The 72,089-nt window shown below is 42.5% G+C and overlaps 1 protein-coding gene across 1 annotated transcript; it reads left to right on the forward strand.

Moving 5' to 3' along the window:
- Positions 1-21,067: 21,067 nt before the first annotated feature.
- cbln4 (cerebellin 4 precursor) lies at positions 21,068-28,713 on the forward strand. The gene is made up of 3 exons (XM_075475800.1): positions 21,068-21,739; positions 22,981-23,097; positions 26,365-28,713. The coding sequence occupies exons 1-3, from the start codon at positions 21,473-21,475 to the stop codon at positions 26,560-26,562; spliced, it is 582 nt and encodes a 193-aa protein (XP_075331915.1). The 5' UTR covers positions 21,068-21,472; the 3' UTR covers positions 26,563-28,713.
- The last annotated feature ends 43,376 nt before the right edge of the window (positions 28,714-72,089 follow it).

The raw sequence follows: 72,089 nt of genomic DNA on the forward strand, positions 1-72,089 counted from the left end.
GAGTAGGCTCTCTTCTTTGATCAGGAAAAAAAGTTTGTTTCTACCATTTTCAGTCTTTTAGTAATAGACAGTAGAACATAGGTTGGTTTCACCAAAAACAGCTGTTTGACCCAAAAAATTGAGAAAACGAGCTCTTTTTTTTTTTGTGCATAGTGGCACTGCTTGCACCTAGCGGGTAATTTTGCCAGTATATTCTCTGTTTAGTGTTTACAAGCCTAAGATTTAGTGACGAACTCCGCTAGATTGTCCCCCAGCCCGCTCCGTTAAAAACGCAATTGACGTCTATAGACGTCTTTGGGAGTGAACGTTTTTTTTTTAAATTGACGTCTATAGACGTCAATGGCACCGAAAGAGTTAACAGGGAGCCAATGAAGAGAAGCTAAAACTGGAGAAATATGATCTCTCCTGTTAGTTCTCATCAGAACTCTGGCTGCAGCATTTTGGATCAACTGAAGGCTTTTCAGAGAATATGTGGGACAGCCCAATAATAAAGAATTACAGTAGTCCAATCTTGAAGTAACAAATGCATGGACTAGTTTTTCTGCATCACTCTGAGACAGGATGTTCCTGATTTTAACAATATTACGAAGATGAAAGAAGGCAGTCCTAGAAACCTGTTTTATATGCGAGTCAAATGATAAGTTCTGGTCAAAAATAACTCCAAGGTTCCTCACTGTAGAACTAGAAGCCAAGGAAATACCATCTAGAGTAACTATATAGCTAGACAATTTCTCCCTGAAGCGCTCAGGTCCAAAGATAACGATTTCAATTTTGTCTGAATTTAGAAGCAGACAGTTCTGAGTCATCCAGGTCTTTATGTCTTTAAGACATGCTTGTAGTCTGACCAACCTATTGGGTTCATCTGGTTTTTATAGATAAGTACAACTGAGTATCATCAGCATAGCAATGTAAATTTATGCCATGCTGTCTAATAATGTTACCTAATGGAAGCATGTATAAAGTGAAAAGAATCGGTCCAAGCACAGAACCCTGAGGAACTCCATGACTTACTCTGGTGTGTGAGGAAGATTCTTCATTTACAAGAACAAACTGGAATCCATCAGATAAATATGACTTAAACCAGCCTAATGCAGTTCCTTTAATCCCAATAACATGTTCAAGTCTGTGTAATAAGATACTGTGATCGACCGTATCAAATGCAGCACTGAGATCCAACAGGACAAGCACAGACACAAGTCCGCTATCAGAGGCTAAGAGGAGATCATTGGTAACTTTCAGCAGTGCAGTTTCTGTGCTATGATGCACTCTGAATCCTGACTGAAACTCTTCAAACAGATTATTTCTGTGTAAATGATCACAAAGCTGAGCTGCAACTATTTTTTCAAGAACTTTAGACATAAAAGGGAGATTGGATATAGGTCTATAATGAGCCAACACCTCTGAATCAAGAGTAGGTTTTTTAAGGAAAGGTTTTATTACAGCAACCTTAAAAGTCTGAGGTACATATCCTGTCAACAAAGGCAGATTGATTAAATCCAATATGGAAGTGTCAATTAAGGGGAAAACCTCCTTGAACAGTCTGGTTGGGATTGGGTCTAAAACACAAGTTGATGGTTTAGAAGACACTATTGCTGTTGTTAGTTCAGAGAGATCAACTGGGCAGAAGCCGTCTAAATATAAATCAGGTTCTAAAGATACCTCTAAAGCTGCTGTACTTGATGATACATCACTGATAATAGTGGGAAGGACTCCATCAATCTTCTCTCTAATAGAAACAATTTTATTGATGAAGAAGCTCATGAAATCATCACTGCTGAGAGTTAAAGGAATACCTGGCTCAACAGAGCTCGGACTCTTTGTCAGACTGGCTACAGTGCTGAAAAGAAACCTGGGATTATTCTTATGTGTGAGCTTTTGTGAGCATGCGCAGAATAAACGGTCTCTGTTCTTCCCAGACCAAAAGAGATGGTGATTGATCTTTTCTGCCGTGAACATAACTACTAGCAAAGGCTAGCTTACCACTTTGGCAACTGAGACTAAGAAGTTAGACTTACAAGAAATGTCTAATCCTACAGAGGTTCTGTCTTTTATGCTCCCTCCCTCTTGAACAATCTTCCAGTCGAGGTGTACTGACACCTTCCCTTCTTCAAAACTTGGCAAAACGCTTACCAGTTTGAAAGAGCTTTTAAATCGCTCAATGATCTTTTGTGCATTACTTGTTTTAATATATTGGCTGTGTCTGTTACCCTTTTTTTTTTAATCTTGCTACGTTGCTTTTTATTTCAGATTTTTTGCTATTGTTAATTTCTTTATACTTTGTTATAGTTGTTATTCATAAATGTTACTTTTAATCAATGTACTTTTTTTATGTGCAATTTTAACCATAGAAATGTAAAGCACCTTGGAGGCATCGGTGCTTGAAAGGTGTCTTAAAGATAAATGCAACACAGGTTCAGCACTTAAGTTACGCATCATTTAGCTCAGTGTTAAATGCCTTAAAAAAACATACATAAAAACACTTTCCTAAGAAATTGTTCAGCTGCTAGGACTGGACTATCGCTAAGGAATAAACTATCGCTTAAGACCACTTTTAAAGATTACAAGAAAGTTTAGCTCCTTAGAAGCAAAACATAAATAATTGAAGATTGGTCCAGGGATTTTGTACAGTACTACAGTTCTATTTCATCTAATAACTCAGTCATTCACCTTTCACTACCAAAACTCAGCAACCAGAAAAAGGACAAAAAACTTATTAACTTTTTGACTGAACAACTAAATGTGCTGCAGGGCAAGGGCTCCAGGAAAGAAATATCCACAAAATAAGACTCCCAAAACAACCAAGCTGATGGGGTTGGAATAGGAATGAAATAAAAATGAATAAGATAAAGATGTGTCAGGGTGCTAGGCTGTCTTCCCACTTCCTTGTTGTCTGGTGTGTCCCCGCCCTCTTGTGTCTGTGTGTGTCTGTTTGTCTGCCTGCCTGGGAGTCTGGAGCTGGTCTTGGCCTGCAATCTCTACACCTCACCTGGTTCTCATTTCCAATCGAGGCACCTCACCCGCTGCAATAAAGCCTGGTTCAGATCTCCATTCCTCGCCATTTCGTCTGTTCACCCACCGTGGTAACAGCAGTTGGCTGCTACATCGGATATCTGTCTGTTTTGAACTGTTTCCATAATTCTCTCTCCGTCTGCATTAAGCTACCCACCGGTCAAGGAATCACGTCGCTCGGCTCAGCCTCCCCGCCCGGCCCAGCTCTGGAAACTCTGCCTGCTCACTCGCCTGCTCCAGAACACCACTCTACCTAACAGCAATAAAGACTATTATTCACTGGCACTATCTCCCTCTTCTGGTCCTCTGTTCTACCTTGTGGGTCAGTGAAACAAGAATGGGAAGCACAACTATAGTTGATTGCACAGAGGAAAGAGTATTTAAAAATAAAAAAAAGATAAATTCTGTATTAACATAAAGCAGGAGCTTAACAAAGCAATGAACATAAGAACCCATGGACCATGACAGCTGAAGTTTCAATGCATTGACCTGAAGAGTTGTCCTTTATAAAGCCGTACAAAAAAACCAAAAAAAAAAGCAGGTAAGCAGCTTATCAGCTGCTAAACCTCTCATCCATGCTTAATATCCTTTCACTGGTTGATATCTAGCCTTGTGCCATTGACTCCATTGATGCAGTTATGTGATCAGGGGAAATTCTAGGGTCAGACCTTTCGGGATACCCAGCCCATGATGAGAAAGTGACTTGCAAACAGTGCCCTACAGTATGTATGACCTACCAAATTTCACATTTCAATTAATAATTGATAATCTTATTTTTAAATTACAACACTAATACTTTAAATACATTACCAGTAATTGCTACTACACAATACTAGCACAAGAAAAACTATGAAGCAATAAAGCCTTTTTATACTGGAAAACCTCTAATCAAAAAGAGACACTCTGTTAAAGGAGACATATTTTACCTCTTTAAACAAGTTAGAATTGGTCTATGGGCTATACAAAACATGTTCATGAAGTTCTTTGCACAAAATCACTCTCACATAAAGAGATTTCACCAGCTCTATTCTTGCCAGTTTCAGTCTCTCCCAAATTGAGCTGTTTAAAGGGCTCTGTCACTATTATGCAAATAAGCTGTTACTGGCCACGCCACGCCCCGCTCATGAGAAGCCTCCGGCTGCGTGTACTGTTTACCCTTTTGTTTTGAGGGTCCAAAAGCTGCATATATGTACTCAAGTGGTAAAAGGTACATATATGTAAAAGGTACATATATGTACCTTTTTGAGGGTCCAAAAGGTACATATATGTACTCAAGTGGTAAAAGGTACATATATGTACCTTTTTTTCTACATGCTGAGGTACAATAGACAGTCTGTGTTAGGCTACTTCAGTATAAGGGTACAAAACTATACCTTCAGAGGGTACTGCCCCAGTGACAAGCCATCGCACCCCTAAAGGTACAATTCTGTACTTTATTTTCTGAGAGTGTATTTTTAAACTGTTTTTTTTAATTCTTAGATTGTTTTTAAAGTGTTTATAATTGTATAAACATTTTTATTGCTTTATTATGTCTTGCAACTGGATGCTTGAATTTCCTTCGGGATCAATAAAGTATCTATCTATCTATCTATCTATCTATCTATCTATCTATCTATCTATCTATCTATCTATTCCCTATGAATTAAGGGTTCATTTGTTTTCAGAGCAGAGCTTCTGCAGTCTCCAGCCTGACTCACCTGTGGTGCGTTTCTGGAGACCCAGGTGTCCAGCAGCAGTTCCAGTCTCTGTCGGTGATATCTCCCGGTGGTTTTCACAGCCACGAACAGGTCAGCCTGGGTGAGCTGGTCACCGCTCTCCTCTCCCGGGCCAGCCGCCTGAAATAGGTTGAGAAAACATCCGCGCCCCCTGCAGCCGGCAGCTCCTTCTGGTGTCCGCCAGTGAGCACGAGCATCCCGGCCACCAGCAGACAGGTGACCGTGGCGACAGCAGCGCGAGGTCCCCCGACTGACTTCCACATGTTCACTGCGTGGATGGGTTCACCACTTCGCTCATGGACAGAAAATTATTTCAGGCGGCTGGCCCGGGAGAGGAGAGCGGTAAGTGGCCCGGCGCGGAGGAGCGCTCCCCCCTCGGCCGGTGGAGCAGCTCACACAGGCTGACCTGTTCGTGGCTGTGAAAACCACTGGGAGGTATCACCGGCAGAGACTGGAGCTGCTGCTGGACACCTGGGTCTCCAGAAACGCACCACAGGTGCAGCCAACAACACAACACTTCATGTGTGATTTTCCTTTCATAGCCATTGCGCTCGTATGCTCGATACAAGATGGCGGATCTTCAACTAATGTAGAGGGTGGGGAGTGGGTGGGGACTCGACAGGTATATGCAAATTCCCCTATTGTGACGTAACAATAGGGGAGCCATCCAAATGGCTCACAGCAGCATTTTTTTCTTGACACCAAAGTCTTTCTACTGACCTAGAGAAAATGGATGGATGGGTTTTTTTTCGCGCTTGGAGTGTTTAAAGGAACAGTAGAGGCCCAAATATGAACACAAAGACCCGCAAAAAGTGAGTTTTGCATAATATGTCCCCTTTAACTTCTGAAATAACCACTTAATTTACTATCAAACATCCCGCCATTCAGACAATTGGAGGCCCATGTCGGAATGGCGGCATGTAACCATGTGGAATCTAATAGCATAAAGCAATGTGGTGTGGTGCCAGGCTAAACCAATGCTGTGAACTATACCAGGCACAAGTGGCAGTTTCAGGCATAACAAAGGCCAATGTACTTAAACAATTCAGAAGTGCATCATTTTAAGGTTCATACACTTTTCTTGTACTGCTTTGATGCATGCCATTTTTACAGTAAACATGCAGTTGCCCACTGGAGCTTGCATATCATCCAGATCAGTTATAGGTAATAACTGTCTGCAATAACTAGGAGGAGAGCAGTCTCTTCTTTTTCATAACTGCCTCAAATTGCCATTTTATGCTTTGGATATCTAAAATATGTACAGTGTACAGAATTTTGGACATTACATATGTATCATCACTGTGCGGCACAAACTAGGCGAATTAGTCCCCAAAGAGTAGCAAAAATAAATCCACACAATGATACTATATGTCTTATCTTTGCTGTTTTGTGGTCAAAAGTTGTATCAAAGTTATATTCCAGCGGGAAAAAAGAAGATATGTCCCCCCATACCCCCTGTGCGCCCTCAAGGGGCTGAATGTGAGAATAAACAGAGGCATCAAAAACAGTTGAATTTGGATGGAATGAATAACCATAGTGACAAATCAGTGAAATATAATTAGTTTTCCAGTCTGGTACCTGAAAAGAGTCAAAATATGCCCAAATGGCACATGTGGTATCTGCCTGGACATACCTGTGTTAAAACCTCTGTAAAACTGCTTTAAGTTTACTTTTTTAGCATCTACTTTTACACAGATACTCATCACATATTACTTTACTAATTCCTAGAAGAGTTTGGCTACTATCCTATTGGCGATGTGGCGTGAGGTCAGTGTAGTGCAGGGCTGGGTAACGTTAGACATCAGCCTTGTGCCGGCTTGCAGGCTCGTTCTTGGGGCAATGGGGCTCAGCAGCTTACGGCAAATTAAGTGTAATTTGATTAAGCACCTAGCCACAATTTTACATGTATATGGTCTGTGATGTTTTTTCTATCGATAGGTTATGGTAAATGTGGCTATGAGGTATATTTTTGAATAAATGCTAGCGGGTTAACTTTTAGTTATCATCTGTCACACCTTTCCTCACTTTACTCTCTTTATGTATATGTGATTTTATTGTGGTCATTAACTCGTGTTTCCCTGTTCCAACAGATATCCTTTGAATGGTGTTACAGTGCCGCCGCCGCCGCCGCCGCCGCCGCGGCCCTCCCCCCCTTTCTGTCTTCTCAAAACCCAGCTGGTCGAGGCGGATGGCCACCCTTCCTGAGTCTGGTTGTGCCAGAGGTTTCTTCCTGTTAAAAGGGAGTCGTTTCTCTCCACAGTCGCCTCAGGCACGCTCAGGCCGGGAGATTGGACCGAAAAACAAAAAGTTTTCAGTGCAATCTGTTGGTTTTCTTAGCTAGGAAATTGTTTTTGAATTGGCTCTATATGAACGAATTGGATTATTTTATGAATTATGATTATTATTAATTAATTGTATTCCAATTGGCTTGAATTGGACTTACTATCTAAGTGCCTTGAGATGACATTTGTTGTATTTGGCGCTATATAAATAAAAATGAATTGAAAAAAAAAATGAATTGAATAGTTGAGTACCCCGTGGCAAACTAGTGTTGCTAACCGGACAGCCTCGAAGAGTTTCTGGTCCACCATCCGGCGCCTCAGGGGGGGGAAGCGGTGCACCGTCAACACCGTGTATGGTGAGCGCGGGGCTCTGCTGACCTCAACTGGGGACGTCGTGAGTCGTGGGGGGAATACTTCGAGGGCCTCCTCAATCCTACAGACATGCCTTCCAATGAGGAAGCAGAGTTGGGGAGCTCGGACGTGGGGCCTCCCATTTCTGGGGCTGAGGTTGCCGAGGTGGTTAAAAAACTCCTCGGTGGCAGGGCACCGGGGGTGGACGAGGTCCGCCCTGAGTTCCTGAAGGCTCTGGATGTTGTCGGGCTGTCTTGGTTGACACATCGGGGCAGTGCCTCTGGACTGGCAGATCGGGGTGGTGGTCCCCCTCTTTAAAAAGGGGGACCGGAGGGTGTTTTCTAACTATAGGGGGATCACACTCCTCAGCCTCCCTGGTAAGGTCTATTCGGGGGTACTGGAGAGGAGGATCCGCCGGATAGTCGAATCTCGGATTCAGGAGGTGCAGTGTCGTTTTCTTCCTGGCCGTGGAACAGTGGACCAGCTCTATACCCTCGGCAGGATCCTTGAGGGTGCATGGGAATTCGCCCAACCGGTCTACATGTGTTTTGTGGACTTGGAGAAGGCGTTCGACCGTGTCCCTCGGGGACTCTTGTGGGGGGTGCTCCGGGAGTATGGAGTGCCGGACTCCTTGATATGGGCTGTTCGTCCTCTGTATGACCGAACAGCCCAGTTTGGTCCGCATTGCCGGCAGTAAGTTGGACATGTTTCCTGTGAGGGTTGGACTCCGTCAGGGCTGCCCTTTATCACCGATTTTGTTCATAATTTTTATGGACAGAATTTCTAGGCGCACCCAGGGCGTTGAGGGGGTCCGTTTTGGCGACCTCAGAATCGGGTCTCTGCTTTTTGCGGACGATGCGGTTCTGTTGGCGTCGTCGGGCCGTGACCTTCAGCTCTCACTGGAGCGGTTGGCAGCCGAGTGTGAAGCGGTTGGGATGAGAATCAGCACCTCCAAATCTGAGACCATGGTCCTCAGCCGGAAAAGGGTGGAATGCCCTCTCCGGGTCGGGAATGAGATCCATCCCCAAGTGGAGGAGTTCAAGTATCTCGGGGTCTTGGTCACGAGTGAGGGACGAATGGAACAGGAGATTGACAGGCGGATCGGTGCGGCATCTGCAGTGATGCGGGCTCTGCACCGGCCCGTCGTGGTGAAGAAGGAGCTGAGCCAGAAGGCGAAGCTCTCGATTTACCGGTCAATCTATGTTCCTACCCTCACCTATGGTCACGAGCTGCGGGTAGTGACCGAAAGAACGAGATCGCGAATACAAGCGGCCGAAATGAGTTTCCTCCGCAGGGTGTCTGGGCTCTCCCTTAGAGATAGGGAGGGGCTCGGAGTAGAACCGCTTCTCCTCCGCATCGAGAGGAGTCAGATGAGGTGGCTCGGGCATCTGGTTAGGATGCCTCCTGGACGCCTCCATGGTGAGGTGTTCCGGGCCCGTCCCACTGGGAGGAGGGCCCGGGGAAGACCCAGGACACGTTGGAGAGACTATGTTTCTCGGCTGGCCTGGGAACGTCTCGGGGTCCCCCCAGAAGAGCTGGAGGAAGTGGCCGGGAACAGGGACGTCTGGGTTTCTCTGCTCAAGCTGCTGCCCCCGCGACCCGATCCCCGGACAAGCGGCAGATAATGGATGGATGGATGGATGGATGGATGGAGATGTATTAATAAGGATAATAATAATAAGGATAAAGACAACATGTTTGTAAGCTAATGCAGGGGTTTTATCTGTTTCTCTGTGAAATGCAGTGCTTGTTTGTGGCACAACCATCATGTGAAAGATGAATTCATGAATGACAAACAAGGCAAAGAATGATAATTAAATTAATGATAATATATATATATATATTTTAATTACTCATCTTAAGTGGCTGCTCTTGTCCACTCAGATCACACCTTTCAAGATCATACAGCAGGACTGTCAAAAGGCAAGAGAAGTCACATTTTTCCTGTGAATTATGTGAATTCCGAGACATATGTAGTGAACGTAAATTTTTGGTTCATCTTGGACATCATCTAAGAAATCAAGAGACTGTGCATTGTCCCTTTCAAAGGTGTGACTTTTTAAAAAGTTTCAGTACTCACAAAAGTAGAAACCACAAAAATCATACACTTAAGGAGATTCAAACTTCAGAATTTTCTGAAAGTGAACCTCATGTCTTAAACCAACCGTTTGGTGACCTTGTTGAGGCAGGAACTTCACAAAGTGGTCTAACACAAGAATCATGTGAAAATGTTAGTTCAGAGTATTTAGAGGATGTACAGTAGATGCTAAAACATTGGAACATAAATTTGCATCTCTTTTTCTGTGCATGCAAACACTGTTGCATGTTTCTAAAAGTGCAGTCCAGAAAATAGTTGAAGAATGTCATGATATTCTGCAGTTTTCCAAATTTCATTCTCTCCAAAGAATCAAAGAGGTGCTTACAAAAGAAAATATTGAAATAGATGATAGTGTTGCTCAGGAAATTAATGAAGCAATATTCAAAAGAAAATCCATTAATTTTAACTACTGAACCAAAGGGCGTATTGTCTATTGATCACAGGAGGGATCAATATTTCAAGAAGCACTTTCCTATAACTGAACCAACTGAATATATGAACAAACCCATAAAAACACTTTTGTTTATGTTTCAATCACTGTAGTTCTAGAGAGTTTATTAAGACAGACTGATGTTTTAGAGAAGGTAGTATTCAGTCAAGAGCATTTATCAGGCCAATACAGATCCTTCCAAGACGGACAGTACATCAAAGACAATAAGCTTTTGGGGGAGCAAGAGACAGGTATTTCTATAGGGCTTTACATTGACGATTTTGTAATCTGTAACATCAAAAGAAATTCACATGGTCACTGCTGTCTATTTATTTGTTTATTTATTTTATTTATTTAATTGGGTTGTTCTTAATTTACCTGCCAAGTTTCAGCTAGCTCTTCTTGGAAAGAGTACTGATCTGAAACTGTTTGGGTACGATAAATTTCTTTATCCACTGATTAAGGATATACAGTCCCTTGAACAGACTGGGGTGTTTATTGAGGTTTTAGGAAGGTTTGTAAAGGGAACAATATTCTGTGTCTGTGCAGATAACTTTGGGGCCCACAGCCTTGCAGGCTTTCAAGAGTGTTTCAATGTTGATAAATTCTGCAGATTTTGTCTGATTAGTCGAAGCAAAAAATTGGAACCACGGAGACAATTGTTTTTCAATTAAGAACTGGAGAACAGCCCAACACCTTTGTGGCAGAGCTTGAGGCTAGTGATCAGCAAAGTGTGAATGGTGTTAAAAGAGAATGTGTATTGAGTAAGCATCTGTCATACTTCCAGCCAATTACTGGATTTCCACCTGATATTTTACATGATTTTTTAAAGGCGTTATTCCTTTGGAATTATCTTTGTGTCTGAATTAACTGATTGCAAAAAAATTTATTACATTTGATGAACTGAATTATCGCATAAAATCATTCCCATACAAGTATTGTGACCGGGTCAACAAGCCACAGAAAATTACAAAAGCAAACTGTAGGAGCTATTTCTCTATTTTTAGTAAAGTCTTAGAATTTAGATTTATTTTATATTATGGGCGTTGCACACATAAATACATAGGTTTTAGGGAGCTCTGAAAGCACTTGGGTGGTAACGTGTTTTTTTTACCAGTCGTCAGTCACCCAGCCAGTCAATCAGTGGGTGAACAGGTGAGGCAATCAGGCAGAAAGAGCAAGTGCGGGGATCAGAGCAGGAGAGGGAGGAAGGGATCCTGTGAAGCTTGCCATGTTTGGTTTTGCCTGCAAACTTGGATAAAATCCATGATGAACTACATTTTTTGACATTTTGGACCTTCTGTCCTGCGTAAACAAGAAACCCACAGTGCATCAAGTGACTATTTGAGTTATGTTTATTTTTAGTTTGGTCACCTTTAAGTTAAAAGTTTTTTTTTTATTATTATTTTCATAGACAAATATTCCTTGCAAAGGGAAGTATTGGAAGCAATGGGCATAAAAATTGGGCACTGTTACGATTAATCCCTCTCATGATTGGAAGCAGTATTCCAGAACAGGAACCTTCATGGGAAATTTTAATGGACCTAAAGGAGATTGTTGAGATTGTCGTGTCCAACAAATTAACAGAGGAAATATTGGGTTACTTGGAGAGCAAAATATCTGACCATCGGAATCTGCTTTATTCATTGTTTTCCTGACTTAAACCTACGGCCAAAGCACCACTTCATTGAACATTATCCACATCTGATACGCTGCTTTGGACCCCTAGTGGATTTATGAACAATGAGGTTTGAGTCCAAGCATAGCTTCTTCAAAAAAGTGGTGCATGATGTTCACAATTTCAAGAATATACTTATTACTCTCTCTTCAAAACATCAGCAAATGATGGCATACCACTTTGATGGCCCTAATCTGTTTAAACCATGACTGTACATTGGCAATATTGACACTGTCAGAACAACATCATTGGATGAACTACTGAGGACTGCAATCAAGAGAAAATATACACATTAAGATACTATCTCCCTTGCTAAAGACATTCATTTCTGCATTCGCCTTGCTGTTTGGCCTGCTCTATGCATTGAACATCAATTTCCCCAAAGAAAACAGGTACACCTTTGAAGTGATCAAGACCTTCTTTATGAAACTTTCCACCAACTGCACACAGCGTGTCAGGAACCTCAAAACCAAGCTTTTACTGTAAGTCAGCTAAAGCCTGACTAAAAAAAGGCCATGCTATTTCTTAAAGCGATATTCAACATTTTTTTTCTTGTAATTAGCCTCTCAATCGAGATCCAAACAAGATGATAAATATAATCGTCTGGACTGAGTGTCTATTAACAAGAAACAAACGCACGGTAGTAAACAGGATTCACTCTGCTTGGTCATCAGATGAACTTTCCAACGGTGTTAACGGTCCTGTTTGCTTGAAGAAGACAACAAAATAAAATGTCTGTCCTTCTCCTCGTTCATAAACATTTTATTTTGTTGACCTAATTCTTCCTGTTGTTGTGCTGTTGCTGCGCTTTACTTGTAAGTATTTGATTAAAAAATAACATCACTCACTAATTTGACTCACTAAAAATGACATAACTGGGTAAATAAACCAATCACAACAGGAAAACAGGAAAGTGTACACCACTGGAAAATTTATCTCATGACTAAGCAGAGTCATGAGATGTATCACTATGGGCTATGTAGACTGTGCAGACCGAAGTGCAGAGTGAACAGTCCCCTGCTTCCAGAGCAGTAAAGACCATAACAGGCGCGGCTGTCGGCAGGTTGCAGCACGCAATGATATGAAGGTAGAGAGAAAATAGCGCCAAGCGATTGTGAGGTCTGACTTTTTCCTGGACAACGATTTTGTGATGCAAATATATTACTCTTTTGAACGCATATTGTTTTGAGAAGCAAAACGCTTTATTTTTTAAACCCCAGACAACTAGCCGGACTACTTTCGTCAACGCCAAAACGAGGCTGGAACTCAGCTCACAGTACGCAGCGGGGGGTAAGAAAATGTTCAGAAATAATATTGCTGGTATGGGATCTCATACAGCTTTATGTCAAAAGAGGCGAACTATCCCTTTAACTTGAAATATTAAGTTAACAACCCTAACTTACTTCTTTGAGTAAGTAAAAAATCTTAGTTGGTAAAACACTAACTTTTAAGTTTTACTAATGTAGAAAAGTAAATTATCTGAACAAAAGATTATTAGTTGGCCAAACTGTTTGAAAACATAGACTTTTAAGTTGGCACAACTCCAACTTTCAAGTTTGTCTAAAAAAGAAAATGTAATTATACAAACAAAATAATGAGTTGATGAAACCTTTTTTAAAACTCAACATAGTCAGTTGCCTTGAACCTTTTCATTTCTACAGTGTAGGTAAGTATTTTTTTCTTATGCATGCACACTGTGTCTTATTTGGTGTATCTCTGTGAGCTTTCTGTATTTAGCCACTGGGATTTGTTCCCATTCTTTAAGGCAAAAATGCAATGTCTGCAGAGGTCTGGACTATGACACGGTCATTCCAAGACATTTAAATGTATGTAATGTATTTAAATGTATCCTTAAACCACTGGAGGGTTCTATTAATGGTATGCTTAAGGTCATTGTCATTCTGAACATTGAACATATGTCCCAGTCCCAATTCTTTAGAAGACTAAAACAAGAGTTTCTTGAGAATTTACTTGCTTTCAGCACCATCCATTGTTCTTTCAATTTTGATAATTTTCTCAGATCTTGCCAATGATAAACATAGCCACTATGCTGCAATCACGTCATCCCAGTAGACTCCTGTGTAGAAAGCCCCCGATAGCCCCCAATAACAACAACATGGCAGCTCTGAACTAACAGTGCAATAGTATTCTGGTGATGACATCGTAGTGAGCGGCCGCGTGGACCTTGTGCTCCGTAAAATATCTACCAAAAATGAACCATCCAAATATAAATGACTGAATAGAAAAGATTAAAGATCAACCCACACCGAAAATATGCCGACTAAACCAAAAGGAGGGAAAGGAAACAAAGGCGATGAGGAGCTAACAGATAAATCCAACACCAGAGATGAAGAAATCTTAGCAGCTATCCATGCTCTTCGAAAAGACTTCACGACTTAGCTTCAAGAGGTCATATGCTCGAACCAGGGGATCAAGGAAGCGATAAATTCATTTTCTGAAAGACTCAATCACGCAGAAACCCGCTTTTGCTCTGCGGAGGATGGGATAACCGACCTCGATGCGAAGGTCACCAAAGTGCAACGAGACATGCTAGCACTCACCAAGACAGTGGAGTCCATGGAGAATCGTCAACGGTGCCTGAACCTGAGACTGGTCGGCTTGCCAGAAAAAAACGAGAACGGCCGTGACTTGGCTCTATTCCTCACCGAGTGGTTACCAAGTATCCTTGGCTCAGAAAAGTTTCCGGATCCTCTATACATCGATGAGGCCTTCAGACTTCCGCTCTCTACGGGGACAGCAAGAAGACGCACCCCTCCTCCTCACACAATCCTCATCAAACTCCGTTGGCTGACGGATAAAGATCGAGTGATGACAGCCGCCCGAGAGAAGAAAAACCTGCAATTTGGAGGCAGTCGATTGATGTTCTTTCCCGATCTCCCTCCGGAGATTCAACAACAACGAAGAAAGTTTGACGGGGTAAAGGCTCGGCTTCACGACCTCGGCATCGAGTTTGGAATGCAATATCCGGCCAAGATGAAAATCTACCTCGACGGGGGTGAGACCTTCACTTTTCTGATTCCAGCCGAGGTACAAGATTACATCAAAACAGTGGAGAAGGAACGGTCTCCACCCGCAGAGACTATGGACTGAACTGCTTGTATGGGCTATCTTAATTGTATAATCATTTCAGTTAGCATTAAACTTGGGTTACTGGCCATTGGGCCATAACACGTAATAACCTGTGGAGGGTACAATCCGATATGCGTTGCAAGCACTATTCACACTGTATGGTATTTGTTTTCTGCTCCTTTATAAGGATCAGCATTGTTCCAGTCTTGCCGCATGTATGCGAGAAGGGTCTGTGCAATAAGGGGGCACAGAGGGAGAGGAGATGACGACTCCTCCATATTTTAATATAGTGTCGTGGAATGTCAGAGGTTTGAGGAAATTAGTTAAAATCAAGCAAGTTCTAGATAGAATTAAGCATATTCAAGCCAAAATCGTATATATCCAAGAAACACACTTACTACCGGACGAAATCATACGCATTAAGAGGAGATGGCCTGGGCAAGTTATTGCTTCCTGTCACTCTTCGCAGGCTAGAGGAGTTGCGGTTCTTATCCATAAATCAGTTCCTTTTAGAACGCATAAAATTACCTTAGACCCAATGGGCAGATTTGTTATAGTCAAGGGCTCTCTGCTGAATCAAGAAATTATTTTTGCTAATGTATATGGTCCCAACAGCGATGATGACTCATTCTTCAACAACTTGTTCATGACCGTATCTTCTTATCAGGGAGAAATAATAATGGGCGGCGATTTCAACTGTACGCTCAACCCTTATTTAGACAGATCAACAAGGGTGGACTCTTCGCATACCCGATCCCTCAAAACAATTGAGCGCTTTATGTCAGAGCTCCACCGCGATATTTGGAGATCTAGGAATCCTACCACCCAATAATTTTCTTGAATTTCAAACACATACTCAACCCAGTCCTGTAAGACTACTTCTTAATCTCCAAAACACTGAAAGATTCAGTTTGTGATTGTGGGCATAAGGGTATTGTACTTTCAGACCATGCCCTTCTATTTCTACATTACCGTTATAATTCATACTCGAAAGGACGGTGACTGTGGCGACTTAGCCCAAGGTGGCTACACGACCAGGATTTTCTACAATATGTAGAAACCAATATTGATGTCTTTTTCGCTACAAATACACACGAAACATCAGCTTCTATTAGGTGGGAAGCATTTAAAGCCTATATTAGAGGTCAGATGATATCCTACACGAGCCACATGTCTAACCGGACGCATCTCCTTATGACAGAACTGGAACGTGACATTGAAGACATGGAAAAGGAGAGCGTCATAAATAATACCCAGAGAATACACAAAAACTTGCAGAACTAAGAGCTAAATACAACGACCTTACAGCTAACAAAGCACTATCAAACATTATCAGGTTGAAACCAAACATTACGAACAGGGAGAATCAGCTGGGAAACTATTAGCCTGGCATCTTAAAACCTTAAGCCAGGAAAGGGCTATCACTGAAATAGAAACTGAAGGTGGGGTCACTACGAACCCAGCAGAAATCAATAATGCTTTTCGAAACTATTATATGAAACTCTATGCTTCAGAAGCTCAATATCCTAACGATCAAGATACATTCTTAGACGAACTAACCATTCCTCTCTTGGAAGACGTGGCAAAGCAAAAGCTAGACTCGCCTATCACGAAAGAGGAAATTTTTGAAGCACTTGTTTTTATGAGCTTGTGTAAATCACCTGGTCCTGACGGACTTCCTATAGATTTGTTTAAACATTTCAAGAAGTGGCTGATTCCACCTCTATTCAATATTTTAGTTGAATCAGTCGACGTGGGACAATTACCACACTCTCTATGCAACGCTACTATATCACTGATATTAAAACCAAACAAACCACTTTCGACATGGTCGAACACGGATATTTTTTTGATATTCTTAGGCGATTTGGGTTTGGTGATTACTTTTGTAGCTTTGTGAAAATGCTGTGCCGATCTCCAAACGCAGCAGTTACAACTAACTTCGCCACATCCGAACCCTTTCAACTTCAGCGAGGAATGAGACAAGGGTGCCCTCTGTCACCCCTTTTGTTTGCATTAGCAATCGAACCACTCGCCATCGCAGTCAGACAAAGCACTAATATAACAGGCATTAGACTAGGACAGGGGTTGGCAATTAAGTTTGGACCCGGGCCAATTTTTTTTTCTGACAATGGTATCACGGGCCATGTTTTTCTATTCTGGATTTACATAAATGCATTTAATTTTTTTAAATTTAAAACATTTTTTTCTTCTATGCACTGTTATTAGGCTGAATGTTGCATCTCCTGGCGTCTCTCATGAAACAGGCGATAAAACATGAGGTTTGAAAAATATATTTGAAAAATCATATTTAAAAAAATAATCTTGCGGGCCAGATATAATTGATGGCGGGCCAGATTTGGCCCCCGGGCCGCTAATTGCCTACCCCTGGACTAGGAGATGCTGAGAACAAAATAGGTCTTTTTGCTGATGATATAGTTTTGTTCCTGAAACAGCTACGTGATTCAATTCCTAACCTCCTCAAATTAATAAACACGTATGGCTCATTTTCAGGATATAAAGTGAATGAATCAAAATCGAATATCCTGTTTCTTAATCATTCTGAAAGAATCTCCCCACCGATACAAACCCTGTTCACCAACACTAACAGTTTTACATACTTGGGAACAGTGTTGTACAGTAACGAAGTAAAAATACTTCACTACTGTACTTAAGTATATTTTGGAATACTTTGTACTTTCCTCGAGTTTAAATTTTTTTGACAACTTTCACTTTTACTTCACTATATTTCCGAACTTAATAGCATACTTTTACTCCAATACATTTTCATTGTTCGGTTTAGTTACTCGTTACAAAAAAAGAGAGAGAGAGAGAGAGAGAGAGAGAGAGAGAGAGAGAGAGAGAGAGAGAGAGAAAAAAAACGCAACAGTGTTTTGACCCCATGCATGTTATGCCTGCCCAAAGACGTGGAAATTCTATCTTACAGAAACTCCCCTTTTTTAGGTTTTAAGGTAGTTTTACAAAAAAGGTCTTCCTCTTCAGATGCCAGATAAGCTGCAGTTCCCTCCCAATTCTTTTTTTCTTTTGTATAATGACCGGTTGTGTGTGCACCTCCTATAGCTTGTGAAGTACAGTAATCGTAACAGCTTTTTTTCTTGGTGATGTTGGCCGCATTTTCTGTACTGAGTTATTTTATTTATTTTTTAGAAAGGTTTACAAAAGGGGTTTCAAACTGGACTCCCTCTTCAGATGCCAGATAAGCTTCAGTTTTCTCCTATTTTTTTCTTTAAATTTTGTTTATAATGATGGCAATAACAGTAGAAGCCTCTTTTGTTTAATTTTTTTCTTAATGGTGTAATGTACGCCTCATTTTCAGCACTGACCTTACTTGAAGAAGAAAAACTTAAAGGTTCACAAAGTTTGTATTTTCTGTCTAAACCTGGTCTAAATTTTGCCTGCACTCGGTTGTGTGTAGATTTTAAGTGTATTTGACCTTCAAAGTTTACCAAAATATAAAAAATGTCATTCAAACTGCATTTGCCTTGTTTACTTTTCATTACATTACTTAAGTACATCTATTTTTACAGTAATTCTCATACTTAAGTACAAGACTTTTCGGATACTTTAAGACTTTAACTCAAGTAACATTTCAGTCAGTGACTTGGACTTTTACCAAAGTCATATTTTGGAGGGATACCTATACTTTTACTTGAGTGTGAGATTTCAGTACTTTATACAACACTGCTTGGGAATCAAAATTACACCCACACCAGAGGATTTAGTAACTTGCAATTATAAGCCAGTAATTGCTGCTGTGACCAATATGATAGAAAGATGGTCTGCAATGCCAATTTCTATGGTTGGCCGAATCAATAGCCTGAAGATGTCCATCCTACCTAAATTGTTATACCTATTTCAATGTATACCACTTCCACCACCACCAAACTTTTTTACGAACATGAATAAAATTTTCAGAGACTTCATATGGAATAACCGCAGAGCAAGACTCCGTCTTACCCTCCTCTATTTGCCCTTTGATAGAGGAGGACTGAAACTTCCTAATCTCAAACTATATTACTGGGCATGTCAGCTGCGGACAGCCTCTTTTTGGTTTAAATCTCATTTAAGCCTTTCCTGGGTGGATATAGAGAGATTTACATCTACCGACTTACCTCTTCAGCTGTACCTATATTCTGCAAGACCAGGGAAACTTAAGAAATCCACAGACAATCCCTTTGTAAGAAATATGTGTGGCATGAGGTTCATAAATACTTGAGTGACATTTCTAAGTTATCACCGTTTACTCCAATTTGGGGAAATGAGAACTTCCCACCTGCAACAATGGATAAGGGGTTTAAACTTTGGGCGGATAAAGGTATTGCCAAAATAGCAGACCTCTTTCATGATGGAGTGTTCATGTCGTTTGAAAAAAATCAAGCAAAAGTTTGATTTGCCTGCTAAACATTTTTTCAAATACCTACAAATCAGAGATTTTATTCATAAGGCACAAAAGAATATCTCTTTACCCAAACTATCCACAGTAGAAAATATTGCTGTGTGTATGCGACAAAGAGGGGTTATTTCCATGTTTTATCAGACACTGTTACTTGGGACCCCAGAATCCTCTGAGGAAAAGAGACTTGCATGGTGTATTGACCTGAAACAGGAGATAACTGAGACTGAATGGCAAACTGTATGCAAGAAATCACAAACACAAACATGTATTGCTGGTCTCAAACTTATACAATATAAGTGGGTCATGAGGCTTTATATAACACCTGAGGTGCTACACAACTTTAGTGTTAACACTCCTGATGTATGTGTTAAGTGTGAAACATGTAAAGGCATACTCATCCATTGTCTTTGGTCGTGCGCAAAGTTACAAACCTTCTGGAAAGAGGTTATTCAAGTACTTGCTTCTATAACTGAGACGGGCCTCCCTATCTGTCCTAAACTGTGTATATTAGGACTATTCCCTAAGGACATTAAGCTCAACTCAGCCAACAGGAAGATGGTCACCCTCTGTTTACTACAGGCCAGACGGACAATAACATAAGGCTGGAAATCTATATTGAGTCCGAGTGTGAAAGGTTGGCTTGAGAACATTGTACAAGTTTTGCCAATGGAAAAATTACTTACTCAATGAAAGGAAAATACTCTGTGTTTGAAGATATGTGGTCATCCTTTCTAGAATTTGTTGGAGGTCCTCAATTTCTTTTGGCGCTGGACTGGCATCCACTGCCTCTACTTTGAACTGAATCTGAACGGAATACTGCTATTTGAACTGAAACTGGTGTAAGAAACTCCCATACAATCTACTACCTGTACCATTGTTTGTACCTTTCATTGAATTATTTCTTGTTTATTTATTTTTATTTTATTTATTTTTTGTGTGTGTGGGTGTGTCTTTGTGTGTATGTGAGTGTGCAAATGTCTCGCTTTTACGTTTTACATTTGCATTGTTCTCATTGTTCTTTAAAGAAAAACCAAATAAACACATTTGAAAAAAAAAACAGTGCAATAGTACGCGTTCAGTCATTCATTCGCTTAAAGTATTGGTGAAATAAAGACTGATAATGCCTTATTTAGAGGCTGTATTGTCTTTGCCCTGTTCACTTCATTTTATATGGATATACGAGTGATCTATATCGTCTGAAGGACGCCGACTTTCACCAAACTGTTACCGGTGAGTAGATGAACGTATTTCATGCCAGGAATAAGGTCCAGGTTTTAAAAAAACTAATTTCCCCTTTGAGAAAGACCTGACAAAAAAGAAAGAAAGCCATAGGAAATAACTCCTAGATAAAAGTGGTAAGAGTGATGAACGACAGAACCCCATGTTGTTGTTTTTTAATTCATTTTTCGCAACAGATTAAAGACGGCATTGGATGCTATGATGCCAGCAAGATGTCATTTAAAGGTTCCCCCTCTGACTTCTCTGATACATCACAACCCTTTAAGTCAAACTAAGACAAACAGTTTTCAGCCCACCTGAGCAGGGAGATTGTGATGAGTCACTAAGTTAGAGAGAATAGTAGACAGGAAGTTCTCGGGGTGGAACTCTAGCTTAAAAGTTCTTGTTTTTACTTTGGTGCTGATGTAAATGTCCATTTTGCGTGGCAGGAATATTTCACAAAAAGGGATTCATGAGATTTTATATAACTATACAGAGTCTAAACTAGGACAGCCTCAGATAAGCATTAGAGAATAATTCTATCCCGGCTTTATGTCTGGATTTTCCAAAAGAGACTTGACTATCGATATTGTGAACATTTATATAGTACAATTGACACTGTCAGTTTACGAAATCATAGTACGGTTGGCTTGTATTTTTGATGTAACAGAATGTAATCTAGGTTTTGGTAAATTTATTCGGAAGCAGGTAATTATATTTCTGTCATACGTGCGTGCGTAAACTGGATGTCTGAGCGCGCACACCCAGCACATCACTGCGGGAACAGCTGCTCTCAGACTCGTTATGTGGAGTGGGGGTGAAGGCTATGGACGATTTATGGACTGATTCCCTTCTTCCTCTTCCAAACAGAATCGTGTGTGATCTACTTTTGTCTCTTCTACCAATTTTGAGTAAATTACACCCGAAAATGACAAGTGTTAACTACTGCCGGTGATTTCTGTGTGTCTTGTTTGTTCGCACATGAAGATTTAGTTACTAAGGTTTTTTTCTAGCTGTTGTTTTTCTCGGATATGGCTCATCTCTAGAACCAATAAGAACATTTTACAGCGTCAGACGCGTCTGCGGCAGGGGAGACCAGTGGAGGGACTCGGAAACTTGTGCGGTGCAGGAGACGGTCTCTCTTTTCAAATCGAAGCTGCCACAGTTGGAACAAAAAGAACGCCATGGTGAACTCACTCTTATTGATACTCAGCTGGACTGTGGTCTACGAGGTCGTGAGAGCTCAGAACGACACGGAACCGATCGTCCTTGAGGGTAAATGCCTCGTTGTGTGCGATTCCAATCCGGCCACGGACTGGAGGGCTTCATCCTCACCGCTCGGCATCTCAGTGCGCGCCGCTAACTCTAAGGTGGCGTTCTCTGCTGTTCGGAGCAACAACCACGAGCCGTCAGAGATGAGCAACAAAACAAGAATAATCTACTTCGATCAGGTTAGAACCATTTTTATGAATACTAATTTCAAAAAGTGGTTAAATAAACCTTTTAATGCCACTTTTAATTAATCTTTCCCACGTTTCGCATTAACATATCATTGCAGTTTTAAGTGGCGTTGCTCCCTAGAGTTTAGTTTGACATTTATTCTGTTCGTGCGCGCAAATTTCACGCATGCAGGTCCGAAAGTGACTGGATCGTCTAGAGGGCGGGCATCCTGCAGCGCCTGCACACGTACTAATCGTTTTTGCCTCAAGCGACCCTCCACCACGCACGCGCTCACCCTGCTGTACGCGCACAGACACCCAAACAAATCAAATAACACCCCAAACAGTAAGAATCTGATTAGTCATGCGTCGGTGGGCAGAGATCAGGTGTCACCACCCCACCCCGTTTTATCTACAGCACTTAATTGATTCTCTGCCCTCTCCTTTGAATGGCATCATCTTGATCCTTTGCAAGTGATCTGATTGGTGTGAGGGATGGAAAGGCTGTTGCTATGAAAACATTTGTCAAAAGTGAATCGACAGTGGGTTTGAACAGGTGCGATTCAAGTGTGCGAGATTGCAGGTAACAAGAAGAGCTTGCTACCTAGCTTTGCTCCCCTCATCAATTACACTCCAAAGAGTTTACTTTCCATTTTATTCTATACTGTCGCTCTAAAGTGACTGCAGTGTGCTGAAAACCTTTTAGTGACGCCCTGAGGCTGTGGTAAGTGCTATGCTGAATATGCTGACTGACATATTCAGGTTAGATACTTTTTAGCATGCAAAAGCAAGACAATTTATTTATTTATCAAGTCCATAATTATCATTAAGTTATTCTGCATGTGTTAGTGGTGGAAGTACCATGAAGATAGTGTGTGATTCCTTTCAGGCCCAGTCATGTCAGTGTAATACATTGGTAAACAAAACAAAAGAAAAAGAAAAGATGAAAGAAATCATCTTTTGTTGCCACCCGTGTAAGTTGTCCAAAAACACCTTATTTAAAAATTTGGTTCTGGGTTTTTTGGATAGTCCATTGAGAAGTCAACTCAAATGATTTGGAAAATGTGTCACACTCAGTTTGTGTCTGATCCAGAGGAGGGTCTGTTAGTCACAGGAATGAATTGTGCACAGCTGACTTCGTATTTCAATATTTGATCCCAAATCCCCTTTGAAATTAAAGCCTTTATTGAGCCACTCAATACATAAACATTTTTGTCTCAATGTGTTTTTTTTGTCTTTGTTTCTTCTCACAGGTTCTTGTAAATATTGGAAATTACTTCACATTTGAATCAGTATTTCTGTCCCCAAGAAAAGGAGTCTACAGTTTTAACTTCCATGTGATTAAAGTGTATCAGAGCCAAACCATACAGGTATGTATTCATTATTATCAATTATTTGTTGTTATTCATTTTACATACCTGTACTGTTGATTGAGTTTAACCATACTTTTCTTGGATTAAGACTGAACATCTCTAGTGAATATAATTGAAATTATTGGTGTGGCAATACCTGAAAACATTCAATACATTCAAAACTCCAATACATTTCTTTGGACTCTAACCCAAATTTCTCAAATGATATAAAAGTACTGGCATAATTTAAATTTCTATTAAAAACTTAAACAAGAACAAAACTTTAAAGAGTGTACCCTGACACTCATTCAACTGTCAAAGTCCAAGTTACGCAAAACCACTTTAGCTTCTAAACATATCATACAGGTTTGAAAGTAATTCCAGAGAAGACTGAGAACTATGAAGTACTGAATTGTGGAGTTTTTCTTTCTTCTTGAGGTCTAGTTTCTTTGGTTGGGATTGAAAAAGTAAGACCAATAACCGGAAACATTTTTGCTATTTTATGTTTCTAAGAACCCAAATAACAGACAATGTCTACAATCCTTATGTATCCATTTGCTGAAAACTTCTCATATATCAGCATATTGTGCAATGTGGTCTTACAAAATAAAAGGAATTTGGACAAGTGGAGGACAAAAGATAGAAAACTGAATGTAAAGTGTCTGAAAGTGATGTCCTTAAGAAACTGGAAAAAATCCAACGAAGACAAAGCACCTGAAAGATCCATCTGACCTTTCAGCTGATCCATCTAGTGTTCACTGAAACCTCATCAGAAATTATCTCCATGGAAGGGAGGCTGTCAAGAAGCCATTCTTTAACATTTAATGGCCCCACTGAGAAAAAAAATATATTATTACCTGCCTTTTTGTTATTTCCTTGAGACAAGTTTGATAACAATCTGTTTTTTTAATGTAAAATTATTGAGATATTGCATCATTGTGAAAGTATCAAAATTGAAAAGGTAATAGTAAATAAGTTACAAACTTTTAGCTTTGCATAACTTAGTCGAATAGTTGAGATGGCTAAGGCAGGCTTACTCCTTCAAATTTTAGATAATTTATTGTAACTAAAAAATGTGCTCTACCAAAGATAGAGCAGGACATTAAGGGGATAAGGAAGAGATACAGGGGGGGAAAAAAGGCTGAGGTATACCAAATTACACAATAACTGGACTGAAAATCAGTGACAGATCAAATCCTCCTAAGAGGCCAGACCTCAACATCATTGTATCAACAGCAGTGTGGGGTCATCCTAAAGACTACTTAAAGAAATTACAAGAAACCTTGTCTAAGAGGGTTCAAGCCATGTTGAAGAATAAATGTGCTCATACCAAATATTGACTTTCAAGCTTGTTTACATACTCTGTTTTTGGCCTGTACACTGTATTTCCCTTGATGGCAACATACGTTTTAGTACATTGCTGCACCTTCTCCCATTTTCCTGGCACTATATATGAAAATGATAGGCAGCTCAAGATTTTTGCACAGTACTGTACATTCATCAGGAGGAGCACCTCATGACATGACAATTTTCAAGAAACTTGCACGTGATGTGAGTTGCATATTTAAAGGAAATTATGTTGTTTGCCCTTGCCTTAACCAAGTCTTTTATTTCCTAACCATAGCCATGTTTTTAAGTTTCTAAAGTTTAACATGAGTCTTTGGTGAATATATGTAGCCACTGAAAAATGTTTTTAAAAGGAGGGGGGAAATGACAGGGCAGTGACTGGACTTAACACAGTGAACAGTGTAAAAGTTAAAACAAGAGAAGACAAGTAAAATAAGTACATAGGAAATTGTACTGTGCATAGGTCTAAGGTCAATGTAAAGGTCAAATTTGATTTGTAGAGCACATTTAAAAATGACTAAGTTGACCAAAGTTCTTAAAGGTGGGGTAGGGGATCTTTTTCTGGAACATTTTTTTACATATTGCTTGAAATACTCTTCACACCCCCATTGCAACCAATTAATTAAAAGTTTTGACACAAATATGAAAAGTTTTAGTGGCCTCTAGAAAGTACAATCTAGGAAAAACACTATCCAATCATACTGAAAGGACCGTTAACAATGATTGGATTCTGATGCCGTCTTATCAAACTGCAATCTGCTCCTCCCTCCCCCTCCCCCTCCCTCCACCTGTGCGCGTACCCTGCTCTGTGAACGAATTACGCGTCCAGAAGCTTGGCAGGAAGCTAAACTAGAGCCAGCTTGGCTAGCACCTAGCATTATTAAACGTATAGTTATCATATACTAAATACTAAATACGGCAACGATCGATGCTTGCTGTCAGAACAGAGCTCGTGCACCTTCGTGCTCGTGCGCGTTCATGTACTCTAGAGGCGTGCCTTCGGGGGGAAAGTGAAGAAAAGGGTTGGGACTTTTTACCTGTGTATTTTCAAAATGCAGCTTCGCTGGACTCAAAATCCAGGATCTCGTACCCTACCTTTAACAGTCAAATTAAATACAATAATTTTCCCCAGGTTTGGAGATGTTTCATTCAATCCTGCATCAGCAAATGCAACATTATAAACAGTAGAAAAGCTTTCATCTATGTGTCTTAACATTTAGCTGGCTAACCTTGTTGTTGTCCTACTAATGCATCTTCTCTGGATACAACAGTTTGTACAACAGTCAAGGACTCAAAAGTCAGACTGATTTTTAATAGAACAGGACTTATCAGAGTTGCACTGTGTAAATTGATTACTTGAAGAACCATGTTGACCATGGAGAGCTGAGGGTCAACACCTGGTCAGTGAAGTTCTATAAACCTTTCTCAGAGACACATGGGATTATCAGACAAAGAGCTGCATGCGGGACAGTAAATTTGAGTTGTTTTGTGTGCTAGGTCCACAGCTGTGAAGAGATGAAAATATTCTGTATCTCCAGAGTGCACAGTTAAGTTACATCTAGCCTGTTTCATCAATCATAGACAAACCTAGGTTGATTTGCCCAGTTAATACTATGTGTGATTTAGAATTTTTTAGTTTTATATCAAAGGACTCACCTCAAGTAGATTTTGTGGGAAAGATTTTATCAGCTACAGAAATGGTGACTTATGAGGAGGCTAAAGTCTTCTCGCTTCTCGTTGTTTCTGCTTGGGTGATAAAAAGACTGCATTTTCAGATCTGTTTCAGGAACACTACAATTTACAGCCCTTAGCGATTAGAAATTTGCAATTTCAAATGTTTCTTTCTTTATGTGATAATGTGATCATTTATGCTTAAACATATTTGACAATCTCTTTCCTGCACTCACAGTAACTTTTATCATTTTTTGGATAATCCAGGTGAACTTGATGCTGAATGGGAAACCAGTCATCTCCGCCTTTGCAGGTGACAAAGATGTCACTCGTGAGGCTGCCACCAATGGAGTTCTTCTTTACCTTGAAAAAGAGGACAAAGTCTACCTAAAGCTGGAGAAGGGAAATCTAGTTGGTGGATGGCAGTACTCAACATTTTCTGGCTTTCTTGTGTTCCCTCTGTAAAATAGAAAAAAAAGATAAAAAATAATCTTACTGACTTCTTCATAATGTGTTGTCACAGTATAATCAAAACATTGCTGCTGCATATGTTGGATTTTGCCCACTGGCTGAGAGAAGAAAAGCAAAGAAAGAAACGGATAAAAACATAGAGAGGAAGTAAGACTTCGGAGACTGTTCAAATTGTGGGGGTGCAGAGTCCCTGTCCAGATGAAAGAGACTTGAAATGTTCCCTATCGCTACCATATGTTCCTGTCACTCAAGCAGCCCCGGAGAGGAACACTAACACACCCCAAAAGCACCCTTCACACTCTGACTTGTTGAAATATGCTTAGAATACAGTTTTTCTTGACAACTGTTGCATTCAATTACATGTGTCTTTTTGTGTGCAAACTGTTTGTCTGGAATATCTGTGGAACTTGTCATCATCAAAGTACACACATTGCTAAATACTGGCCGTACCAGTTGGTATATGACTTTGAATGTTGTGTTGTTTACATTGCATAACATGCTGATCTTGTAATTGGAAGTTTTGAAGTCTGAAGCAGGTTCACTATACATGAGTGTTTGGTAACAGGGGGTGATGCACTACAATGACTTGTCTGACTGATCTTTATGAAACAGTTCAAGCTGTAATGATGACAAGTAATTTTGTCAGTGATGTTACAATATTATATAAATAGCCTCTGGAGTTTCACCACCTCTCTAAGGTGTACCCTGCCTCTCACTCAGTGACAGCTGGGATAGTCTCCAGCCTATTTGGCTTAAGTGGGTATAGAAAATGGATGGATGGATCTTCTGGGTATCCCACCTATTGACCCTGTCACTTTCAGTCTCTCTGGCCATGGTTCCTCAAATACAGCTCACTCACCAACTCCTCCCCTACCAATTTCTCCAAAATATGTAGCATATATATTTGATGGAGACTAGCAGTAAGCCTAAAAAAAGAACATCTTTTAAGCTATCACACATGCATTTAGTGATCACTGAACGAACCACAGATTTATCTCAGATCGTTCTGCCACCTTGATTATTTGTCAGCAATGTGGAAATCAAGGTTGAAATCTTGTGGTGTGAACCTGGTTTCATCTAAAGAGGCACAAAATGAAAAAAGACATGGAAAAGAGTGTTTTGTATGTTTTTTTTGTCATATATCAATCTATACTGCTATTTATCATGGCTCCCTGCTGACCGTGATACTTTGTTTTTGATAAACTAGCAGTGATTTTACCTTATCAGAAAACGTTACATTTTTAAACAGATATCTGCAATATCAGTTTGCAGTATGCTTGGTGTCTGATTGTAGTCCTTTTTTACTTTGATGAGAATGGACCTCCTCCTTGGGTAGACTTTAGTTGCATTGCTGAAATACAACCCTGAAACCATCGTCTAAGTGTTAAGGACGATGCTAGCTCAGATATCCAAAATCCATAATAATTTGGGTAGCCAATGCTCTGATGTAGCATCAGAAGCACAAACATTTTGGCTGTTGCTCTCAAGCATTCGTCATTATTCCAAAGGTAGGTTTCTGCTGACAAGCTCACATTCTCAACTTCTAGGTTTGCAGTCTATGGCAGTGCTCTATTTAAGGTGTTTTTAAGGTTTATGCTGCCTCCTGGGGGCCAGATAAATGAATTATGACATATGCATGGAAAGAACACGGTTTTGTGTTTAGGTTGAACATTAACCAGATAAGCTTTACTGTGAGTGCTTCAACATTACCATGGACAGTGTTACAAAAGCTGTACATTGTCAGTTTAGATTTTTTTATTTAAAGGTTGATAATTGAGGCAAACAAATGTGATGTTCCCTATTTTGCACCTTAACAGATAGATCAATATAAATGTTCCTTCTTATTGAATTGGTGAAACACATAATTTCAAGTTGCATTACTTTTCTCTGAAAGTGTATTTGCTTATATTGAATTTGTGGTACGCAAACAAAATTAGTTTTGTATTTATAACAGACCTAACACAATTCAACTCCTGGTTTGTGGACCTTAGTAAAGTGTAACGGGCTTATATGGACCTCTGTTAGTGAACTTGCTTAGAACACACAGATTCATTTGGGAATTCATGTTTGGTAAGCATATGCAGCCTCTTCTGGGCAGTGTGGGATAACTGAGGAATTAATAAACTTCTTATCTGTTGATCTTCAGCTCAGGAGTCACAGTATTTGATGGTCCACTCTTCATGTCTAGTGTTTTTCCTCTTACTGCATTGAGAACTGCTGGCGCATTTGTGGAGCTGCATTGTTCAAGTCAACCTTGGAAACCCTATATACATGTAATTTTACCCAAAGACAATAATTCATCCACTCGTCAGCTTGACACTTCCTACACATCAGATTTGTTTATACAAATTCAAATATCTTTATCATTTACCGAGTTGTCCTTGGTACTGTAACATATGGAACTAGAGAGGGAACACTGAGCAGAAATAGGCTTTCAGGTAAAGGTGGGAATGAAATAATGAACCGCTCGACAAGTCTCCAGACAATTTATAATGTCAGACATCATACAACAGCTGCACAAGAAACCCAAGCTGAGTGTTACACCACAAGATTGTGATAAGTTAAATTGACATTTGTGTTTGCTAGCACTGGTGGAGTCACAATGCCTGTTGGAGGTGGATAGTGCTGCTAAAATACTTACAGCTTCAGTAGTTGATTATTTTTACGATTTACTTTTTTATTTATATACTAACAAAATGTGAATCCATGGATTTCAGAGTTTTAACTTGATTTGCAAATGTTTTTTGTTAAACATCGTTTAACATTGATGTATTAATGTATTTAAGAACTCTGGCATTAAATTATAAATAAAAATGTGCTTTTTAAAAAAAATGTATCCATCTAGTGATTTTTCAAAAGCTATGGAACTGATAAATCAGGATCTAATAGATCTGTGGAGACTGCAGTGTGCAGTTTCCATAGATCTTAGTATCTAAATTAAGGCTAATATTACATTTCTCTTCATTGCTGACAGTGATGTACAAACCCCATTTCCAAAAAGGTTAGGAAAGTTTCTGAAATGCAAATTTTTTTGTATTTGTTTGAACCTTCATTAGAAGTCCAAAAATATTTTTAGCATCTTCACTAACTTCAATATATTTAGAAAAGGAAAACAAATCTAGAATTTCATGCCAGAAATAGGAAATAATGAAAATAATAAAAAATATTTTTTTTAAAAATCATTTGAGAGGCATTGTTTGAAAACTGTGGGTACTAATTGTTTAATTTGCAAAAATGTCTGTGTCTATTCATGCCTAATACAAAATTTCAGCAGCTCAACAGTCCTTGATTGTTGTCTGACTCTTCATGACACTTCATAATGCTCTATACTTTTTCAGTTGGAAACAGATCTGGACTTCCCATCCTGAAAGGCGTCCAGATAATCGGGGGATTTGGGGGATTTCAACAAAGCATGCTTACAAACTGTACTCCCCAAATTACACCAGCATGTCAAATGTCCTACCACAGGGAATGAGACACTTGATCATTTTTTTTAATAGCAAGCATGCTTATATGCTCCTCTCTCAACTTGGACAATTACTCTCTGCTCCTCTTACTGGCCTACATCCCCCTCAGAGGACAAATAAACCCAAGCACACAAATCATCAAAATCTGTCCTGAAAATGCTCTCCTTCAGCTACAGGAGTGCTTTGCCTGCACAGAGTGGAACATCTTTGAACATGAGGACCTCGAGGCAATCACAGAGACTGTTCTTTTTTACATAAAGTGCTGTATGGAAAATGTGACAGTCAATAAACGCATCTGGGTTTTTCCATACATTAAACCCTGGATGACTAGTGAAGTACAGGCCCTGATCAGAGCCTGTAACTCAGCCTTCAGGATGAGGAACAGCTCTCTGTACAGCACTGCCAGGGCCAACCTGAGGAGAGACATCCAACAGGCAAAGGAAGCGTATAGGTGGAAGATGGAGGGCTATCTGATGGACAACAACCCATGGCAGATGAAGAGGGGCATCCAGGCCATAATCAATGATCAATCTGCATAATTAGTTTACCTTACTCTTTTTGTTTATGTATGTTTTATTCAGTGCAATAGCTTATTTGGAGCACCTACAATTTTGTTGTACCCTGGTGTGCAATGACAATAAAGTCTATTCTATTCTATTCAACTCTGTCTATGAAGCCATGCTGCTATGACTTTTTTCTAGAATGAGGCCTGGTATTGTCCTGCTGAAACAATCCCTCCTGGGAAAAGACATCATCCTGATGGTAGCACCTGTCTTTCCACAATTCAAATATACAGTATTACCCCTCCATTCACATTTTTCCAATTTTGTTGCCTTACAACCTGGAAAAAAAATGGATATTTGGGGGATTTTACTATTCGATTTACATAATGTGCCAAAAACCTTGAGGATGTAAAAATATTTGTCACTGTAAAGCAAACAAGAAATAATACAATATTTGTACGTATATATATCCCTAGAAAACCTGAGCATGAATAACTATTTATCCCCCAAAGTCAGTACTTTGACGAGCCACTTATAGCAGCAGTTACAGCTGCAAGTCTCTCGGGGTATGTCTCTATGAACTTAGTCCATCTAGCCACAGGGATTTTTGCCCATACTTCAAAGCAAACTGCTCCAGCTCCTTCAAGTTGGGTGAGTTCGATTTCAGACTCATCTGACCAGAGGACCTTCTTTCATATGTTTGGGAGTCTCCTAGATGCCTTTTGGTGAACTCTAAACTTGCGTTATTTATTTAATTTTCTGTAAATAATGGCTTTTTTTCTGGCCACTCTTCCATCAAAGTCCAATTCTGTGGAGTGTACAACTCATAGTGTGCTTATAGACACATACACCAGTCTCTTCTGTGGAATTTTCCAGCTCCTTCAGGATTACCTTTGGTCTCTTTTTTGCCTCTCTAGATAGTGCCCTCTTTGCCTGTCAGTGAGTTTTGATGGATGATCTTCTCTAGGCAGGTTTTATTATGGTGCCATATTCTCTCCATTTTATGATGATAGTTTTAATGGTGCTCCATTGGATAATCAAAGTTTCTGATATTTATTTAAAAACCAACCCTGATTTATACCTCTCCACAATTTTGTCTCTTTTTTGTCGTCACGGTGTCACTACCTTGGTGGTGCCTCTTTATTAGTGGTGCTGCTGACTCTGGGGTCTCTGGGGTTTGTAGAGATCACGTGACACATTTTTGATTGCAAACAGGGTAACCTAATTTAACAAAAAATGTGACCTCTGAAGGTAACTTGTTGCACCAGATCTTATTTAGGGTCTTAATAAAAAAAAAAAAAAAAGGAGTGGATGCACCACTTTTAGTTTTAATTTTTTTTTAGAATTTTTTAAATAGGTTTGTTTTCTTCCATTTCACTTCACCAATTTGTAGTACTTAGTGTAGGTCCATCACATTAAATCTAACCAAAAAAATGTATTTAAATTACAGGTTGTAATACAAAAAATAGGAAACAATTCCAAGGGGGTCGATATTTTCAAAAGTGTGTCAGTATGCCTCTGCATCAATGGTACTCACATGTTTTAAAGTCACCCATGCCATGGACACTGATGTACCCCTATTTTGTCAGGAATACCAACTTTTACACCTTTTTATCATTCTGATCTTTAGTCGTACATCTTTAGTATAGAAAGCCAGACATCATTTAAATTTTTTCCTCAAATTAATGTTTAATCTCGACTCTTCTGACCACAGAAAAAAAGATACACTGTTTTTCTGAATGATCTCAAGCTCAGGAATTTCAGTAGTGTTTCTACACAGAGTTCCATCCATCCATTTTCTATACCCGCTTAATCCAATTTAGGGTCGTGAGAGGGCTGAAGCCTTTTCCAGCTGTCATTGGGCAGAAGGGAGGGTACACCTTGGTCAGGCCATCACAGGGCCACATAGAGACAAACCTAACATTCATGTTTTTTGACTGTGGGAGGAAGCTGGATTACCCAGAGAAAACATGGGGAGACCATGAAAATTCCACACAGAAAGGCCCCAGCTGGGATTTGAACAAGGAACACTCCTTGCTGTGAGGTGATGGTGCTAACCATCACACCATTGTGCAGCCCTGCTATATTGAGTTTTTATATAAATTTCTCCTTTTGAATAGTTCCATCTCTGGTCGCAGCAATTGACTGTGTTGAGTGAAAGTGGTTTTCAAAGAATTACCGAACCCACGTGACTACACTGGTCATGGTGGGATGAAAAGTATTGAGATTAGATTTGTCTTTTTTATCTTTATCTAAGGTATCTAAGGTATGTTCGAATGTTCTATTGATATCTCAGCCTGTTTGATATTTGTATGTGCTGGACAGATGTTTTTGATATTGCTTGTCTGACTACAGCTTTATACCTTTCCAATGATCAGACATTTTATGTTGTTTTGTTTTTCCAGTTTTCCGGCGGTGTTTTATAAAGCAAAAGTAGACCTGTATCGTTTTTTTTTAACTCTTGTTGTATTTGGTTAACAGCACAAGATGGCAGTAAGGAGCCGCACATATTCAGAGACAATGGGCCTAATGCAACAACCATTCATACGAACAGATTGGTTCTTAAGTTGTGCGTACGAGTGATTTAAGAGAATTTGCGCATTCACCAATTTTTTCGTAAGTTAAGTTTTCTTTCAGGTACGAACAGAATTTACGAGACATGTCGTAGGAGTTTCGTAAAATAGCCCGCTGTTATTCGAATCAAGTTTGCTTGACTAATGGATTGTATATTTAATTACTTTGAAACAATCATAAATAAATATATACATTATACCCAATAATCATGCTGACAATATTCTGTTTGACTTAAATTATGCACTAATTAAAGGTTGATTTGACTCTTTATATTACAAGGTCAATGGGAATTGCGAGACGTTTTTTTTAAAGCCATTTAAAAAATTTCATTTCATTTCATTTATCAAACCATTTCTTCTTTATTTCGGTGACATTATGAATTACAGGTGACACAGAATTAACAGCACTCGTAATTGCTTCACATTTCTTTGCTTTAGCAGGTCCCGTAATTCCACTGCTGACACTGCTAAAAATGTCAGATTTTCCTTTTTGGATCTCTGAAAGCAGTACTTTGATCTCAGAGTCCATTAAGTTGTTCTTTTAGCATCTAAATGCCATTTTCATGACTCAACACTCAACACTTCCTGGCATAGGAGGGAAACGTACCTTATATGGGTATTATTTTGGGTGTGGAGTATGCAAATGTACTATCCTCGTGCACGTGCACTTAGATACGCAAGGTTGGCATTCATCATTTACGCAGGTCATTTACACACTTTTTCCGAAGTTAAGAGCGTTCGTTGAATCTGACGTGGAATGTTCGTACGAGACGTTCTTACGAAAAAAGTGGGAGAAATTTAGAATAACAATACGGAAATGTTCTTGCATGAGGCCCAATGTGTAGTAATAGCGATGCTAACACAAGTGTTGTATGTTTTGCAAAAAAAGCCCCCATCGTATTAGCAAAATTTCGTCGAGACTAGTGAAAGCAAAGCGTTAATGTTCGTGCCGCATTTGGAAAAAATGACGATTTCCATGGTGATGACAAGTCAAAAGCTGTGGTCTTGACTATCTTGGAAAACCACACCCTGCTGATGGACTTATGTGCGCCATTGAAACCATCAGGGAAAAAGGTGTCAGAGTTCATTGACTTGCTTTGAGCACATTCTGTTCCGCACACTAATGCAATTGTAAAAAGATACTAATTTAATACCAGGAACCAGAGGGAGGACGAGTCCATAAGTGATTACATGGCTAGTTTAAGGAAGCTAGCTTTTATATGTTAGTTTGGGACATTTCCAGACGATGCCCTGAGAGACAGGTTTGTGTGTGGAGTTAAAAGTGTAGACCTCCATGGGGCGGTTGGTGGCGTAGTGGGTTAAGCAGCCGCCCCATGTACAGAGGCTATAGTCCTCGCTGCAGCTGGCCCCGGTTCGAGTCCCGCAGCCATTTGCTGCATGTCTCCCCTCTCTCTCTGCCCCTTGCATTCTGTCTCTCTCCAACTGTCCTATCATTAAGGCATAAAAAGCCAAAAAAAAAAAAGTGTAGACCTCCATGATAGACAGCTGAATACGGCCCACACCAAAGACTTGATGCTGGCAGCGGCATATGGGGCTTGTATATGAAGTAAATGGACTGCAGTTGTCACACAGATAACACCATTTCCAGGGCACCCACACCAAAAAGGGAGTTAAACAAGAAAGACCTGGCAAAGGTCTGTGGTGGAGATTTTAGTAAGGCACAGAGTCAGTTATTTTCTTCTGAAGAGATAAGAGGCTTTTATAATGAAAACAGGACAGGGTGGTATCCTGCAGCGAGGTCATTTGCAGGTGATACACAGTAACACTCAATACAATGCATATAAGAATTAATTTTCCATAACAGGACACACAGTCGATGACTGCCATTTTAAAGAGGGCTTAGATGGGGTAATATGTTATGTAGATGACATACTAATCACAGGACATAACATACTTAAGAAACCTGGAATAAGTCTTAAAGAGACTACATCGCCACAACCTAAGGGTTAATCGAGAGAAATGTTACATGTTATCGATGCACAGGGATTTCACCAATTGCAAGAGATGTGCAAGGTCATTGCTAAGGTAAGCAGTTCCTACCACTATCTCAGGACTGAGGTAATTCCTTTCGCAACTATTTTATGGCAAGTTCAAATCTAAGCTTTCTACACTTGTAGCACCCATGACAGGATTTCTTCAGAAAGACGTTAGTAGGGAGTGGTCAGCCTCTAGTCAGTAAGCTTTCAAGGAGGCAAAGAAACAGCTCCTCTCAAACAGAGTTCTGGTGCATTACAACCCAGATCTACCACTTATTCTAGCATGTGACACTTCACCAGTTGGGGTAGACACAGTGATATCACACAATATGCCCAATGGGAATGAAAAACCCATAGCTTTTTCTTCTAGGATGATTACTAAGGCTGAAAATAACTACTCTCACATAGGAGAAGAAGCACTAGGGTTGGTTTTTGGTGTGATACAATTTCATGAATATTTGTATGGCCATAAGTTCACCTTGCTTACAGACCATAAACCACCACTGAAGATCTTAGGCCCTAAAACAAAGGTACTTCCCCTAACAGCAGCAGCAATGCAAAGATGGTCCCTGATTTTAGCCACCTATAACTATGAAATCCAATACAAACTGTCTGAACAGCATGGAAATGCTGATGCATTATACAGTGTCCCAATATCAGATAGCAGTTTTCCAATCCAGCTTGCCTATCACTGCAAAGGAAACAGAGAGATCCAGTAATGACAAAGGTAACAGGAATTACAAACTTATGTCTAATTAAGATTTGAATTCACGGTAGAAGACAATTGTGTTCTCTGGGGGTTCAGATTGGTCATCCCCAAAACCCTGCAGAACAGATTTTTGTCAGAGTTACATGATAGCCATTGGAGTATGGTTTAAATTAAAGCTCTGTCAAGAAGCCTATTTTGGTGGCTGACACTTGATGAGCACATTGAAAGTTAAGTGATTCTGTGTGATATTTGTAGGCAACAACATAGCGTGCCTACCATAGCACCAGTGCATACATGAAAATGGGCTCCTAGTTACAGTTTCTCAGTCGCTTTGGTACAATGCTCGAATCATCCTCGCCATTTGCAAAACAGTACGCCATTTCTCAAAACTATTTGGACAAATAGCTAAACACCATGGATGACCTGCAAAAGCCACTCTTGCTCAAAATCCTTAGTTCATCTCTCAAAACTAAATATCTGTGTCAATGAACATGTCAGTGCCATCAGAATGTCAAGTCCTTGTGTACGGATAAGACTGTTATATTGACAACATGACTAAGCAATTTGACTTTGTACTCTGGAGGGATGTTTTGATGTAAACTATGGCTAAGTTTTGATGACAATTATTGTAATTTACACCTTAGTGTATGTGTGAGATTGATTACAAGAGACAAGATTCACAATTACCCTTTTATTGTTTGTAATTTGTACAAAAAAGAAAAGACAGCACTGCATAGCACAAAGAAAAAGTAGAAATGTGAACCTACAATCTAGTAAGGGAAAACTGTACATACAGTGCTGTAGGAATTACAGTGCAGACAGTCTTCCTAGACCTGTTGACGTTCATGTCTGTTGGGCCACATATTCTCATCCACGTCACATTGAATATTATCTCTTGCGATGCAGCGTGGAAAGAATCTTCTTGAGTGTCTTATCCAGCCTCTGCAGGCATCTGCTGTGATGTCCTCACACGCCGCATCCATGGCAGCCAGAAGGGTAATTTGTGTATGTGGCTGGCGATCATACACTTTCCAACGCCACGCAGAGAAAAACTCTTCAATGGGGTTAAGGAATGGGGAGTAGGGTGGGAGGAACTCCATCAGAATCCTATTGTGAGCTGCAAACCATTGCCTGACGATGTTTGAGCGATGGAAGCTGACATTGTCACAAATTACCACATGCTTTGGCAAGTCATCTCCAATCTGACCTCTCATGTTCAGGGATGAGATCCCTGTAAAGAGCGTCTAAAAAGGTGACTAGACGCTCTGTGTTATATGGACCAATAAGGGGAATATGCTTTAGCACACCATTTTCTGAGATGGCAGCACCCATTGTTATGTTCCCGCCCCGTTGGCCTGGCACATCAACTGTCGCTCTGTGCCCGATGATATTTCGCCCACGCCTTCTGCGTTTTGTGAGGTTGAAGCCAGCCTCATCCATGTAGATGAAGCTGTGCGGTGGCTCGCTTGCTTCCAGTTCCATTATACGCTATATCCAGAATACACAAAATTAGTTTTATGAGTTACATGCATTTTCATTTTGATAAGGTTACATCAAATGTATACAGCACATATTGCATGTTCTTTTCTACAGCCATAGCAAATGTGTAAAGGTCACACTTACTGTACTGTATATCACTATGCAATGTTGTACTGTTTACTGTGAAGTACGGCTACTGTATGCTCATACATGTTTTACTTGTACATAATGGTAGCGCAGCTCCTTCACTCTTTCTTCATGTCTTTCAAAGGGAACAGTGTACAGCTGTTTCATATGCATTTGGTGTCTTTTCAGTACCCTGTCAATTGTTGAGATGCTGACTGTTTGGATGTTTGCAAAGATGTTGTTGTCCTCTATAATGGCACTCTGTATCTCCCTAAAGCCTGGTTTATAGTCGATAACGCAAGACGCAACGCAAGACGCAAGCCGCAACGCAAGCCCTTGCGCGGTTGCAAGCCCCCCCTTGCGTGCTTGCGTGTGTCACCTCAATTTTCTAAACTTCACGCAAGACGCAAGCGCAAGCCACTGGCTGTGGTCGAAACCACCTACTACTTGAAAACGGCATACTCATCGATCTGACAGTATGCAGAGCGTTTACACACAGTGCACTTCACTCCTGCCTGAGCCGAAATCAGCCGGCCTGAAAAGCTGATTTCCCTTAAGCTATAGGCTAAACTCTGTAAATATATAACTTTAGCAACATTTGAAACATTTTCAGGCGAGAAAGTAGTCGTTTAGACCCCCAAGGTGTTGAAAATCTGACAAAATACCGGCTATTTACAAGAAGAAGAAGCATGAATCTATGGAAGAGAGACTTGCCGAACAGCTCCTGGCGGTGAATTTCCTCTCATCGTAGTAGGCTTGTCATTGAAAAAACCCGCCCACTCCACCTACTGTCCTGGCGGTGAATCGCCACGCAGCACATGCAACCGCCGACAAAGCAAAATGAAGTATAAACGTCTCGAGCCATTAACATACGCGCAAGACGCAAGCACAAGGGCAGTTACAGTTTTGGCCCATTTTTCCATTCAGTTTACTTTTTCAAAACAGCTCACACAAAGCCCTTAACAGAAGCTGAAATAACCAACACACTTTGTTTGCAGAATGACACCACTTTCTCAAAACTTGTCACACATCCATCAAAACCTACAATTTGTGCTCAATTGAACATGTATGTTTTCTCATTTATTTAATAATGGATAACAAAATTGAAACTACAGCTATCAATATCAACTTTTGTTCAACACCCTCATAGTATTGACTATTTTACAACTGACAACATACTACAATTTGGGTTTTGTATTGAGCACTCTAACTTAGTTATATAACTTAGAAATATACTGTCACAGAGTATTTACAGTAAAATCAGAAAATGTGTATACAGTAAAATATTGTAGATCTGTTTTTGTATTGCTGAAGTAGCTGTCAACACCATTGATTTACATTTGTTCTACTGTGTACAAAATGGCAAGATTCTGACAGAAAAATATTTATTGCAGTACTTGTCACATGCACATACTGTAAGCAATCAAAATGACAGGGTTCAATATGCAGTACAACAAAGGTCAATTCTCAAAAAAGAAAGTACTGTAAATGAAACAATGAAATGAAACCCTGTAAATATGAAAAAACTAAAAATACAGGAAAATTACGCATTGTCGACACAGGCCTGACGATCAGGCCACATGTTCTCATCCACGTCACAGAGTATGTCATCCATTGCAATACATTGAGGGAAAAAACGTCTTGAATGGCGAATCCACCCCTGGCAGGGGCCTGTCTAGCTCTCCCACGACCTCTTCCTCTTCCTTGTCCTCGTCCACCTCGATCCATGCTTGGTGTCAACTTCAAGCTATTGACCTCTTTGATAGGTTGAGAACTACTTGCTTTGTTTTGCAAAGAGAGTTCACACAGGTGCTGATAATTTGAAGAATTGAGAGAGCAGTTCCAATTGGCTGCTACTAAGTGTCTGCAATGTGTTGCCATGGTAAATCAGTTGTGTTTCGTGTCTTTGTGAGAAGTGTGTTAACTGTTTTGAAAAGTGTATTAAAAGTCAAAGAAAATTGTGTGAAAGCAATGAGAAATAGTTAACTGATTCACCAGAGAGGACTCTTGCTGTGCAAAGAAGGTGTGAGCATTAGATAAAGTTGACCCATGATGTGCAAAATGTGTCAAAGCAATCGAGAAAAACTGTAAAAGAAGTATAACTCAGCCTTAAGTCTTATGGCATTGTTCTCTATAACCATGGTGCAAATGGCCTCCTCCTGTTCAGGTGTGAAAAGGGGCCCTCTGCCACCCCTGTGAAGTTGTCTTGCAGTCCTATGTGGAAACAATATAGCAATGCAAAACACAAAATTGAGTAAGAAAATGTCACTGTATGAAGTATACTTACTTATATTGTAGTGTGGAATACTGTTACATTGTATGAAGCATTACAGAACAGTGCCTATTGTTGGATTACATACCTGTTCTCTCGACAAAAAGTCTGAACGATTGAGGACACGGTTGTTCTGCCAACATTTGGCTGCACCCTTCGACCAGCCTCTGCCATTGTAAGCCCATGATTGAGAACATGGTCCACAAGGGTGGCTCTGATCTCATCTGGAACGCGTATATGTCCTCGGCCTCTTCTGCCTCTTCCTCTGTTCTGCCTCCCAACTCCTCCGCCACGCAACCTCGCCACGCAACCTCACTCCTCTTCCTCTTCCTCTTCCTCTTCCTCTTCCTCTTCCTCTTCCTCTTCCTCTTCGCTGTTGGCCCCGTCTAATTCCTTCCATTGTCAGACATTGAAACATTGTGTTGTGCTCCAGCTATATATATATATTTGTCAGTTGATTGGTCGTTAGAGAAAGTCAACATTCACCTGGGAGCAATTTACCAATTCAGGACAGATTTTGAACAAAAGTCTAATGGAAATGTATAGAAATATGCTTGACATATTATGACAAGTTGTTCAACCATTTTGCATGTAAAGACCTAAACGATGAACTAATGCCTTAATGTTGTGGGGGGTGAGACTATTCAACAGAGACCTGCACAATACATTTTGATCAACATGACAAAAGCAATTGATAATGTAGGAAACAGCAGAGAATTGCACATAATCATGTGCATGGATGTGCCAAAGCATTGGCAACTTGCTGAAAGAAATGAGAAACTGCTTGTTTGATGTGCACAAGTGACACAATGATGTGACAATTGAACACGTAGTTTTGAGAATTGCAACTCTGATCTGAGAATTGTCCAAAAGCGACTGAGAAAAAATGTAATGGGAAAGAATACATCTTGATTTTGCAGAGGAAAATAGGCAGATGTTTTTGATTGTAATACAATATGCTTGTGCATATGCTGTGAAATTATTCACATGCATCCTATGGGTTGTCTAAAGAAGTAGTGACAGACAATGGACCCTAATTTACATCAGATGAATTAGTGTCATTCTTAAGGTTGAATGTAGTTAAACATATTAAGATGCCAGCTTATCACCCAGCATCAAATGGGTTGGTGGAAAGACTGGTCCAGAACTTCAAAAAGTCTGGCAAAGAATAGGGTAGTTGGTGGCATGTAATTGCAGCACTTTATTGTTAATTCCTTAAATAGGTACAGATATATGCCACATACAACTACCAAGAATAGACCAGCTTCGTTGTTTTTGAAAAGACCAATGTGTCCTAGACTGTCTCCAATGAAACCAGACTTTCCACAGTCTTTACCAACAGAGTTTTACTCAACCAGTCAGGTGGGAACAGAAGACTCAGGGTCTTCTTTTTAGGTCAGTCAGGTCGAGTCTGGTGCTGTATTTGGTTAACACCACAAGGTAGCACTAAGGAGCTGCACAAAGACAGAGATGTTGTGTAGTAATGGTAGTGCTAACACCAGAACAAGTGTTGTATGTTCTGCAATAAATAAGCCATTGTTATCGCAAACTTTTCTGTCATTTATTTCACCTGTGGCATACTGGAATCACTTTTCTGTTAGATACAATATCAGCTGTCTTTGAAAGTTGAAATACATTATTCTATTGAAACAGCAAATTCCGTTTCTACCTTGTCTGTCTCCTTTAAAAGTCAATCGGTAATGAGATCAGAGGTCCGTTTCACAAAGCAGTTTTGTGAAAACTCTGAGTTTATTAACCCTGAAATGAGGGAAACTCTGAGTTTTCCGTTTCACAAAGGGAGGTAACTCAACCCCGAGAAAGAGGGGTAACTCTAGCCTGTTTCACAAAGGGAGGTTACTTAAGCTCTCGGTCAGTTACCATTGTAACAGACTCTCTGAACCTAACCTGGTCGGGACCAGGTTTTACTCAATGAACCTCGAGTTTCTCTCTGTCTCCACCCTCTTTCAGCCACACACGCCATTTGATTTCCTCATTCATTCAGTCAGCAGAGCGAGTTCTTCTACTTCTAGAAGTCCATAAGGCACAGGAGGAGGCGACTTTTTCCTTTTGACAACGATCCCGTGGATGAAGGTGCAGCATTACTGCGCAGAGAATTAAATATTCGTTATCAGATGTTTTAGTGTTTCCAGACAATTATCTTTTTGAGCGGCACCATCAGAATTTTGTTAGGACAAAAGAAAAAAAGACGTAAAAAACAAATAAATATTTGTATGAATAGTCTTAAAAAAGATATATATAGGCCTATTATATTTTATACATGTGTCACTTGTGTCTTGGGGGTGGAAGTCTGTGTTAGTTTAAATAGGCTTAATTATTTAACAGAACATGATATAGATGAGAAGACATTTATGTGTGTGTAAACAGCATTACGTTGGGGATAAAACAACTGCACAGTGAAACAGCCACTTAATATTTACTTTACAGTGTAAAACATGATCAAAATGAGGTACCTCCATGCCGAGGTCTCACCTGTTTGAACAATGTTTTTATATTTCATCTTAAACTGATGCCAAGTGTGCTTCTCCCCCGCGGGATTGCACCTAAATGAAATAAATGAATGGGTTACCATTCAAGCAGTTTTCCCCTGTAATATTATTGTGATTTCAAAGGACTACATTTAAACTTATGCTTTTGCAACTGCAACAGTGCACTTATTTCTAAAAACATGTTGAAACTCGCCGTGTGAGCGCATTAAGATATTCAATTCGAGGTTGATGAAAAACGTAGCCCCTCCACTTCCCCGTTACCATGGTGACTCGTCGAATCGGGGCTCCATTGATGCTGGCTTTTCAAAGTTGTGGCGCACACGCAAACCTCAAGGTGAACCTACTCAGAGTTGATTAAACTCACTCAAATCAGCGTTTCTGGAACCGAAAACTCAGAGTTTTCTATCTCAGAGTAGATCAACTCAGAGTTCAGGGATAGACTCAGAGTTTGTTGAACCTGCTTTGTGAAACAGACCCCAGGTTGTGCTCTAAAAATTGTCTTAAAGCAAATTAAAGAGTATCCAAGCTCTGCCACTGTGGGAATTGATGCTATGTCTTAAGATTATATTATATATTACAATTCCCTTGTCGGGAAACAAAACAGAGATGATAAAATTTGATTTAAATATTTTACTTTAGTTCAAATGTTCAGGATGAGCAGTTGCACATTTTACCAGAACAGATTTATGGAATTTATGACACACAATAGGCTCAAAACCTTTTAATAGTTGTAAATACAAGTTTTGAGTAAAGACGCAGGCCTGCCCCCCCATGAGCTGTCACCTTTCCGTGGTGGGGGGGTTTGCGTGCCCCAATGAGTCTGGGAGCTATGTTGCCCGGGGCTTTTAGCCCCTGGTAGGGTCACCCAAGGCAAACAGATCCTAGATGAGGGACCAGACAAAGAGCAGCTCACAAAAAAACCTATGATGAATAAAATGATTGGACAACACATTCCTTCGCCCGGACGCGGGTCTCCGGCGCCTTGCTCTTGGGACGTGGAACGTCACCTCTCTGCTGGGGAAGGAGCCTGAGCTGGTGCGTGAGGCTGAGCGGTTCCAGCTAGATATAGTCGGACTCACCTCGACGCATGGCTTGGGCTCCGGAACCAGCCTCCTCGAGAGGGGTTGGACTCTCTTCCACTCTGGAGTTGCCCGTGGTGAGAGGCGCAGAGCAGGTGTGGGCATACTTATTGCCCCCCGGTGCGCCTGTACATTGGGGTTTACCCCGGTGGACGACAGGATAGCCTCCCTCCGCCTTAGGGTGGGGGGACGAGTCCTGACTGTTGTTTGTGCTTATGCACCAAACAGCAGTTCAGAGTACCCACACTTTTTGGAGTCCCTGGAGGAGGCACTGGAGAGTGCTCCTCCAGGAGACTCCCTCGTCCTGCTGGGGGACTTCAATGCTCACGTGGGCAATGACAGTGAGACCTGGAGGGGCGTGATTGGGAGGAACGGCCCCCCCGATCTGAATCAGAGTGGTGTTTTGTTATTGGACTTCTGTGCTCGTCATGGACTGTCCTTAACGCACACCATGTTCAGGCATAAGGGTGTCCATATGTGCACTTGGCACCAGGACGCCCTGGGCCGCAGCTCGATGATCGACTTGGTTGGTTGTATCGTCGGACTTGCGGCCGTATGTCCTGGACACTCGAGTGAAGAGAGGGGTGGAGCTGTCAACTGATCACCACCTGGTGGTGAGTTGGCTTTGCTGGTGGGGGAGGAAGCCGGGCAGACCTGGCAGGCCCAAACGTATTGTGAGGGTCTGCTGGGAACGTCTGGCGGAATCCCCTGTAAGGAGCAGTTTCAACTCCCACCTCCGGCAGAGCTTCAACCATGTCCCAGGGGAGGTGGGGGACATTGAGCCCGAATGGGCCATGTTCCGTGCCTCCATTGTTGAGGCGGCCAACCGGAGCTGCGGCCGTAAGGTGGCCGGTGCCTGTCGTGGCGGCAATCCCCGAACCCGCTGGTGGACACCAGTGGTGAGGGAAGACGTCAAGCTGAAGAAGGAGTCCTATCGGGCCTTTTTGGGCAGTGGGACTCTGGAAGCAGCTGATGGGTACTGACAGGCCAAGTGGAACGCGGCCTCGGCGGTTGCTGAGGCAAAAACTCGGGCTTGGGAGGAGTTCGGGGAGGCCATGGAGAATGATTTCCGGACGGCCTCGAAGAGTTTCTGGTCCACCATCCGGCGGCTCAGGGGGGTGGGGGCGATGCACCGTCAACACCGTGTATGGTGAGGGCGGGGCTCTGCTGACCTCAACTAGGGACGTCGTGAGTCGTGGGGGGAATACTTTGAGGGCCTCCTCAATCCTACCGACACGCCTTCCGATGAGGAAGCAGGGTTGGGGACCTCGGACGTGGGGCCTCCCATTTCTGGGGCTGAGGTTGCCGAGGTGGTCAAAAAACTCCTCGGTGGCAAGGCCCCAGGGGTGGATGAGGTTCGACCTGAGTTCATCAAGGCTCTGGATGTTGTAGGGCTGTCTTGGTTGACATGGCTCTGCAGCATCGCATGGACATCGGGGGCAGTGCCTCTGGACTGGCAGATCGGGGTGGTGGTCCCCCTCTTTAAAAAAGGGGACCGGAGGGTGTGTTCCAACTATAGGGTGATCACACTCCTCAGCCTCCCTGGTGAAGTCTATTCGGGGGTACTGGAGAGGAGGATCCGCCGTATAGTCGAATCTCGGATTCAGGAGGTGCAGTGTGGTTTTCGTCCTGGCCGTGGAACAGTAGACCAGCTTTATACCCTCAGCAGGATCCTGGAGGGTGCATGGGAGTTTGCCCAACCTACATGTGTTTTATGGACTTGGAGAAGGCGTTCGACCGTGTCCCTCGGGGACTCTTGTGGGGGGTGCTCCAGGAGTATGGAGTGCCGAACTCCTTGATATGGGCTGTTCGGTCTCTGTATGACCGGTGTCAGAGTTTGGTCCGTATTGCCGGCAGTAAGTTGAGGGTTGGACTCCGTCAGGGCTGCCCTTTGTCACCGATTCTGTTCATAATTTTTGTGGACAGAATTTCTAGGCGCAGCCAGGGCGTTGAGGGGGTCCGTTTTGGCGACCTCAGAATCGGGTCTCTGCTCTTTGCGGACGATGTGGTTCTGTTGGCGTCGTAGGGCCGTGACCTTCAGCTCTCACTGGAGCGGTTCACAGCCAGGTGTGAAGCGGCTAGGATGAGAATCATCTATCCATCCATCCATCCATCCATTATCTTCCGCTTGTCAGGGGGTTGGGTCACGGGGGCAGCAGCCTGAGCAGAGAAACCCAGACGTCCCTGCCCCCAGCCACTTCCTCCAGCTCTTCTGGGGGAACCCCGAGGCGCTTCCAGGCCAGCCGAGAAACATAGTCTCTCCAACGTGTCCTGGGTCCTCCCCGGGGCCTCCTCCCAGTGGGACGGGCCCGGAACACCTCACCAGGGAGGCGTCCAGGAGGCGTCCTAACCAGATGCCTGAGCCACCTCATCACCGTCGTGGTGAAAAAGAACTGAGCCAGAAGACGAAGCTCTCGATTTACCGGTCAATCTATGTTCCTACCCTCACCTATGGTCACGTGTGGGTAGTGACCAAAAGAACGAGATCGCGAATACAAGCGGCCGAAATTAGTTTCCTCCGCAGGGTGTTCGGGCTTCCCTTAGAGATAGGGTGAGAAGCTCGGTCATCCGGGAGGGGATCGGAGTAGAACCGCTGCTCCTCCGCATCGAGAGGAGTCAGATGAGGTGGCTCGGGCATCTGGTTAGGATGCCTCCTGGACGCCTCCCTGGTGAGGTGTTCCGGGCCTGTACCACTGGGAGGAGGCCCCGGGGAAGACCCAGGACACGTTGGAGAGACTATGTCTCTCGGCTGGCCTGGGAACGCCTCGGGGTCCCCCCAGGAGAGCTGGAGGAAGTGGCCGGGGACAGGGACGTCTGGGTTTCTCTGCTTAAGCTGCTGCCCCCGCGACCCGATCCCCGGAGAAGCGGAAGATGATGGATGGATGGATGGATGGATGTAGGCCTAACGGCCAGATTGCTGGTTTTCCGGTAAATGATATCACCACTTCTACACAATAAAAAGATGAAAACTAATGGGTGTATTCAGGCAGACTGTTCATGAGATAACAGAGATCCTGCCAGTGTAATTTTCAGTGACCAGCATGCATATCTCTTGATTTAACATCAATATAATTAATGCAACAAACAGAGACTCTTCACACTCAGTGATTTTTATGATGGTGTTGCAGTGGCATAGAACTCTGAACTCTCTGTCTGTAAAAGACCATTTAAAAAAAACTTACATTTCTAATGTTCTCAGAGCTGCGGTGACAGGTGTGTTGTGTTGAATTTCAAACTTAACTCTGACCTTTTCTCTGGTCTCTTAGAGGACAATGCTGAAGTATAGTTGAATATACGGTGTGTTAACACTGTAGCACTTAAAGCCCATTGTTTTCAGCACTTGGTATGAGTTGCGCAGAGGACCATTCATTTTGATTGAATCCAGTGAGACACAACACATGGGCTGAATAATAACTCTGTATCAATCAAAGTAAAACAAATTACAAGCAACTTCTGAGCACATCTATACACACACACACACACACACACTAATGATAGAAATAAAAGGTGTCCACAATGGCCGCTTATTTAAAGAAAACTTAATTTTTCATGAAAACGTGTTGCATTACATTTAGGATTTTTTAAAACTTGTGAAGTTCCAAATTGTACTGGAGCAAAATGGAAATACACTGCAAATCACTATTTGTGGTTTTAATTGTCATATTTGTCTTCGCATATATAAATGTACAAATGGCCCTCCTAAACTTCCTAAACTACTGGGCAGTAATAATAAACAGGTACAGTAGACCAATCAAACTTTGGAATTTTACACATCCTGAAACTATGCATTTGGAGAAGTAAAATATAATCTAAGTTTTGCACATTTTGAGATCTTGTCCCATTTAATGGCATAAGATGACATCAAATATTGTCAGAGTGGGGAGAAATACACACACAGAAAAAAAAGAAATGAAAAAAAAACGATGAAAATGAGCAACAAGTTAAAGTAAAATTACCAAACAGGTAGTTTGTTCATACCTTTGTATGTGTCCCATAGGGGCATTCCCTAAACTCCAAGTGGCAGGAGCGAACTATCACTCAAATTAGTGCTGCATAACTGAGCAAATGTAATTTTCAAATGTTTCTTAATGATCCACAAAGTCCTCATAAGGAGGAAGAAGGGTACATGAATGAATGGCTTGATTGTGCGAAGTGCTTTCTAACATTGGATTTGAGTTACATAAGAAAATACAACTACAATTTTTTCAGTTGAGGGTTATGTTCAGTCAATACCGCGACAACACTTTACTCTCTAGAGGTACACTCTATTGTACCTACCGGCTTGAAAATAGGCAATTACATTACACGGTTAGAGTGGGAAAATAATTGTGCTTAGGGATAGAATACATTTATTCCAAAAGTTACACAAAAGGGTTCCACATTTCAATTTCCAAATTAAGGGGAACAAAAATACTCATATTTGTATAGTTTAATGTATTGGTTTACATACACTAACATGTTTTAGCATAAAGCCTTCATCAGAGTGTCAAGTCTGACAAGGTCAATCATACAATATATACAACAATTCTAGATACTAGGGATGTCCCGATCAGGTTTTTTTTTCCCCCGAGTCCGAGTCATTTGATTTTGAGTAGGCTATCTGCCGATACCGAGTCCCGATCTGATACTTCTACAGTACATAAAAAAAATGAAGAACAGCGAAGAAACAGATCCAGGATGTCCCTGATTTTTTATTTTATTAACTTATTTTATCATTTAACACTTATAAACAGAGCACTTCTGTAAGGTAGCCTGAACAAAAAAAGTAATCAAGTAATAAACAAATTCTTCACATTGTAGTTTAGTGCAACAATGTCTAATATAAAAACAAGCAGCAGCTCAACTTGAAATACCTAGCAGGCATATAAACAAATAAGCAAATAAAAGTGCCACAGTGTTATAAAGTAAGGCCAGTAATGTGCTTTTCGGAACTGCACTCCTAATTCTTACTTTCCTCGCTTCACAGAAGGAAATGTACGTTTTTCTTGATGAAAACCAACATCTCCACCTTGTCAGGTTTGATCCTGTTCCTGTTCTCATCAAAGATGTTAGCGATGTCCTTGTCACCTCTTGAAATCCCAAGTTTGCATATCTCACATTTTGCAATCGCAACGTTTTTGGCATCCACTTTAAAATACCTCCACACCGCGGACAGTCGCGCCCCCAGCTTCAAGCTGCTGCCGTGTTCTGCTTCGCTTTACGGCACGCAGCAAAGTGAAGTCATGCCGCATGCGTTGATTCAGTGTGTAGTTGAGACCATAGACAAAAAAATTCGGGGGAGTTATGATTATTGTAGTTGGGGACATACAACTTCCTCATTCGAAATAAACGTAATGTGGGGCATTGGAGACCCATCCAAGATGGCGGCCGCGCTGATACGTCAGCCCTAATCGACAGCGTTAGTGTATAGGCCTCAGTATGCTTCTCCGTCGCTATCCATCAATCCATCTCCGTAGTCCGTCCTTTCGAAGTTATATCGGATAAGGCAATTCACCTCCCGATCAGTAGGCGTCGCTATGTTAAATGAACCAATCTCGCGACGTCTATCGTGAAAGTTATTGATTGATTGTTTACCTTTCGGCTCCGTTCCACTCCTCACAGTGAACGATGGCGACCGAGAGAGAAAGACTGTTGTTGGAGTTGGAGCTCATTGATTTTGAAATGCAAATAATTTTGACCAAATGTTGACCGCCCACACAGAAAACTCTTTCAAAAATGGCGGTGTTGTTGTTCTGAGAGGATGGCGCTAAACCGGAAAAAAGTGATTCCGGAAGTGATGTTGTCAGCCGACCAATCACAACCCTTGCGGTCTCCGCGAGTCTCCGTCTCCTCAACGGATAGATAGGAATTTTGGCCGATGCACGCAGGCGACAGAGAGCCCTCTCCGGTGACGGAGAGAGCTCTCCATAGCTCTCCGTAGGCGACCATAAATAAGCCTTATGAGGTGTCTACGTATATTCTGTCTATGGTTGAGATGGTCTGACTCTGTACCACCACATAACAGTAAATACTAAGCTGTTATTTTTTCCTATTTGTTTTGAAATATTATAGTTCTGATGAAAAAAATAATGATAATAAATATAACTATATAGATAGGCTATATATCCGATCGCTGATCGGGTCAGAAACCACGTGATCGGCCCCGATTTCCGATTACGTGATCTGATCGGGACATCCCTACTAGATACAGGTGTCAGCTTCACCTAATTATTATCCAATCATCATGTTCATTTCATACTGTCAATTGTGCAAGCTATTCCCAGCAACATATCACTTTTCCCAAAAATAAAATACAGCACTGTCCATAGCCACTTCTGAACAAACAACATCAGATCAAGAAACATCTAAATATGAAGTCATCATTAAGTCCATTTGCCATCATAGTGTTAAGTATATATATCCAATTCATCTCTCTATGGGCCAGTTTCTTCAAATGATCACCTCGACTGAACACTCTTTGAATTACATAAAACCTCAATGATGCAATGGTTTGCTTCAACATAGTCCTGAAATATAGTGCATAGATTGCTGTTATATGATCTGATATCCGTTGTTTCAGATGGCTATTGATTTGTCCAACATGTACTAAACCACAAGGACATGATAGCATGTAGATCACATGGGTAGATCAACAATTTATAAAGTTCTTAATTGAAATTCTCATCTCAATATGAGGATGACTGAAAGATTTAATATTTGTTATTTGCTGTTATTGCCTGACTCTTGCAAGTGTGGAGGAAAACTCCTTTACTTGTCCAAACTAGAATTGCCTAGATGAATACATACAAAACCAGTCCAAGGCAGTCTTGAAGATATGTTCAAGTCTTGTTAAGAAGATGCTGTGGTCAGTGATGTCAGATATAGCACTGGGACCAGCACTAAGACAAGACCATAGTTGGAATTAATGAGGAGGTCATTGAACAGTTTATATTGCACTTTCAGTTCTATGGTGTTCTCTAAATCCACTCTATACAATGCAGATGTAAATTAGTTGTTTTAGATTAAACCTTTAAATGATTTTAGAAATACAAAGTAGGACGGGTCTGTAATTGGCGAAAACATCAGGAAGACAAGGCTTTTTAAGAAATTTGTCTGATCAAGTACAGAGGTCCTGATGAGAGGTAAAACATCCTTAAACATTCTAGCTAAAATGGGGCTTAAAAGGAATGTTGATCATTTAGAGGCCCTAATGGTTGACATTAGTTGTGGCAGACCAATTTGAGTGAAACAAAGTATATATGTGATAAAATCATGCCTTTCACAGTTTTCTAAAGTTGTAGAATCAAATTGTTTTGTGTGGTTACAGTTTTCATTAAAAAACACAAATGGCTCTTTAAACATTTGAATTGTACTTGTCAGAGTATTAAAATAAAGATAGGGACTCTATCCTGCTCTTGATTTGGTGCTGGATATTAGGTGCTTTCAATAAAACATTTAAAAAAAAAGACATATTAAAGCATAAATCTAATTACTGCCTGTCCATATATGTTTTTCAAAAAGTTTTCAAACCATCTGACTGATTCTGTTGCAAAATTTTTTCTTATTACCTGTTATACTGCATTAAAGACAATCTGAGACAATAGAATATAACAGCTGTGAAACAGAGTTTTAATCTTGTAAACTTGTAATCTCAGCTGATAAAGCCTGTTTGGTCATCTAATAATGAGAGACAACAGGCTATAAATTTAATTAACGACTATTTATAAATTAAAATTTAAAAACACTTTAAAAAAAATGCAGATAACGTAGATAGTTAAATCTGTCCAATTGTGATTTTAAAATGAATTTATGGGCTGCAGACCACAGCAACAGCATGAGGCTTAGCAAATGGTCAATAGACATTTCAGATCTGTCCTTCAAGCTAATTCTACTTTGGTATGGAAAGATACTGTATGACTATACAGCAGGTGAAATTTTGGCCCTGAAATGTTAACATGATGGCAGATAGGCAACATCGTCAGGGTCAGCAAATTAATAGAAATGACAATTTCATCAGTATTTTTGAAAAAGTGTAGTTTCCTCGTAATCCTCTCCTCTGTATGACTGGAGGCAGCAGTCAGTTCTTGAATAAGTAAACAACTCTGGAGATTAGATGGCTACGTGCTTCAGGTAGCAAAAGATTTAGATGAGATTTACATGATTCATGAGCTGTCTCCGCATCAGTCTCACTCATTTTTGTTGCCACACGGAGGGGATCAAGAAAATAGATATAATGTGGGACAAAAGCAACAATGGGGCATTTTAATGCAATCATATACAACAGCTTTGCAATAAGCACTGCTTTTGTGAAGCTGATCGCGGTCACATTTTAGTGACATTGTGAGAGAAAGTAGTTTAGTCTGTTGAATAGTAATAACTGAGGCTGAGAGGCCAGGAGACAAAATGCCTCCACTAATTTGTATATCTCACAGGTTGTTTCAGACATTTTGAGTGTTTTCTTCTGAAAATGACTTGACTGAAACATTCAGCTGGCTGGCAAACAGCCTTCAGCTTGAATTGTCAGAAAAGGTGCCAGCCTACTTGTGAGATTTAAAGCCTTTGATTACCTCCATTGTGGAGTAAAGATGCATCACAACACAGCTGTTAGTATGACATTGATATGTAGAATACCTAAATGCAGTGAAGATTGAAACGCCACATAACAAACACCAAAGTGCTCCTGAGATGTTAACATATAGCTATAGAAATTGAAGTGCTGGTAAAAGACTGGGATAACAACATATTTAGTGGAAAAGACTCCCTTTTTTACTGCTAATATTGAAGATAAAGCAGCTATAATAAATACTTATGATTACTTGTGTGTTATAATGATACTTTGTAGAATTAGACCTAACTCTTCAATTTTGTTTACTTACATTTATGATGTCTTTAGCTTATTCCTTATTTTGGTCGTATTTGGGTCATAGCTTTCAGTGGAGTTATGTACTCCCACAGAAAATGAAAGTTTAAATATCTTTAAATAGGCTACAGAATCCAATTTTCCTATGAAATATACAGTTCATGTCTGGCTAGTGACACTGTGAACTATTTAATTTAGCTCTGCTGTTGCCAGGATGCAAACACTCCAATTTAAACCACACCTTTCTCAATGCCATATTTTAACTTTTTGAGAGTTTGCCAAGTGATTCATTTATTTATGTATTTGTTTATTTATTCATACTTCCTTTTTTATTTATCATGTTATTTTTCATACAACATTTTAAGATGCAATAATATAATCTGCCTTTAGGAATGAATCAAATGTAATTCAGTTTAATTAAATTAATTCACCTGATTCTGACGTTAACTCATTAAATGGTTGTTATCACTTGTTTTTACTCCAATAGACAAGGCCAGGAGGCTCCTTACTCTAACTCTTTGGAGGTTTTATAGGCTCTTATTATCAGTTAGAACATCAAGAAACTCTGCATTTAAGGTGGAAGAAGTGGCTGGATTAGTTAACTGGGAGATATTTATACATTGAAGAGTTCGGCTTGAATTGCTCTTTTCCAATATTATACCTTTGTTCTTTTACTGCCATTTTAGACTTTCCCTTTTCAGTAGTGGATGGTTAAATTTGGGGGGTGGGGAACTACTTGGGATTAGAGTTACAAAATATATCATATTTTTAAATAAAACGTTTCACAAAAAAACAACAGCAGTAACCAATGTAAAATCCCCAATGACTTGGGTTGCTCCATGTTTATCACTGATCACAGGGAAATTGCAAAACAGCTCACAAGGAGATACAGTAGATAAAAACAACTCCTGTTCATTGTTATGGGGGGTGAGAACAAGTTATAAAGACCATTTGAAGGAACAATACCATTTGTTAGTGGAGACCAAAGACAGAACTAATGAGTGGACACTATACCATTACTCTAAATTCTGCCCCTTGTGAAGTGTATAGTTTGCTAAAAAGTTATTATCATATCAGTAATATCACTTAAATGTGAAATGACACTGATATGAGATTAATCTCAACGGAAAGTGCTAATTCCTCTCACAGTCTTGTTTCTCTGCAAAATGAATTTGAGACTTATCAGATCGAAACATACAGATAAACCCTGATAGTGCATCCGATGTATAAAATTAAAACCATGAAAATAATGAAAAAAAAAATGGCACTAACAACCGGCAGACTTTAGTTCTGCACTGTCGTATATTGACTCTTTATCTTCAATTAGCTCTCAAGCAACATTTCACAGGTGTTTTGATAACTTTTAATAGAATAGTTGCATGTCCAAGCTGCAAACATATTTCATACCCTTCCACATTTTCTTTGGCATATTTTCTGGTAATTGTTACCACACATTTGAGGACTTTCAGTCAAACCTTGAATTTAGTGTTGTTTCATTTCCAAATAGCTCAGCTAAAGTTGATCATTAATGGTGGTGCATTATATATTAGTCAGATCAAAGCTTTGGTCATTAGAATATAACGTGTTTTTCTCCACAGAAAGGCTGACAAGATATGAAAACAGGTTTCTAACGGCAGTTTAAAATCTGTTCTAAACAACCATATGGATCAAACAAGGTTGCTGTGAAATGTGCACTTTCACATCGTTCAGAATGTGTGAGCTCTGTATGCAAATAAGCTTGGAACATAACAACTGATTTGTTGGCCTTAAGAAGTACAGAATCACATCTGCATGCAGAACAGTTTTCAGAGCACCTCTGTACCTGCAACATGCCTTTTTCTGATTTCTGAATAGTAAATGAAAAGCTCATTTGGCGAGGCACAGAGGCTGGAGTTAGGGTCAGGAAGGTTGCTCAGGGTAACTCAAAGACGCTCCATCTGATGAGAATTCAGTTGGGTTCATTACGCACATCGCTACCTTTGTAATACAGGCAGCTGTCAGTATCTAGAGGGGTTGAGTGCTTTTTTTACAAAGCATTTTACAGGAAGAGAAAAATAAATAAATAGAAGAACTGATCACAAGTCCATCTGTTCCAGTTGGGATTCATACGACTGCTAATATTTTGCTAAGTACAGAAAAGACAATTGTGTCTTATCTCATGCTATCAACAAGTGTTTATTGTTATAGCGTTGTGAAGGTCTGACATGCTAGATTTCTCTTTGTTAGATTCACAACATAATAATTTACATTCAAAAGAAATAAAAATGGATTACCGGCTGGAACCTTACTGTGTGGAGTTTGCATGCTCTCGTGTATACGTGGGGTCTCTCCAGGTACTCCAGCTTCCTCCCACCGCCAAAAAACCTGCATGTTAGGTTAAGTGGTGTCTTTAAATTGTCCCTAGGAGTGAGTGTGAGCATGTCTGGTTGGGTGTCTTATTTGTCTCTGTGTGGCCCTGTGATGGACTAGCGACCTGTCCTTGGTTTACCCAGCCTCTCGCCCAGTGACAGCTGGGATAGGCTCCAGCCCCTCCCCTGACCCTAAACTGGAATAAGTGGATATAGAAATATCAGACAATTTCAGTTCAAAGCAACACTAGAGAAGTTTTGAACCTATGGGTTTTGAGCACCCAAAAGCTGAAATAGCACTATATGCTTTGAATCTGTACCACTGAAAGATTCAGAAAGGTGAGATCAGACAGTCTGTCTGTTCTATGTTTGGAGGGACCAGTACCAACTGATCCTGACTACTTGCAGAGTGATGGTGTACAGAAATTTTGCATGTGAGAAACAGATTAAATAAGAACCTCACAAGCTGAGAACTTAGTACAGGTTTGGTTGATAACGTGGCAAAAGCAAGGCCGAACAAATAGTTGTAGCGCTCAACAAGAAGCTTGCTCCCATCTAAATCAAAGCGACTTCTAGAACCCATTAGCTAGATACCCACTGGCTAGATAGGGATCAAGAACCAGGCAGACAGGGGGAGCAAAGAAAAAGAAAGAGAAACGAGACAGAGATAGAAAGAAATGATCGGAGAAGACAACGAAAAACAAGACAAAACCAGACAACTAGCTACTGTATTTGTAGAAACCAAACAGAAAACATCAAACGGATGGTTTGAAACCACAGGGTGACACAGCAACTGTATGATAAACATATGACTGGGTGAATGAACGTGTGTATGTGTGTGTGCAAAATATATGGAGGATGCTGGCTGTGGTGCAGCGGTTCTGAGTCAGCGGTGGGGTAGGCAGGTAGGATGAAGCAGGAAGGCATCATGGAATCCACCGCTAAGACTTTAGCTTGGAAATCCAGAGCGAGGAGAATGACGAAGGAAACTGCACTGAAGAACACAGAAAAGAAAGTTAAGTACCCGAAAGTAATAATCTTGAAGAAGCACAGGAATCGGCCTAATTACCACTGAGGAAGTTAGACAATCTGGCGAAGACTGGTTGTTCCTGCAAATCCTAACAGAGGGCTGTGGCAGGTTTAGTGCCACCGTGGGTTCTCCCCAACACACACACGGACCACTCGTGGAAGTTTTGACCTTTTATTTCAAGACACCCGGCTCACTCGCCGGCACGCAGGGGACGATCCCGTCTTTTCTGTCAGTTGCTGGCTCTCCTGTCTTCCGACGTCTCTCTCCAGGTCATCTCACCCTCCTTCCACCTCTCGCCCGGGCCAGCACGCTACTGATAAAAGGGGAGAATGATTAGCCGATGATGTGCAGGTGTGCCCATCATCTCCCCTCCCACTGTCCTCTGAGCCCTTTCCACCTCCCCTCTGCACCTGATGCACCACGCCCCCCTCCACATGCCTCCACCGCCCGATTTAGGCCGGGGAGCCGTCCGGCCTAACCTACTCCCCCCCCCCTCCTTGTGGGAGCGGGAAAGGAAGTCGGCCACGACCATCTGCGTCCCCGGCCTATGGACCACCTGGAATTTAAAGGGCTGCAAAGCCAAATACCAGCGGGTGATCCGGGCATTTGTGTCCTTCATACGGTGGAGCCACTGGAGGGGAGCATGGTCCGAACAGAGGGTGAATGGCCGCCCCAACAGGTAGTACCGCAGAGCATCGACCGCCCACCGGATGGCCAGGCACTCCTTCTCCACCGTGCTGTACCTGGCCTCCCTCTCGGACAGCTTCCGGCTGATGTACAGCACCGGGCGGTCGACACCCTGCACCTGCTGGGACAGAACGGCCCCCAGCCCTCTGTTCGATGCATTGGTCTGCAGGATAAACGGAAGGGAGAAGTTAGGGGTGTGGAGAAGAGGCTCCCCACAGAGGGTCTGTTTTACCCTCTCAAGCGACACCTGGTACCGCTCCGTCCACTGGACCGGATCTGAGGCACCCTTTCGGGTGAGGTCGGTCAAGGGGCTGGTCAGCTCAGCGAAGTTGGGGATAAACCGCCGGTAGTAACCAGCCAGCCCCAAAAACCGCCTCACCTCCTTTTTCGTTTTGGGCCTCGGGCAGGCTGCAATTGCTGCTGTCTTATCTACCTGAGGACGCACCTGCCCGCCACCCAAGTGGTACCCCAGATACCGTACCTCCCTCCGTCCAACTGCACACTTCTTCGGGTTGGCCGTGAGCCCCGCCTGCCTCAGGGACTCGAGCACCGCAGCCACCTGCCGCACATGCTCCGCCCAGCTGTTGCTGTGGATGATCACATCATCCAGGTAGGCGGCAGCATATGCAGCATGCGGCCGCAGCACCCGGTCCATGAGGCGTTGAAATGCGGCTGGGGCCCCGAACAACCCGAACAACCCGAACGGAAGTGTAACAAACTGGTACAACCCGTACGGAGTGGAGAAGGCCGTTTTTTCCCTGGACTCTGGAGACAAGGGAATCTGCCAGTAGCCTTTGGTCAGATCCAGTGTCGTAAAAAATTGAGCAGTGCCCAGGCGATCCAGGAGCTCGTCGACCCGGGGCATGGGATAGGCGTCAAACCGTGACACATCATTCACCTTGCGATAGTCCACACAGAACCGGATCGACCCATCCTTGTTGACTACAAGAACGATGGGGCTACACCAGGCGCTGTTGGACTCTTCTATTACCCCCATTTCCAACATAGCTTTCAATTCCGCCTGAACCACTTTTCTCTTGTGCTCAGGTAACCAATAGGGCCGTGAACGCACCGTCACGCCCGGGTGAGTCTCAACATGGTGTTGAATAAGGCTTGTGCGTCCTGGCAGGGGGGAGAACACATCGGCAAACCGCTGTTGCAACTGGGCTATGTCTGCTCCCTGGGACGGTGAGAGGTGGCTTTCACAACGGAGCGAGGCTCGATTGGTCGATTTTGGTACCTCGGGCCCCAGCTCATCTCTCTCTGCAATTGTCGTCACCAGAGAGACAGACTCCGCCTCCCTCCATGCCTTAAGGAGGTTGAGGTGATAAATCTGTGTTGCACCTCCCCTGTCAGGACGCACAAGCTCATAGTCAACGTCACCTACTCGCCGTGTGACCACAAAGGGCCCTTGCCACTTGGCGAGTAATTTTGAGCTGGAAGTTGGGAGCAATACAAGCACTTTATCTCCCGGCGAAAATTGTCTCAGCCTCGATCCTCTGTTGTACAGCCGCTGCTGACGTTCCTGGGCCCGGAGCAAATTCTCACGTGATAATCGACCCAGTGTGTGGAGTTTTGCTCTCAGGTCCAGGACGTACTGAACTTCGTTTTTGCTGGGGCTTGGACCTTCCTCCCAGCTTTCTTTAACCAGGTCCAAAACCCCCCGTGGTTTCCTGCCAAACAGCAGTTCAAAGGGAGAAAATCCCGTGGAGGGCTGGGGAACCTCGCGCACTGCAAACAGCAGAGGATCTAGCCACTTGTCCCAATTTGGTTTATCATCGTGCACAAACTTACGGATCATGGACTTCAAAGTCTTATTCAGGCGCTCGACGAGGCCATCGGTTTGTGGGTGGTACACGCTGGTCCGAATCGACTTGATGCCCAATAATCCGTAAAGTTCCCTCAGTGTTCGTGACATAAACTGGGTGCCCTGGTCAGTCAGGATCTCTTTCGGGATCCCGACTCAGGAGATAACTTGAAACAGCGCTTGCGCCACACTCTTTGCAGATATGCTGCGCAGTGGCACTGCCTCTGGATATCGTGTTGCGTAATCCACCAGGACTAAGACAAAACGATATCCACGTGTGCTCCGGTAAAATGGCCCGATGAGGTCCATCCCGATCCGTTCAAACGGGACCTCCATCAGTGGTAGCGGGCGCAACGGCGCTCTCGGGACGGCCGGTTGATTAACCAACTGGCATTCCGCGCAGGACGCACACCAGCGGCGCACGTCTGCTCTAATGCCAGGCCAATAGAATCGGGCCATTACACGGTTCAGTGTTTTTTCGTACCCCCCATGCCCAGCCATCGGGTTGTAGTGAGCCGCCTAGAAAACCATTTCCCGGCGGCTTTTCGGTACCAGCAACTGGGTAATTATCTCCTCAGTCTGAGTGTCACGACTCACTCGGTATAACCTGTCCCTCCGTAATGAAAAGTGTGGATATGATACCGCTGCGTCAGGGCGCACCATGTGACCATCAATTAGTATCACTTGGTCAAAGGCAAAGCGTAGAGTATCATCACGAGACTGTTCAAGTGGAAAATCTTCCATGGAGTCAAACACGGGAACCTGCAGCGCCTCCTGAGGAGGCGCTGCCGGCTCCCCCTCCCCGTCATCAGTGTCGGACAACCTCGTGTCACCGCTGAGCACAGCGCACATATCCCATGTCCCTGTTGGTCGTGAGCGCACCCCCACACACTGCCCCACTAGCTTGTCAAACCCCGGCCAATCAGTACCCAGAATGAGAGGGTGCGCCAGGCGGGAGCTAACCGCAGACTTTACACTATGCTTTTTCCCCTTATATCGAATTTCCACTGACACAATATGGTATCTGTGAATATCCCCATGCACACACTTAATATCCACCCATCTCGCCTCTATCAAAGCCCCGGGTCGAATCAGATTCTGGTGGACCATGGACTGCATGCAGCCCGAGTCCACCATCGCCTGATGTGTACCCCCCTGGATCCTTACTGGAACGCTGTACGTCCCTCCTGGACCGGCGGAGGGTGCTGGAGGGCCGACAATCCGGATCACCTGGCCGACCTCCATGAGGGGGCACTCCCGGCGGAAGTGTCCGGGCCGTCCACACCTCCAGCAGTCCTGCACTGTCGCTTGAGGGACCGTCTGTGGGCTGAGGACCGTGTCCGCAGCGCGCTGGCCCTGTGGCAGGAGGAAAAGAGAAGACTGGTTAGCCCGGGGAAGCGGGGTGGGTCGAGGGGCTGAGTTGACTGGAGGTCCAGGCGCCTGAGGAGGTCTCCTGCGGGGTGCCGGTATGGGACGGCCCCCGGGCGCTGGCCGAACCTCCGGCGCTCGGTCCTGTGAGTGGACGGCCAGGTGGTCCTCTGCTAGGGTGATGGCCGTCGCCAGGTCCTCCGGGCGATGGCATCGCACCCAAGCGGAGGTGCCCCTCGGAAGCCCCTCCATGAACTGCTCCACCACCAGCGTCTCCAGCATCCGTTCTTCTCCCGCCGACCCCCCAGGCTGCAGCCACCTGGTTGCTGCATCCTTCAGCAGCTGCGCGTACACGAAGGGTTGGTCGTTCAGCTCCATTCTTGTCCCCCGGAACCTCCGCCGATGGTCCTCTTTGGAGCAGCCCAGCCTATCCAGGACAGCCCGCTTCACCTCCTGATATTGTCCCCGGCCGGAGGCCGGCAGGCAGAGCGCAGCCGTCTGCGCCTCTCCTGACAGCAGCGACAGTAAGCGCACCGCCCATTCCGCCTCGGGCCAGCCACATGCCGTCGCCGTTGCCTCAAACATTTCGAGAAATGATTGTGGGTCATCTCCCGTTGTCATCTTCTGTATTGTCATCCCTGCCAGCGAAGGTCCCGATGCGCCTGTTCCTGCGCCTGCCTCCGCCTGGGACAACATTGCCTCCAGCAGCCGTGTTTGTTTTTCTGCTTGCGTATGCAGAGCCGCCAGATGCTGTCTGTTTGTGGCGGACTGGTCGTGGCTCATCTTCGCCACTTCTCTTAGCATTTCTGCCAAGGTGTTCACCGTCTGGTGTGGATCCGTCATCCTGTGTGTTGGGCCCCATGTTGGGTGCCAGTTGTGGCAGGTTTAGTGCCACCGTGGGTTCTCCCCAACACACACACGGACCACTCGTGGAAGTTTTGACCTTTTATTTCAAGACACCCGGCTCACTCGCCGGCACGCAGGGGACGATCCCGTCTTTTCTGTCAGTTGCTGGCTCTCCTGTCTTCCGACGTCTCTCTCCAGGTCATCTCACCCTCCTTCCACCTCTCGCCCGGGCCAGCCCGCTACTGATAAAAGGGGAGAATGATTAGCCGATGATGTGCAGGTGTGCCCATCATCTCCCCTCCCACTGTCCTCTGAGCCCTTTCCACCTCCCCTCTGCACCTGATGCACCACGCCCCCCTCCACAAGGGCGTCTTGATGAGAACAGACGAGGAACAGGTGTGAAAGGAGGAGCGATCCAGACTTTGCCCTAGACTTCCTGGAAACCTACTCAGCCGAAGACCCAGAAACCAAAACAACACCGCATCCAAAGCATGATCATGACACACACAGAGACCGGCTCCTCCTCCTGGGCCCCTCCCATCCCAGTTAACACCCAGGCAACAGGGGTGTAGGAAGACCCCTCCCCTCAAACCCGTGTTTCATCAATATTGAGTGTATGAAAAGCTAGTGTGTAATTAAAATGGGTGGAAGGCAAATGTGGAAGAATCTTCCTTACTGTTGATGGACAGTGGAGCTCCTCCACACATCCCTCCTGGCCCAAAGGCCCTCAATGTTTAATAGTGAGCAGTTAAAATTGAGGAGCAGGCAACATTGTAGATATGGGAGCGCGGCCCTCCGAGCAGTCCCACCTACGCAAAGATCCCCGCCCACCAGATAACATAACGTACACCCACCCCCCAAGGCTTAGTGTGTGTGAGTGTGTGTGAGTGATAAGCAGTAATGTCTAAGGTGTAATTAAAATTGAGTGGTGGGGGCCACAGAGTGCAGGAAAGGGGACCACGTAGATGGCACAATCCACCACAGCTCCCCGAAACCCTGCTTGTGTTCTGTGTACAGGAGCCAGAGGAGAGAGGGGTATGGGGATGTGTAGGACCAGGAGGAGAGAAGCTCCCCCCGGAGAGCGCAACCAGGAACTGGCTCCAATAGGCACCCCCGTTCCCTAGGACCCGCCAGAGGGCAGGAGGGCTCAATGTCTACTGCGGGCGACTTCATCTGGGGGAGTTTCCATGCAATCTTCCTACTGGCAGGTACAGCCCACCCAAAGCGGCAGCTTCTTACTTGACGTTGATTTTGCTAATCTTGGGAACTGGACTACTTCTGATTGCGCTGGGCTTGCTCTAAATTTGCCTTGTTCCAAGAGCAAGCAGCAGTATGTAAGGTTCAATCTCTGTTATCTTTTAAACAGTGCCTTTTTGAACACTGTAATAACACATTGGATATATAAATGTAAGGCTGAATTATATCAATATTGGAATTGATCATTGGTTAGCATGCTGGAGTAAGCTGCTGCCTGGGTAGAGATGTGGCCAGATTAATTTTAGGTCCCAGATGTACGTACAACACACTTGATAGACAAGTTCAAATGTCTTCTGTTAAGAGTGATGACATGTAGGCAAGCAACATGAATGTAAGAAGAGTAAGAATACAGATACAGCTGGGTAAAGAAACCATGATGGCAACTTTAGCACCATAGAAAACGTTGACAGTTCAGAAAAATGCAAGTGGAGTTGAGCTTGTATAAATAGTGACAGGGGGTTGGAGACTGAGAAACAGGTGAGCATATTGAATGTGGAAGTCAAGTACTAGCACAGGTGTCAAAGTGAGAGGGTAATCTGGACGAATGGAGAATGACAATGACTGTAAAGCTTAATAGAAATGCAGCAACCTGCAGAGAAGAGAATCTGGCTGAAAGGAAGGACAGAGAAGCAGGAAGGGCCAATGTGAAGCTCATATTGAGTTTCCTTGATATACGAGACCCTTTCTGTGTTTGATGTGCTCAAGATGTCACCTTGTTCATCATAATCATTCTTCATCAAGGCATTGTAAATCTAGCATGTCAAACTGTCAAAATCATGGTGTTGGGAGAGTTTAGCTTCTTGTCATGACACAGTCACAAAGTGATGTCATCATTTCAAGCAACTTTAACAACAACTTCTTCCAATCAAATAATTCAAATCTTCCAATCTAAAATAATAAGATTCCGTATTATCTGTGCCCTACTGATTTAACACCATAATTAGATGGGGAAGAGTTTAAATGAGCACCTTGTTAAGCATAGGGGAACTTTGTTGACACAGTCACAATGATGAATATGTTAATAACTAAAAATCATAAATTAATATATTTTGTGTTATAATCGCATGCTTTTGTTAACCCATCCATCCCAACCTCTTCTCTATTTACTACTTATTTATTCATTCCTTAGACCAAATGTAGGATAACACTTCATATATCATGTTTTCTTGGGATTGGACCAGCACAGGACGAGGTCATTCTGGCAACTACGTTTATGCAAGCTTTTGGGGTTAGATTACTGGGCATGTATTGTTGTAATGTTTTAAATACTTGAACGCAGTTTTTCCAGAGAAGATAATTGTTTTGTATATGTGATTATCGTCCATCGACTCTTTTGGGCTTTCACATGCGCGAGCGTACAACTAACCGGTGAGTTACATGCTGTTTATAAAGTTGTTTTGTAACGTCCCCATGCCAGTAATGTGAGAACCATGCCGCATCGATCAGTACTTTTTAAGAAGTCAATCGAGTAAGTCGGATGAAGTCCAGCGGCAGGTAGAAAACCACAGTCCGAAGGATATCAATAACACAGCTATGGAGGTGGATGAGGAGGTTCTAAGAAGGGATGTAGCTGATACTGAGGTGAACAGGCCAGTTAGAGAGAGAAATATGGAGCAGAAAGATAGAGTTAAGTGGCCTAGGGCAAATAGTTACAAAGAATGGGAGGCAGTCAATAAAGATTTGTCAATAATATTGGGTAGGTTAGGAGGAAATGCAAGCGATAGGCTAGAGAAGATGGGAGATATAATTTATTCCTATGGTGTAGAGAGATTTGGGGTGCAAGATAGAAAGAGGGTTGAAAAAGTACATTTAGGTAAGTCTAGACGGCAAAAAGAGATGGAGAAATTGGTTAAGGAAAGAAGAAATTTAAGAAAGCAGTGTAAAAAAGCTACAGAAGAAGAGAGAGAGGGAATTAATGTTTTGCAGGAAGAACTGAGAGGCAGGCTAGCAATACTTAGAAGGGCTGAATGTCTTAGGAAAAAGAGAAAGAAGAAAGAATATGTAAGGACGGCATTTTATAGGGACCCGTTCAAGTTTGTTAAAGGGTTGTTTAACCAGGAAAAGGGAGGGCAGCTTAAGGCAACAAAGTTAGAGGTGGAAGAGTATCTAAGAAATACATATTCAGATCTTGAGCAGCGTAGAGTAGTAGGCCTTCCACCTGACATGCCACCGTTAGGAGAGATAGCTCATAAGATGGACGTTAGACCACCTAGGTGGAAGGAGGTTGAGGAGGTAGTCAGGCGTGCAAAGGCTTCGTCGGCCCCAGGGCCAAATGGAGTCCCCTACCGGGTTTATAAAAGTGCACCTGATATCCTAAAGTTTTTGTGGAGGCAATTAAGAATAGTTTGGGAGAAACAGGTTATTCCTAGAGCATGGCGTAGGGCAGGAGGCGTTCTTATTCCAAAGGAGAAAGAGTCCTCGGACCTGAGTCAGTTCCGGATGATCTCTCTCCTAAATGTAGAGGGGAAGATTTTCTTTAGTTTGGTTGCACAGAGATTAGCTAGTTATTTAGAAAAGAATAGCTTAATAGATACTACTGTGCAGAAGGCAGGAATACCAGGTTTCGCAGGGTGTTTAGAGCACACTAGCATGATTTGGCATCAGATTCAGACAGCCAAGATTGAGAAAAAAGACTTGCATGTTATATTTCTAGATCTAGCAAATGCATTTGGTTCAGTGCCACATAGCCTTATTTGGGAAGCATTTGAGTATTTTAGAGTGCCTGTAGTAGTGGTTAACTTAGTAAGAGCATATTTTCAAGATATTAGACTGTGCTTAAGTACAGCAGGTTTCACAACAGGTTGGCAGAGGCTAGAAATAGGCATTATGGCAGGGTGTACAATTTCTCCATTAGCATTTACAATGGCCATGGAGATAATTATTAGAGCTTCCAAGTGGGTTGTAGGAGGAGAGAGACGTCAGGATGGCATGCGCCTTACGCCAATTAGAGCATACATGGATGATATGACGTTAGTGACTACAACAGTACCATGTATGAAGAGAATACTTGAGAGACTTGATAAAAATCTAAAGTGGGCTGGGATGAAAATCAAACCTACTAAGTCTAGAAGTATCTCAATAATTAGAGGGAAATTAAGTGATAGAAAGTTTGTAATAGATGAAGAAAGCATTCCAATAATAAGGGAAAAGGCAGTGAAGAGTTTAGGCAGGTGGTACCAGGCAGACATGAATGATGGAAAGCAGTCAGTGCAGTTTCGTGAAGATGTTGTTGAGGGACTGGATAGAATAGATAAATCAGAGCTTCCAGGAAAGTTGAAGCTGTGGTGTCTGCAGTTTGGATTGTTTCCTAGGTTGATGTGGCCACTGTCTGTGTATGAGATTCCATTATCTGTTGTAGAAAAAATGGAAAGATTAGTTAGCTTTTATATTAGGAAGTGGCTAGGTGTTCCTAGATGTTTAAGTACTGTGGCACTGTATGGGAAAGGCATACTCCAGCTCCCAGTATCTAGTCTAGTAGAGGAGTTTAAATGTACTAAAGTTAGGACAGAGCTCCTGTTAGCTGGGAGTAAAGATGTGGTAGTCAGTAAGGTGGTTCCAAACCCAACCAAGGGGAGGAAGTGGAAACCAAGATTGGCAGCTCAGGAGGCAGAAGCAACTCTTAGACATACAGAGATTGTGGGTAATGTGCAAATAGGCCGGGGAGGCTTGGGGCTTGGCCCAGGCAAACCAGTGTGGAGTAGAGCAGGTCCCAAGGAGAAGAGAAAGCTAGTTGTTGAGCAGATTTGTAGACAGGAGGAAATGTTAAGGGGTGCAAAGGCAGTGGCTCAGGCTAAGCAGGGACGGTGGGTGAATTGGGAAGGTGTAGAAAAGAAAAAGCTTAGTTGGAAAGAACTGTGGAGTATGGAGGAAAGGAGTATTAGATTTTTGATAGGGGCAACATATGATGTATTGCCAACTCCCCAGAACCTAAAACTCTGGGTAAATGGAGACCCGTTATGTTCGTTATGTTCAGGTACTGCAACTCTAAAGCATATTTTGTCAGGTTGTAAGGTTAGTCTGTCACAAGGCCGGTATACATGGCGACATGACCAAGTATTAAGAAGTTTAGCTGCAGGTATTGAAGATAAACGAAGGCAGGTAAACTTAGGAGGGTCCAAGGTACAGAGAGTTGCAATTCAGTTTGTTCAAGAGGGGGAGAAAGTTAAAAAGACGATAAGGAGGCACGGCAGCTTGGAGGATGCTTGTGATTGGGAGATGCAGGTAGATTTAGGAAATAAGCTTGTTGTTCCCCAGGAAATAGCCTCTACAAACCTAAGGCCTGATATAGTCTTGTGGTCTAGGAGTAGAATGAGAGTCTATTTCATAGAGCTGACTGTTCCTTGGGAGGAATTAGTAGAGGAAGCATATGAAAGGAAAAAGCTTAGATATGTGGAGTTGGGGGCAGAAGCAGAGCAGCGAGGATGGAAGGTTAGAATCTGTCCAGTGGAAGTAGGATGTAGAGGATTTGTTGCAAAGTCTGTTGTCTCATTGTTGAGGGAGCTGGGTGTAAGTGGACAGAGTGTGAGAAAAATAGTGCAGGAGGTTTCAGATAAAGCAGTAAAATCCAGCCAGTGGATTTGGATTAGAAGATGCAATAGCAGCTGGGGGCCCAGCAGGGGGGGCACTTAGGGTAAACAGACTTTTGAAAAAGCAAAGAAGAAGTTCAAGCTATTTAAGTGGAGTGTTTGGCACATGTGATCCTTTTGAAACCAGGCGGCCATTTTGGGTGAGTTTGCTTGGAGTGAGTTGTATGGATTTGTTTTTGCTGTCATTGTTAGTGATTATAGGATTGTTTAGGTGAGTTTGTCTGCTGAATCTGCTAGTGTGTCTTGTCCTTCCTCCACCTCTGGCACCCTCTATATTTTCATTACCCCTACCCGAACCAGGGTTTGAATCCCATTCCTGCTTTTCTTACCTCTTTTATTTCTTCCCCTACCCGAACCAGGGTTTGCATCCCCACCCCGCTGTGACTGGTGTGCAGTTGGTGAGAGTGAGTTGTATGGCTTTGTTTTTGCTGGTATTTTTAGTGATTATAGGACTATTTAGGTGAGTTTGTCTGCTGAATCTGCTAGTGTGTCTTGTCCTGCCTCCACCTCTGGCACCCTCTATATTTTCATTACCCCTACCCGAACCAGGGTTTGAATCCCATTCCTGCTTTTCTTACCTCTTTTATTTCTTCCCCTACCCGAACCAGGGTTTGCATCCCCACCCCGCTGTAACTGGTGTGCAGTTGGTGAGAAGCTGAGGTAGATTATGGTTGTTGTGGTGTGAGGGGCAGTGTTGGCTGGCATTAGGGGGGTGACTCTGGGACGCCAGTGGTCATTGTCTAGCCTCCTGGAGGTGTCGTGGGCCCAACTAGACGAAACACTGATGAAAGGAGGTTCCCACCTGATGACCCCAATGATATGTTGCTCAGCACTGCTCATTGATCTATATAATACGGAGTGTAGGGAATTATTCACTGAGTCTGGTCCTTTATTTTATTTTATTTATTTTTTTATTTTCTTTAGCACAAGTTTCTTGTGTTTATATTGAATATGGTTTTGATGGTAAGGTTTGTGACTTTATTGTCGGATGGTTTATAAAGTGGTGTGACGTTTCTGCAGTGTGCAAGTTGTTGTTTTACGTGGAAGGGTTAGCGCTTGCCCCTAGCCACCACGTATTAGCCTCGCATGACAGGCTGCGCGAACAGCGCGATCTCCACACAGGGAGCGCAGATTTGCACCTGTCTGTGTCCTACTATCAGTATTTGACAACCTCTAGCAATGGAAATGCGCTTCAAATGCCCCGGAGCTCCCCTTTAATGTTCAAGCTTTAGCATTACATCTCATACAACTTACAACTATGTGAGTCGCAATGCTATTGTGTGTCTCAGAAAGTTAAACTCCTCCATTTTTTCTTTCCTGACATGTAAGTACAGACTCACAAAGAGCAAGTGATCCGAGAACCACATGGGGATAATGTTAGTTATCATTTAACCCACCAAGTAAAAATCTGAAACCCACTAAGTATGGATCTAAAACGTTCATTTTAATCTACAAAAGGTGGTTCAATCTAATAGAAAGAGTACATTAGATTTGGACATTGCCCATTTTCCTCTGAAAGGCAGTTACCCACGTTGGCGTTTGAGTGCTCAAAGTGACACTTGTCCATGTTAAAAGTCAATAGGAAAAAAGAAAGTTCAAAAGTAATATGTGGGTTGCTGTAACATTTTTCAAGCTTTCTGATTGGAATTCTGAGTATTTATATCTGCTTTGAATGGGACAAAAAAAAAAAAACTTATTGGAAGTTGGAAGTTGTTGGAAAATAACTATTGCATAGTTGTTGATTTTGATTGATTTGCCAATAGGAATATGAATTCTGGAATTTGTCCCATGGTAAAGTCACTTTCATTCCGAAATACTCTAGCCCTATGTCCTACAGAGTGAGTTAATAACAAAAATTTTTTTTATATAAATGATCAAAAGATTGTCAGGATCATCATCAGGTCATCTTTTATGTTTATGTATATGTATATGTACATGTACATAAATAAGCATATACATATTTGTGTATACAGCGACACATGGCTGAAAGTACTGTCAGTGTAATAAGAGCAGGTCTCAGTGAGATACAGATCTGATACAGAGACAGAACAGCCCATATCAAGGGGTGCGGCACTCCATACTCCCGGAGCACCCCCCACAAGAGTCCCTGAGGGACACGGTTGAATGCCGTCTCCAAGTCCAAAAATCACAACTCGCCCAACTCTTCAAGACCATCCGGAAATCATTCTCCATGGCCTCCCCGAACTCCTCCCAAGCCCAAGTTTTTGCCTCAGCAACCGCCGAGGCTGCGTTCCGCTTGGCCTGTCGGTACCCATCAGCTGCTTCCAGAGTCCCACTGGCCAAAAAGGCCTGATAGGACTCCTTCTTCAGCTTGACGGCTTCCCTCACCACTGGTCCACCAGCGGATTCGGGGATTGCTGCCACGACAGGCACCGACCACCTTACGGCCACAGCTCCGGTTGGCCACCTCAACAATGGAGGCACGGAACATGGCCCATTCGGGCTCAATGTCCCCCACCTCCCCCGGGACATGGTTGAATCTCTGCTGGAGGTGGGAGTTGAAACTCCTTCTGACAGGGGATTCCGCCAGACGTTCCCAGCAGACCCTCACGATACGTTTGGGCCTGCCAGGTCTGACCGGCTTCCTCCACCACCAGCGGAGCCAACTCACCACCAGGAGGTGATCAGTTGACAGCTCCGCCCCTCTCTTCACCCGAGTGTCCAGGACATACGGCCGCAAGTCCAACGATACAACCACAAAGTCGATCATCAAGCTGCGGCCTAGGGTGTTCTGGTGCCAAGTGCACATATGGACACCCTTATGCCTGAACATGGTGTTCGTTATGGACAGTCCGTGACGAGCACAGAAGTCCAATCTGAATCAGAGTGGAGTTTTGTTATTGGACTTCTGTGCAATGACAGTGAGACCTAGAAGGGCGTGATTGGGAGGAACAGACTCACTCCAATCACACCCTTCCAGGTCTCACTGTCATTGCCCACGTGAGCATTGACGAGGGAGTTTCCTGGAGGAACACTCTCCAGTGCCTCCTCCAGGGACTCCAAAAAGTGTGGGTACTCTGAACTGCTGTTCGGTGCATAAGCACAAACAACAGTCAGGACTCGTCCCCCCACCCTAAGGCGGAGGGAGGCTACCCTGTCGTCCACCGGGGTAAACCCCAATGTACAGGCGCACAGCCGGGGGGCAATAAGTATGCCCACACCTGCTCTGCGCCTCTCACCACAGGCAACTCCAGAGTGGAAGAGAGTCCAACCCCTCTCGAGGAGACTGGTTCCGGAGCCCAAGCCATGCGTCGAGGTGAGTCCGACTATATCTAGCTGGAACCGGAATCTGTTTTCCCTTCTGACCCTGAATGCATTGTATCTTCTGCCTGATCTCCTGATTGTTTGCACCTGGTCTGCAGCCTATGTAGCTCTCAGTTTCTCTCCAGTTCCCTGCCAGATTGTCTGCAGTCATTACGCAGTTTTCAAGCCTCTGTTTCTGTGCATATTCTCCTGCCTGCTTGTTTTTAACCTGGACTGTTTTTTTTTACCCTGTCTTTTGGATTTTGGATTCTGGATTACGGATTTGATACCTGGATTTTGGATACTGGACCTTGGATTTTGGATTTTGGATTCTGGACCTTGGATTCTGGATTTAGGAAGTCGGCTTCTGGACCGTCTCACTCCTCCCGTCGCCAAGAGGATATTGCTGTTTGTGCCCTGCTTCACCTCACCTGTTCTCAGGCTCCACCCTAGCTTTCCGCAGTGGACAAGGTTTCCCTGGACTGAGCAGTTACTCCCTGAGTTTGTTCCTTTAAATAAAGACTGTTATATCTTCTCCTTGGGTTGTGTCATTCTGGGTCCATTCTGTGTTTGTACGGGTCATTACAGTCAGGACATATAAATATCTGGGGCTGCAGCTGGATGACAAGTTGGACTGGACAGCAAACATAAACTCTGTACACAGGAAAGGACAGAGCCGTCTGTACTTCCTGAGAAGGTTGGGGTCCTTCAACATCTGCAAAAAACTGCTGCAGATGTTTTACTAGTCTGTGGTGGCCAGCGTCCTCTTCTACGCTTTGGTTTGCTGGGGAGGTAGCAGCAATAAGAGGGACTCTTGACTGGTGAGGAGAGCTGGCTCAGTGGTGGGCATAGGGCTGGACTCTAAGGTGACAGTGGCAGAGAGAAGGACCCTGGACAAACTGCTGTCCATACTGGACAACGCCCACCACACCCTGCACAACACCTTCATTAGGCAGATGAGTGTGTTCAGTGGCAGACTGCTGTCTCAATCCTGCTCCACCAACAGACTCAAGAACTCTTTTGTCCTTCTGGCCATCAGGCTGTACAAAAGCTCTCAGTGATGGTACTTCTGCTACTTCTATGGTCACTTTATAGTTTATAGTTGTATAAAATGTTTTTATTACTACAGCTACTTTCTAGTTTTTTTTAATAGTTTTTGTAAAGACGATTAGCACGGGTTAACTTAACACAGTCCTATATTTATTTTATATGCACATTCCTCTCAATTTCTCTAGTTTAATTCCTCTTGCACATTTTTAATTCCTCTGTACATTTTTAATTCCACTGTACATATTTAAATTCTATGCAAATGTTTAGTTTCTCGGCTAAAGTTACATTTTGCCACAAAGTTTAACTTAATTTCCTAAATTACTCTGTACACATTTAAATTTACATCTATCTCAGGTCAATTTCAACATTCAATGTGGTTACTGTGTTATAAGTTAATTCTAATGTATGTTCAATGTATGTAATACGGAAACCCAGAGCGGATGTGGTACGTATAAACTTTTTTTTTATGGTTTTCTCGAGATAACGAGATAATTATGTTGTTATCTCGAGAAAACAATGATCGTTTTCTCTAGATAACAAGTTAATTTACAGATGGTTTTCTCGAGATAACGAGTTAATTTTTCTCGTTATCTTGAGAAAACATTAACGGCACCTCTCGTGGATCATTCGGTAACCATGGAGATGGCCTGGTCCCCTCAGCTGGTCACTAATGAAGTTGACTATATCAACAGGATCACTTAGGTGTAAACGCCTATTGAGCTGCAGTCGAATCAGCCGTCTCCTTAAATGACGCGGGCTGATATGAAAGTTATCTCTACATGACAAACAAATTGCAAACACATAAAACACATATAAACAGGGGCGGACTGGGGAGAAAAAGTGGCCTCGAACACCATCGGTTTATTAACTCGTTATCTCAAGAAAACGATCATTGTTTTCTCGAGATAACGACATAATTATCTCGTTATCTCGAGAAAACCATCAAAAAAAGTTTATACGTACCACGTCCGCTCTGGGCTTCTGTAATGTTATGTTACTGCTACTGGATGCTTGAATTTCCATCAGAATCAATAAAGTATCTATCTATCTATCTATCTATCTATCTATCTATCTATCTATCTAATAATACTGTTAATCTTTTGGGAGATTTAGCTCCACAAGAATGTTGGAATGCCACACCTTCCATCAGCTCTATACATCGAAACAGTGGACCACAGTGGACCACTCATTAACCAAAAGCATGTGACTGATTAGTACAACTCTCAGAAGATTATAAGCAATAGGATTTCAACACAAGGCTTAAACTGCCTTATTGTATAGAAGTACCTATTTATTAGCAACCTCTGCCATCAAATTATTCCCAGTGGAAAAAAAAACACAATGACATCAGGCTTTTGTCTTAAATGACAAAATTTTGACATCAAATGTCTGGGTAGTAATTGTAGATATTTATCAGTTCCAGCTCTGATCAGTAGTATTGTAACCACAACAGCTGGATGGACATGTGGAAAGAGGGACTCCTGTAGTGTGGAATTTAATACAAACTTCAACCTTTGGAAGGCTCCAACATTCCTGTGGGGGAATGTTTCTGTGTAGGGACCAGATGGGGATTTCTACACCAAGAAAGAGACCGAGATTGTCTAATTTACGACAACCTTTGGCCTATGCAAGTATTTGGGGAGTCCCTCTTTCCACAGACCTGCCCCATAAACTTAGATGGATGCATTAACAACTTAGTGCCAACTAAGCTGAACAAACAAAGAACC

The sequence above is a fragment of the Odontesthes bonariensis genome, chromosome 10 (assembly GCF_027942865.1).
Source record: "Odontesthes bonariensis isolate fOdoBon6 chromosome 10, fOdoBon6.hap1, whole genome shotgun sequence".
Taxonomy (NCBI): Eukaryota; Metazoa; Chordata; class Actinopteri; order Atheriniformes; family Atherinopsidae; genus Odontesthes; species Odontesthes bonariensis.

Excerpts from the sequence above, each read along its gene's own strand:
- cbln4 (XM_075475800.1), top strand. The coding sequence starts at position 21,473 with ATGGTGAACTCACTCTTATTGATACTCAGCTGGACTGTGGTCTACGAG. Across the intron at positions 21,740-22,980 it reads GAATAATCTACTTCGATCAG|GTTCTTGTAAATATTGGAAA; the intron begins GTTAGAACCATT and ends TTCTTCTCACAG. Across the intron at positions 23,098-26,364 it reads ATCAGAGCCAAACCATACAG|GTGAACTTGATGCTGAATGG; the intron begins GTATGTATTCAT and ends TGGATAATCCAG.